At 44.6% G+C, this 72,089-nt stretch overlaps 2 protein-coding genes and 2 non-coding genes across 10 annotated transcripts; all 4 read left to right on the forward strand.

Annotated features, from left to right (window-relative positions):
- Positions 1-7,306: 7,306 nt before the first annotated feature.
- On the forward strand, positions 7,307-29,358 carry LOC121543364 (nucleosome assembly protein 1-like 1-A). 6 transcript variants are annotated; one of them, XM_041853175.2, is made up of 15 exons: positions 7,307-7,412; positions 12,878-12,919; positions 15,239-15,327; positions 17,669-17,798; positions 21,011-21,152; positions 21,946-22,038; positions 22,318-22,446; positions 22,969-23,040; positions 23,157-23,296; positions 23,872-24,037; positions 24,373-24,495; positions 24,608-24,640; positions 25,069-25,119; positions 26,148-26,183; positions 27,509-29,358. In XM_041853175.2, the coding sequence occupies exons 2-14, from the start codon at positions 12,903-12,905 to the stop codon at positions 26,151-26,153; spliced, it is 1,191 nt and encodes a 396-aa protein (XP_041709109.1). In that variant the 5' UTR covers positions 7,307-7,412; positions 12,878-12,902; the 3' UTR covers positions 26,154-26,183; positions 27,509-29,358. The 6 variants fall into 6 exon arrangements, with proteins under 6 accessions (XP_041709109.1, XP_041709105.1, XP_041709107.1 ...); XM_041853171.2 differs by lacking the exon at positions 26,148-26,183; XM_041853173.2 differs by lacking the exon at positions 26,148-26,183 and having other exon boundaries at positions 21,946-22,026.
- LOC121543986 lies at positions 18,092-18,227 on the forward strand. The gene has a single exon (XR_005996051.1). It is a non-coding gene; the product is annotated as a small nucleolar RNA SNORA57 (small nucleolar RNA).
- LOC121543991 lies at positions 23,373-23,502 on the forward strand. The gene has a single exon (XR_005996056.2). It is a non-coding gene; the product is annotated as a small nucleolar RNA SNORA14 (small nucleolar RNA).
- Positions 29,359-35,478: 6,120 nt separating the features above from the next.
- Positions 35,479-38,220, forward strand: LOC121543366 (pleckstrin homology-like domain family A member 1). Of its 2 annotated transcripts, none has more exons than XM_041853178.1 (2): positions 35,479-36,266; positions 37,009-38,220. In XM_041853178.1, the coding sequence occupies exon 1, from the start codon at positions 35,518-35,520 to the stop codon at positions 36,238-36,240; it is 723 nt and encodes a 240-aa protein (XP_041709112.1). In that variant the 5' UTR covers positions 35,479-35,517; the 3' UTR covers positions 36,241-36,266; positions 37,009-38,220. The 2 variants fall into 2 exon arrangements, with proteins under 2 accessions (XP_041709112.1, XP_041709111.1); XM_041853177.1 differs by having other exon boundaries at positions 35,480-36,272.
- The last annotated feature ends 33,869 nt before the right edge of the window (positions 38,221-72,089 follow it).

The following is a 72,089-nucleotide window of genomic DNA, read 5'->3' on the forward strand; positions in this document are numbered from 1 at the left end:
TGTCGGGACTATTAATGCAGGTAATTAAACTTGAGCAAAAAGGTCATCCTTAGCCTCACATGGTAATCACTCGAGGGCCCATTTTAGTGCCAAATAATATAATCTCTGAGGAATGGCTGAAAAAATCCTCTGTTGGAATATTCATACTACGACGACTCTGGTTACATCCCAAATAGTACCCTATTCCCTACATAGTGCACTACTTTTGGCCATGGCTCTGATCAGAAGTAGTGCACTATGTAGGGAAAATGGTGCCATTTAGGACACAAACTGTGACTCTGAGTCAGATGCCTTCAAGCCAATTGGTCTGAACCCCCGGTCCCATTTGTACACGGTTGTCTTGTTAAATAATCAATTTACAGTGCGTTGGTGTGAAAGGTAGAGACTTTGTATAGCAATTTGCCATCTGATGAGCACTCGTATTCTTATGCCGCTCTGCCCACTGCACTTTAAGGCCCTGGTCCCCCAGTCAGAAGGCATTTCTCCTAATGGTTAATTAGTTGAGTCACTATCAATGTGGCTCCCTGTATGCCTTCTGATCAGGAGAAAGAGGAAGCCTATGGGATGAGAGAAAAGGTTGGAGAACAGCTTGAGATGGATGGGTGGGGTTTTGCATCTGTTCTTTAAAATTCAAAATGTAACCCAGTTTATTTTGTAGCTATGCAGCCAGTTCATATGAAATAGTCTGATACTACTCTGAGCATACTGTGATAATGTGGCAGTGGATGGCTAAGTGCATCACTAATGCCTTTCTCAGACCAACTACTTTAGCCATGGATCCAGAAATGCCTTGGCTTTTTTGGGCCAGTGGTATTAACAGTGCTTCTTGAGTATGTTGTGTTACGTTGCAAAAGGTTGTGAGGTTGGAATTTCCACTCTGTCACAACTACAGGTGGGGAATGTTGGAAGCTTGGAATGGAACTGAACGGAAGGTTGGGATGTTAGAAGGTTGAAATGGAAGGTTGGAATGGAACTGACTGGAAGGTTGGGATGCTGGAAGGTTTGAATGGAACTGACGGAAGGTTGGAAGGTTGGGATGTTGGAAGGTTGGAATGGAACTGACTAGAAGGTTGGAATGGAACTGACTGGAAGGTTGTAATGGAACTGACCGGAAGATTTGAATGTTGGGATGTTGGAAGGTTGGAATGGAAGGTTTGAATGGAACTGACAGCTGGAAGGTTGTTGGTCTTTGATCACAGGTACTATCTCCTGTCTTTGTGCCCTTGAGCAAGGCACTTAACCCCCCACAATTACTCTCCATCCAGGGACGCTGCACTGCGGCTGACCCTGTGCCTCTCAACGCGCGCGTGTGTGTACAGTATATCTAGGGGTGTTGGGAAAGGCAAAATACATATTTCCATTCTAATCAATGGACAATAAAGTATCTATTCTATTCTATACATAGTCTAACCTGTGTGACCTGTGCCTTTTACCATGTTACCATGAAGAGAACACATAAACTCTCTGTAAGCTGCTGTATATTGGTACCATTAGACTTCCAGGTGAGTGGATTGTAGGAAACATAGAAGGGAAATCGTTTCCCCCCAAAAAATGAAGAGAGATCTCAACCTTTAAATGTGGTGTATCTTGTCAGATCCCCCAAACTCCAAGGCACCATCACCAATCATGCATTCACTTCTCTGTTTCCAGGTATGTGCTTTTCCTCTGCATTTGTGTGTGCCACCAACAATGACCAGAATCCTCCATGGGGGTACGAGTTCATTGGAGGGTCAGAGGTTATGTCATGGGTCATCCCATTTAGGTGAATACTCTTTTTTTTAATCAAATGTGGCAGATTGGAATTTTCCATTTGAGTTTAGGCGATACATGTGATTTGTTAAGTTTAGACAAGTAATTACAATTGGTTAAGGTTATATGGGTTGGATTAAGTTTGGGTAATAAATGTGATTGGTTCAGTTTAGAGACCAGGTTAAGGGTTGGTGTAAGATTATAAAACAAATTAAACCACACCGGGATTCGAACCAGCAATATTGTGTATGGGAATCCCACTGTAAGCTCCACCCACTGACCCTTGAACTTTCATCCACTCAGCTAAAATGTGGATGTCAAAATACTTAGAATAAAACCTCAATTTTATCATAGTTCCCATAAGTAGGACTGAAAATCATGTCACCACTGAAGCAGTTGTATTTGAAATACAGGTGTTTGAGTGTCATGGCGTTATCCTTTTGCGATACATAATTGACTTCAAAACTTGCCTCGTTTATCTCTTCCGACTGTGAAGTCCCTTTGTTAATAATGCATAGCCGCCGTGAAACGTAAATGTTGGACTTGAATGCGTTTGCGCTAACTACCGGGTGTGTATTTCCCCCTCCCTCACACCCAGGTCAGTGTCACTGTGTTGGGAACAAAGCGGGCCTAGTAATAAACTCCTAACTTGATAGGTAATGTGAATGACCTGTACCATGCAACAGTAGTGTGAGCAGTTGCCTGAAATACTATGCTTCGAAAGAACCGTGACATTTGGAATAGCATTTACATGACCTGCTTAATTTATATGGGTATTGATGCATTACCAAACTCGTTTATTCATTCACCCAACAGATACCACATTTGTTCTCCAATTACACAAAACCAATTGGTTAATTTGATACACATGACTTCCTTTTTGTCAAACAGTTTTTTCTTGTTGCTTAAAACACCAATGAATATTGCAGGAGTAGCTTACTCTGAAGCTACAAAGTTCAAATGTTTTGTGTAAGCAGAATGGACACCCACCCATGGCCATCCCACTGGACGCAGACATCTGTTCAATGTCTAGTTTCATTTACATTTGTTTGAGTTGTGAACTGACATGAAATCAACAACCAAAAATGTGCCATGTCATTGGATTTAGGTTCAAAGTTGGGTGAAAAAAATCCTATCAGTTTTCCATGTTGATTCAATGTCGTCACATTGCATTTTTTGGTTGAAATGATGTAGAAACAACATTTATTCCACCAGTTTTTGCCCAGTGGGATGTGAATGTCATGCATTGACTGGAACACAATGGATTGGATACTTGTTATGTCTTAGTCGGAACTAGGAAACTCTGAAATTTCCGACTTGCTAACTGGTTGAACGCGACACGTGTATAACTACAACCAGTTAGCAAGTCGGAAATTTCAGAGTTTCCTAGTTCCGACTGGCACGTGAATGCGGCAATATTTCATCTCCCTTTCTAGATAGGTTGTGTTTTGAAACTATTGTGTCATCCGTTTGAACTTTGTACCTGATTTACAATAGAAAAGCTAAACATTTGTCATTGTGAAAAATAATATGTTCTTAAGTGACCTGGATAAATGAAAAAATAAATAAACAACATAAAGATGCATAAGCAATAGGGGGACTTGAGCAGTGTGTTTGTCACCCCATTTCTTTATGGGAGGTTGTCTATGAGGACTATCTGCTGAGACAATGTGGAAACAGGAGACCAGAAGCGTCACATCAAAGAAGTGAGATCATTTGCCAACCAAACACAGACTCACATTGACATTTTGAGGTGGCGGTGTTCCTGCAGTGGTAAACATGGCAGGCTGAAACCTATTTTCACTCTGCTAAACCATATAGGCATATAGAGCATTGCAGATAGAAGTGCAGGTCTTATTCATTAGGCACCAAACCTAAGAAAATGGATTGAAACAGCGAGGGACTACCTGGACTTGTTCAATAGGAAACTCTGATTTCCATTTTCCGTGTCAAAACATTTTGAAACGTTTTCCGTTGCATGCCCTAATGAACACTACCCAGGAGTTGTAAAATGTACTCAACTCAATAACATGATACACAATACACTTGAATGAAGCTCTGCTTTGTCACATTAAAATAATAAATAGACTTATTGAACAGTGAAGGGGTCCTGGTATCTCTAACACTTCTCTGATTCTCTACAATTGATAAATGGGCACCAGTAATGATTTGTATCATAAAAATAAATAATTAGGTGGGTGCTTATTTTTGTCCTGTTTCACACATGTACAAGTGTGTATTATACACGTTTGAAATAGAAATGTGTTTTTTGCATATCCAAACGCCCCGAGACACCCTCGGAGAATGGGGTCACAGCCAGCCATTAGGGTTAAATGTCTTGCTCAAGGGCAAATAGATGTATCCCCTTGTCAGCTCAGGGATTCAAACTAGCAACCTTTTAGTTACTGACCCAATACTCTAACCGCTAGGCCACCTGCCGCGGTTATTGACATCCTGTTGATATTCATATTCATTGAATGCCAATCAGGAGCACCTTGTCTTTGGGCCATGGCAGTTTTGATGAGTCATGATGATACCAACTGTGCACAACATGAAAAATAAATGTCAGAGTAAAGAGTATGCTCCAAGGGATCATTCTATTAATACTAAAGAGCTATGATCCTCTTCTTAACCATAAGGAAGCAGGATCACTTGATAAAAACTACAGTCAGGTGCAACCATTGAGATCCTATAATTCAGAAATATATATAGTCAGAAATATGAATATACAATATCTGTTGTTGGAGCTAAAACACACAAAACAATGATTGAGTAATAACTTATGAATGCACAACCATCTGTTATGCTGCAGTGCACAACAGGAGTCGTAACGTGTCATGATTCATGACATATAGGCAAGAATGTGCTTCAGTATTCACCAGTATGAATGGGAAGTGTTTTTGACACGCACCCATATGTGGGAAAGACTTCGGCCCATTGGAAGATTTGGATCACACTTATGACTTTTGGGCACTCATCTAAAACTGCTCTGTGTGTAGAAGCTTTGTGGGGCCTAGTGAGTAAAAGTCAGTCTATAGGCCTCTTGTTGATGTATGATTCACACTGTAATCCTCACATGTTGCCTAAAGCTGAGTCTGGAGACAAAGGCAAACAATGCAACATTAGTTTACAACTCCTATGGTGTTGCTAGGGCCCATCAAATCATCCCCACTGACTATCCTTCCGCACAGGCTGTGGGCAGTATTCATGAGATATCGGGAGAGAGGAAGAGCTGCAACGCCCAGGGACTCTAACCGTGGCTCCTGTGACCTGCAGTGCAGAGGCGAGCTTGCTCTCTGGCTGTGCCATAAAAGCTCAGACCTCTGGGCAGAGGCAGTAACATCACTGTGCTCACATACACCGGTTACAGTATCCCCCCTCTCTCGTGGTGTCCTCCTCGCGTACAGAGCAGTTTCTCCGATGCATAAGAGAATGACAAATCCCGCTGCTGCCACTCTACCTACATGTACATTTACCTCAATTACCTCGACTAACCGGTGCCCCCGCACATTGACTCGATACCTGTACCCCCTGTATATAGCCTCGCTATTGTTATTTTTACTGCTGTTCCTTAATTATTTGTTACTTTTATATTGTATTATTTTATATTGTATTTATTTTTGTGTGATTTGTTTTGGTATTCTTTCTTAAAACTGCATTGTTGGTTAAGGGCTTGTAAGTAAGCATTTCACTGTAAGGTCTACACCTGTTGTATTCGGCGCATGTGACAAATAAAATGTTGATTTGATTTTGATTTGATTTGAGTGTAGCAGTCAGCGTGAAAGCTGCAATGGGGAACCGAACCGTGGCTCCTGTGGTGCAGAAGTAAGCGTCTAACTGACCGTGTCACAAAAGCCTGGGCCTCTGGGCAGGAGAACGCACACATCGGTTAAACAGGTAGCCTATGGGCTTGACCGGAGATCGAAATGAAGCCCTTTGAGGATCAATCCTATGGCCAAAGACTCATTCTGATTCATATCAACTCATGGTACCAGCGTTCAAGACAAGTCTAGGTAAATAGATGTCATGGTTTACTTTAAGCTAAGGATCCTGGGACTAAACACCTCCCTCTGCAACTGGATCCTGGACTTCCTGACGGGCCACCCCCAGGTGGTAAGGGTAGGTAACAACACATCGGCCACGCTGATCCTCAACACGGGGGCCCCTCAGGGGTGCGTGCTCAGTCCCCTCCTGTACTCCCTGTTCACCCATGACTGCATGGCCAGGCACGACTCCAACACCATCATTAAGTTTGCCGACGACACAACAGTGGTAGGCCTGATCACCGACAATGATGAGACAGCCTATAGGGAGGAGGTCAGAGACCTGGCCGTGTGGTGCCAGGATAACAACCTCTCCCTCAGCGTGACCAAGACAAAGGAGATGATTGTGGACTACAGGGAAAAATTAGAGGACTGAGCACGCCCCCATTCTCATCGACGGGGCTGTAGTGGAACAGGTTGAGAGCTTCAAGTTCCTTGGTGTCCACATCACCAACGAACTATCATGGTCCAAACACACCAAGACAGTCGTGAAGAGGGCACGACAAAGCCTATTCCCCCTCAGGAGACTGAAAAGATTTAGCATGGGTCCTCAGATCCTCAAAAAGTTATACAGCTGCACCATCGAGAGCATCCTGACTGGTTGCATCACCGCCTGGTATGGCAACAGCTCGGCCTCTGACCGCAAGGCACTACAGAGGGTAGTGCGTACGGCCCAGTACATCACTGGGGCCAAGCTTCCTGCCATCCAGGACCCCATACCAGGCGGTGTCAGAGGAAGGCCCTCAAAATTGTCAAAGACTCCAGCCACCCTAGTCATAGACTGTTCTCTCTGCTACCGCACGGCAAGCAGTACCGGAGCGCCAAGTCTAGGTCCAAAAGGCTTCTCAACAGCTTCTACCCCCAAGCCATAAGACTCCTGAATAGCTAATCATGGCTACCCGGACTACCCCCCACCCCCACCCCATCTTTTTATGCTGCTGCTACTCTGTTAATTATTTATGCATAGTCACTTTAACTCTACCCACATGTACATATTACCTCAACTACCTCAACTAGCCGGTGCCCCTGCACATTGACTCTGCACCGGTACCCCCCCTGTATATAGCCTCCCTACTGTTATTTTATTTTACTTCTGCTCTTTTTTTCTCAACGCTTTTTTGTTGTTGTTGTTTTATTTTACTTTTTTATAAAAAAATAAATGCATTGTTGGTTAAGGGCTGTATGTAAGCATTTCACTGTAATGTCTACACCTGTTGTATTCGGCGCATGTGGCAAATACAATTTGATTTGATTTTTAAAAATCACCCTTCTAATTGGACCATACTGTCTGGGACCCAGGGAAATTGCACGTTGCTATGGTCTGGTTGACATGGTGACATAAGATGTGATGCAAGCATGCATCTTGCAGAAGAAAGTGAACGTGTTTTGCGGTGAATTGACTATACATATCTGATGACGATGGTGACAGAACACTTTCATCAAATATTCCAGACCGGCCCCTCCCATAGACTGAACGTTGCCCTGGTTTACGTGATGACGCTAGATGTATATGAGCGCAAGCGGCGGGATCGCTCTCTCTTTTACCGCCATAAGAGCGGAGTCTTTTTCTTTGGGACCGCTTCACTGCGCAGATCCACCTAGTCAAGGCGCTAGCTAAAGGTAAGATAATGACTTGAAAACCCCGTAGCAATACAACAGAGGGGTGCATATATAGTACTTTTAGATGGGTACGAATATGGGGCTGTTCTTATCGTATTGAACTCAATATTTGTGTGGATGTAGTCGGGAAGAATGGACCGATAGCTTGCCAGCTAACTAGCTAAGTCGGGTGGCTAGTAGCAGCCATTGACAGACGAGAGCCTCCACCATGATGTGTTAGCTAGCTACGTTCACGATGATGAAAATGGCAAATGTTCTGCCCTGTTCGATACGTTGTATTGTAAATAAAAAAAGCGGTAACGCTATTTGGAAGAATAATCGTTATTTGCGTCATTCAGTTATTGGTTTTTATCGAATGTCGTGTTTTATTTAGACTTGACCTTATTTGTTCACTAGCCTTAGGGAGGATAACGTTAGTTAAGTGAGGGGAGGGAGATGTGGCGGGTACAAGTTTGTCTGATCACTGCGCGAGTTATACAGCTAATTAGCAGGCTACACTCTAAAATGGAACGCATGTCTCCGTCATTTAGCGTGATATTTTTTGACCTGTTTACAGTTAATTAGCTAACTTCGATAGCCACAAAGCTAGCTAACAGTTTTCTCTTATTTTGGTTATATATTATTTGAGGGTGTCTATGTGCCCAGCAAGTCACGTTGCCAATCAATGATGGACTGTCACTGTTGAGGACTTGCCCAATGAAACTGCGTACGCCAAACTAGCTAGGGAACTGTAACTAGCTACATTGACATTTTAGTCATTTAGCAGACGCTCTTATCCAGAGCGACTTACAGCTAGCTAACGTTACTATTGTTGACTTGCTGGCTAAGTAGTTAGCTAGCTGGAAAATGGGGGAACATACACAATTAGCTAGCTAACGTTACAGCAAATGTATCCGTTAATACTGCGCTAGCGAGACACTACGGAATTTGTACATTTCAGTGGTAGGCTAGGTAGTTCGCTAAGCACATATGTATGTTATTTAAGTTAGCTGGCTGGCCAGCTTTCTTTGTCAGTGAGCGCTATTGCTCATAGCTTGCCTTGGCTTGAGCATGCAACACGTGGTCGCTGGGTTTGAGAGGCTCTTTGAAGGGATGTAACTTGTGTACCCTTGGGGGATTTCAATCACCGAATATCTGCTTATTTCACTTTGTTAGTAAAATGTAGTGGGGTTGACTACACTCAAACAATATCAATGTTTCAGCTGTTATCACATCTAAAGGTCCTCTGTAGCTCAACTGGTAGAGCACGGCGCTTGTAACGCCAAGGTAGTGGGTTCGATCCCCGGGACCACCCATACACAAAAATGTATGCACGCATGACTGTAAGTCGCTTTGGATAAAAGCGTCTGCTAAATGGCATATTATTATTATTTATTATATTAAAGCTGCCGTCGTTTCTTCCATTCCTTATCAATGCAACATAACAATATTATTCCTAGCTAATTTCGTTAGGTATTCTACCTTTAGCTACAGATTAAGCTAGCTATAGTAGTTTGTATTTTTCAATACTATTGTATGGAAAGGCCCAGAATCAAGTGAATGAACCTAGCTAACTTTTGTCAAGAAACGAGGGTGGACCAACAATATTGTCGCAACGTTTTGAATGGATATTGGTCCTGACGGCTCCTGCGAAGGGGACATTGACATTTTTGTTGTAGAACATTTTACCATTGATTTAGCCCTTGATGATCGTGCTATGAATGATAGCTACTCTTGTATCAATCTTTGAATGTCTCAGATGCTTTGTCTTGCAAGGTATTCCTGGAACTGTTGCTATAACATAACTCCAGACAGTGTTGGAAGCTACTCTTAAAATAGTTTACCAAGCTATCAATTACTTCACACTGGAGGTGTACTGCAAAATGTTAAGTTACTTGTTAAACTACACTGAACAAAAATATAAACGCAACATATCTATTGTTGGTTTCATGAGCTGAAATAAAATATCCCTGAAATTTTCCATGCACACAAAAAGCGTATTTCTCTCAAATGTGCACCAACTTGTTTACATCCCTGTTAGTATTTCTCCTTTGCCTAGATAATCCATCCACCTGACAGGTGTGGCATATCATGCTGTTTAATCAAGAACCTGATTAAACAGCATGATCGTTACACAGGTGCACCTTGTGCTGGGGACCAAAGTCAGCTCTAAAATGTGCGGTTCTGTCACAACACAATGCCGCAGATGTCTCAAGTTGAGGGAGCGTACAATTGGCATGTTGACTGCAGGAATGTCCGCCAGAGAATTGAATGTTCATTTCTCTACCATAAGCCGCCTCCAATTTCGTTTGAGAGAATTTGGCAGTACATCCACTCAGCCTCAACCGCAGACTACGTGTAACCACGCCAGCCTTGGACCTCCACATCTGGCTTCTTCACCTTCGGGTTTGTCTGAGACCAGCCACCTGGACAGCTGATGAAACCAAGTAATTCTGTCTGTAATAAATCCATTTTTTTGGGGAAAAACTCATTCTGATTACATTTTAGTCATTTAGCAGACGCTCTTATCCAGAGCGACTTACAGTTAGTGAATACATATTTTTTTATACTGCCCACCCGTGGGAATCAAACCCACAACCCTGGCGTTGCAAACACCATGCTCTATCAACTGAGCTACATCCCTGCCGGCCATTCCCTCCCCTACCCTGGACGACGCTGGGCCAATTGTGCGCCGCCCATGAGTCTCCTGGTCGCAACCGGCTGCGACAGAGCCTGGATTCGAACCAGGATCTCTAGTGGCACAGTTAGCACTGCGATGCAGTGCCTTAGACCACTGCGCCACTCAGGAGTACAAGGATTAGCTGGGCCTGGCTCCCCAGTGGGTGGGCCTATGCCCTCTCAGGCCCACCCATGGCTGCACCCCTGCCCAGTTATATGAAATCCATAGATTAGGGCCTAATTAACTTATTTCAATTGACTGAATTCCTTATATGAACTGTAACTCAGGAAAATCGTTAAGTGTTGCGTTTTATAGTTTTTGTTCAGTATACATGTATGTAGTTCACTATTCCCCCAACACTGACTCCTGAATTATGATTGTAGTACCCCTTGACAGTGGAGCGTTCTTTACACAGCGACGTATCATGCCTAAGGCATTAGTGGCATGCCTAGTTGACTGTTTCAGGCCTAAACGGCAGTTTGGATCGTCCTAAATTCATTTTATCAGAGGAAATCTACTTTATCAATCAATGTCAAAGCCTAAAATGCAGTCACAGCGTCTCTGTATTTGAGTGGTGCTGTTGCTTTTCCCGAGCTTCATATGGTTATTAAGAGCTCTGGCATTAATAATTTGCTATGGTGGAGGAGAACGCATTGGTGGAGAATGTTGTCTTTTTGGTCTGTTCCCAGGCCAGACATCGTAAAGTTGGGCTCAGTGTTTTACAGGTCGATCCAAATGGTATCGGTCCACGCTTTCAAAAATATGATTAAGGTAGTGCTGTGTGGGGTTTTGGAAATTCAAAGACCAAAGATTTGGCCTGGAATGATCCTCTCTGTCTGGTAATCTCCCTTTTGGCTGCTTAACAGTTGATTTTTGGACCGCTTTTCAGTTGTCCTATTTAAACTGCGCAGGTGAGCGATGGGCAGCCTGTGTGATCCTTAACCAATTGGCACAAGCCAGCAGGAAGGTGTGGTGAGGGAGAGAAGAGTTGCTGCTGAAAGATGGAGACTGAGAAAGTGAGGTGGAGGTGGTCAGCAGTTATTAGTCGTGCATTTCACATATTGCCGGCCGGCCCACATCAGCAGTGTTGAACAAAATGTTGCTGACTGGTTAATTATGGCACAGTTTCCCTGACAATTATGTATGGTGTAGCTTCTTCAGTGATGCAATTTTATTATTATAATAATAATATCTTGAACCAGGCCACTAAACCTTTTATACTGCTTTATCATACAGCACCCTTGGTTTGAGATGAATATGGCGCTATAAAATGTGATTTCCCCTTACTTCACTCTTTAAGTACAGTGAAGGTTGTGTTGTAAACAGTGAAGGGGCATTTTTTAGTTCTGTCAAGCATCTTTCAATTGAGAGCCATGCCTTCACATTGGATTTGATTGAGCTGCACTGAGATTTCTACACTGGAGACGTCAGAGCTTGCCCAATAGAATATTGTGGTTTGAATTTGTTTTCACTCATTCCAGGGAGCCAGAATTGATGTCAACCTGGCAGCTATTAAGATGGTATCGTTTTGTAATTAGTCCAGTCGACCACAATTTGGATATCGGCCGCTTTGTATTTAACTCACCACTTTTAGGCCCATTTGAAGACCCATGTCAACCTAATACCACAGCAGTAAAGAGAACCCTTCAGCAAATCCATAACCTAATGCCATATCTCTTTGGATCTGAGTTTTGGTCACTGTTGTGGTTGAGAGTTTCTCACTAGTGTGAGCTAAAGCTGATCTGGCTCTCCTGTGTTTCTCCATGTGTGCCAACCCTGTGGTAAATGTTCTCCCCCCAGGGGATGGTTCTGGAGCCTCATTCAATGCCTGATGTGACTAATGGCTTTGTTCATTGTCAACCTTCTGTAAGAGAGGCCTTCACATGCATGTATGGTTAAAGTGCAAGTCTGAGGGGGTCCAGCTGTGTACCTTTTTCCATTGTGTTGAGGGGTACTGGCCCTGTGTGAAAGGCCTGTTGGACCGATGGGTAAACTACTACCTGTGATCTCCGCCCCCTCTAGGATTGGGAGCTTTGCCTAGCTCCAGTCCCCCTCTGCTCTCTCCTCCATGCCAGGAGGTTTATGGGGGAGGAACAGCTCTAAACAGTGCCTTGCTTGGGTGCAGTGCTGTTATCAGATGGCAGCCCCAGTGTCGCCAGCAACCAAAGCCCCAGCCCAGGGCACATTGCAGAACTCATATTCTGAACATATATACCAAATGGGATGGGCAAGGGGTTGAGATATGTAGGATGATATAACTAAGGCTTATATTACTTAATGCCTCAGCACAGCTAACAGGGCTGTCAGTGAGCTGTGCGCTTGGGAGTTCTTTCATGCACATTTCACTAACCAACATGACAGGGGGCCAAAAGCAGCCCTCTTTTGTTTTCCTCTGGGAGTGGGAGGAGGAGAAGCTGGGGTAGGATTACAGTTGGTGGCCATTTTGCTGTAAGCAAGCGGAGTGCTTGGAATAAGATGTCCAGCCCTCCTGTTGGTGCTTTAGTCCACAAAGCTCCTAACGACAGTTTGCTACACACTGGGATGGAGATGTCCTCAACTCTATTGAACTTAAGGATATTATATTATGCAGCCTGTTGTAAAGCTACTATCAAACAAGGCAATGTAATGGTAGTCTTGCATATAAGTCATTTGGGCCTATTTCAATAAAATATTCTAGCCCCATAAGCCCTTTTAAGTGAACATATCGATTGCCTGCTGTGAATTAACAATTGTCAAAAGTAGCATGGATCATACATTATCCCCCCCCATTGTCTATCTAACACTCTCCCTCTTTCCTTCTCTGCAGCAGCATCACTCAAGACTTGGCTAAGATGGCAGACATGGACAAGTAAGTGCATCCTCTCCATTTGATTGGCTGTGCAGCTTGCATTCTGTGCAACAAGGAAAGACACGTATTAAGTGTCCGTATTAAGTGTCCGTTGCAAAAACAATCCCACCTCTGCATCGTTACCTATTTTTGTCTGATTGAGTCAGGTTTTTGCTCTCAATGACACTTTTTAAATAGAAAACCAAAATGTGAAGTTCTAAGTCCACAACAATGCTTAAACCACATCAGGAGACCATTTTTGAGGTCTGGGGAAAAAATTGTGAAAGTGACATTTCTGGGTGTAGTTACCTTTTATTTCCAGTGTGCCCCTAGCAAAAGGCTGTTTAGCTGTGTTTTTGTAGCTCACGTGATGGTAGTTTGCAAAACAAGTACCCACTGGATTGATGCAAATAATCATGCTATTATTCTGCCAGGTAAGCATAGGCTACTTTGTAGTTAGCATTTAATTGAAGGTTTTTGGGGAAGCCTTTCCGTCTACCAGAATACTTTTCATTGTCATCGTTGCTAATGGCTAGAAAGTGGTAGGCGCGCACCGCACATGCTGACGGGAAATTTGCGTTGCCTCTTAAAGTTCAGATGCATTCTGTTCATGTCTTATGATAAACTTCGGCTAATTAATTTTCAGTACATTTAGTTGATTCCCTACTAAGTTAAATAAATGTTTCAATATTGTTGAATCCCTTTTTAATGTCTGGATTCAGTGTTTCCGTCCGCATTCTCTGCATCTTTGATTTTATATGGCCCTAATTACCCTCCCCCTTTGTCATTGGAGGTGTGTTGAGGTCCGATGCGCTCTGTCATTTTGGCTGTACCCTCTATTCTGTGTAGCCTGGCCAGGAAGCCATTATTCTAATGTGCTGTTTAACACCTTGTTGCATATAGCGACCAGTGTGTTTAAATCCATGTGGATTATTTATTTTCTTCTTTCAGGCCAATGTTTGTTGGTCCAACCTCCAGGGTATTCCAGAACGAGGCCTCCATCAGCAAGCTAACCTGTCAGGTTCAGATTGTTGTGGATCTCTTGGTTCGCAAGGAAACCAGTCATTCAGCCTAGCACAGTCAGATTTGTTCACCCATGGCATCACTGTACCAAAACACAATTCAGCAAATGGCACACAAGTGTTGGGTGAAATCTTGACATTAGTCCGATGTACATACTCTTGTGTTTAGCAATGCCATTATCCATTATCAGTATCTGTTAAATATTAGACACCGGTGGATGTGTGTATCAAGCGTCTCAGTGTAGTGTTAGTTTTGCATTTTAGAACACAGCGAATATAATAACATGGGCCGGGGGACCCGATCCTAGATCAGCACTCTAACGCTGCGATGCTTGGTCCGTACGGCCACAGAGCTGAGTCAGTCATCTTTCCCTTGTGTCTGTAGCTGAGGAGGATGGCCAGCTGTCGATCTCACTGCGGAGACGTGTCCTCGCTGGGCCGTGGCTCGAGGTGGCTGTTTACTCAGCCGGGGCTGCTTGGGATGCCACGCCTGGGCTTGGGTTACGTTGGCTCCCTCCGGCCACTCGCAGACACCTCCCTGAGTTTGAGTAATGGGCTTTGACGCTGGTCCTGCAGTCCTGTGGCTGTCACACACACCACAGGGATGAGGCAGCCAATCACACGGACAGTCAACTGTTTATCCGTTCATCTACCTTATTATATACGGTCCCGACTGACTGCAGGCGTCTCTGGGTGAAGTTTCCCCTATATACAGATCTTGCATCAGCTTCCCCTCACCCTATCCTAACCTTAACCGCTAGTTGGGGAAATATGCAAAACTGACCCAAGATCAGTGTCTAAGGGCAACATCACCCAATTTTGCCCCAGACTAACTGCGGTGCGGATGCTAGCATGTTAGCCTGACGCCACATGGTTGTCATTATGTTGATCAAGGGCTTATTCAGATAGAAATGTAATTATTTTTTTGCACTGGTTCGGAACCTGGTTCATGGTTCAGTATGAACAGGGATTAAATCCAGTGTTAGATGAAACTTCAGTGAGGCAGGGGAGCGGAATACCCTTTGTGCTGTGTCCCTGTTCACTCTCTGGGAACATGCCTCCTAGTCTGTCAGATGTACTGTGTGGAGGCCTCCGTGTATTAGTGTTGTCTGGCACACCCCTACTTTTGTATCGAAGTAATTATTAGAGTTGAGACGATTCCCTATTCTACACAATAGATATAGTCACATGCCATCTAAACAGTGCACTTCTATTTGAAGCTTTTGTAAAATTCCACTCCCAAAGAAGCTCCAGGAGTCTGTTCTGGCTGATACTCCTCTCTGTGTTTTGGCTGATTCCCTCGTCTCTCTATGTGCAGTAAGGACCAGGCTGAGCTGGACCCGGCAGATATGGAGGATGTGGAGGAGGTGGAAGAGGAGGAGACTGGAGAGGATGTCAACAGTAAAGGTAAGGCTCAGCACTGCCCGATGAGGAAGCACTTGGGATTGTTGTTAAACGTTAGATGTCTGTGCCCACCTTTTGACTTCAACTGAACAACCAGCAGTGAAATCAATCAGTTTTACCAGCAGTGTCTGGCTGGTGAGCAAGGGCTTGTGACATGAGCCTCTGCTTGCTGGTCAGTCGTTAATGTTAGATTGACAGTTTAATTAAAATCCTCTGTGCCCACATTGACTAAGTTTTGAAATCTGAAATGGAAGATGTGTTTACCTGTCCTTGAAAGATTAGGAATCATGAATTGTTTATCATCATGAATAACTGGCAGTCCTTTGTAGACTGAATTAGATGTCTCTCCCCCAGGTATTTATAGCCTAGCAACGCTTATTGTCTCCCGCCACGGCGATCTGTCACAATGATCACACACTTGACAGCAGAGACTTTCATACGGCCAGAGCCTAACAAACATCCTAATTATCGCCCGATTTCTGAAATGACACTCGTCATCAGTAGGAACGTCCCTTGTCTAGAACCGATTAAGAACATTTTGCGTTCCCCTCCTCCCTGTCCCTGCTCCGCCGCAGCACGAGGAGTTGTCCCAAACGGCACCCTATTCCCTATATAGTGCACTACTTTTCCCTATTCCCTATATAGTGCACTACTTTTCCCTATTCCCTATATAGTGCACTACTTTTCCCTATTCCCTATATAGTGCACTACTTTTCCCTATTCCCTATATAGTGCACTACTTTTCCCTATTCCCTATATAGTGCACTACTTTTCCCTATTCCCTATATAGTGCACTACTTTTCCCTATTCCCTATATAGTGCACTACTTTTCCCTATTCCCTATATAGTGCACTACTTTTCCCTATTCCCTATATAGTGCACTACTTTTCCCTATTCCCTATATAGTGCACTACTTTTCCCTATTCCCTATATAGTGCACTACTTTTCCCTATTCCTATATAGTGCACTACTTTTCCCTATTCCCTATATAGTGCACTACTTTTCCTATTCCTATATAGTGCACTACTTTTCCCTATTCCCTATATAGTGCACTACTTTTCCCTATTCCCTATATAGTGCACTACTTTTCCCTATTCCCTATATAGTGCACTACTTTTCCCTATTCCCTATATAGTGCACTACTTTTCCCTATTCCCTATATAGTGCACTACTTTTCCCTATTCCCTATATAGTGCACTACTTTTCCCTATTCCCTATATAGTGCACTACTTTTCCCTATTCCCTATATAGTGCACTACTTTTCCCTATTCCCTATATAGTGCACTACTTTTCCCTATTCCCTATATAGTGCACTACTTTTGACCATAGACCTATAAACCCTGCTCAAAAGTAATGCACTATATAGGGAAAAGGTGCCATTTTGGGACACACCGCAAGCACGGCAGGGCCCACAAATCCAAGGCGTAAGGAGTTTAAGCGTGGCATAGGAAAATCAAGGCAGGCAGAGTATACCTGCTGGCTAGCTCACTGTGTAAATTATGCAGCAGCCGCCCTCCTCGCCCCATGGGCAAAGCGTTTGTTCTCCACCATGGAAATGTCTCTCTGTAACAGCTATTATGAATAGATTTTCTCCTGTTTGGTGGAAGGGAAGACTTCACCTATAATGGTCCATCTATGGGCTCTAGTCCAACCTGAGTCTTCAAGCAGGCTCGGACAATTTACCAACTGACTTGATCACTAAGTACATTTTTATCACCAACTTACTTTGATAGAAATTGAATTATTTTGGAACTGGTTCGGAACCTGGTTCATGGTTCAGTATGAACAGGGATTAAATCCAGTGTTAGATGAAACTTCAGTGAGGCAGGGGAGCGGTATACCCTTTGCTGTCTCCCTGTTCACTCTGGGAATATTGCCTCCTAGTCAGATGTACTGTGGAGGAACCACAGGGCTCTGCGTCAATAGTGTGAAGTGACTTCCTTTCCTTGTCCTCTCATTCATCTGCATTGATCTGAAGAGGTTTGACAGGTGGCAGCGTTATGGCAGAAGCATGCTTTGACCTGTTAAATACTGTCAGATCAATATGGCAGAAGCATGCTTTGACCTGTTCAATACTGTCAGATCAGTGAAGATGACAGTAACTAGACAAGCAAAGTGAGCAACCTGTTGACCAAGAAGCCAGCCCTTCACCGGGAGTTTTTCTAGATCCATTTTTATTTTTTACTTTGTCTGGCCTTTTAAGTGGGCTGAAAATATTTGCGTTGGCCCACCCAATAATTTCCTATGCAGAAAACCCCCTGCCTTCACTCTATTTTTTTTCTGTCCTTGTATCCTGTCTGTATGGTGTCTGATGCTATGAATGGCTGTCTGTGTCTGACGGTAGTGTCTGGCCTTGTCCGTCTCTCCTCAGCTCGTCAGCTCACCGTGCAGATGATGCAGAACCCACAGATTCTGGCCGCGTTGCAGGAGAGGCTGGACGGCCTGGTTGGCTCGCCGTCAGGATACATGGAGAGGTGAGACCCCAAATCAGGAGAGACTCCGAGGCTACGGCGATACAGATTCTGGATCGAGCCAATCGTTTTTCAATGGAAGTCATCCGTTGATGGATGATGGGCAACAGACAATGGCTGAATGCATCTACGATTTAATCAGTGTTCCTGCAACTGTGGCCATAGCCTGACCCTGTCCCACTTTGCAGCCCTGGGGGACTAGCCTAGATATGCAGCACTGCTTTAGATGTTAAGACACCAACAGAAGTTGGTCTCACTGAGGTAGTGGCCCTTTTTATTTATTTAGTTTTTATAAACCTCCATTCTTGGCATGCACGCTGTCTCCCTGTACGCGTGTGTGTATGTTATGGAGGGATAACAAGGCCAGTGCTATGTCTTCGGTGCCAGAATGTTCCCCGTCTTCTGGTTCTATCCTCAATCGCCGGTACATCACTCTGACAGCATGTCTGTGTAAAATGTGTATTGGTAGTCTAGGCTGATAATAGGCAGAATCTAACCTACACACAAAACTGGGAAAAGGTTTCTGCACACTCGTTGCTCTGGTAAAGGTTGACTGACCAAAAGCTCAGCTACTATTTATAGTATAGGTTGACAAAATAGTTATTTAAAAGTTCTCATTTGACTTGACTGCAGGACCTAGTACTCTCCCATCCTTTAGGTAATCACTTATCTGTGTGTGATTGAGTATGTGAATGCAATGCTTTCCATTCAGGGATTTCCTCAAGCAAGGCCACTGCCACAGTGATAGGAAGCTGCTGCATTCCGCCATAACTGTAGTCCTTCAGGTCTGCTCTGTGTGCTGGTGTGCCACATACACTACTGACCCTCATTTTGACTTGTTTTAAGGACATTACATCAAAGTTGGATCAGCCTGTAGTGTGGTTTTCCACTTTAATTTTGAGGGTGACTCAAATCCAGACCTCCATGGGTTGATAAATTTGATTTCCATTCATAATTTGATTTCCATTCATAATTTGTGATTTTGTCAGCACATTCAACTATGTAAAGAAAAGTATTTAAGATTATTTCATTCAGATCTAGGATGTTATTTTAGTGTTCCCTTTATTTTTTTGAGCAGTGTATTTAAGTGTCTTTGAATGGGGTATGGTAGTAGGTGCCAGGCGCACCGGTTTGTCAAGAACTGCAACACTGCTGGGTTTTTCATGCTCAATAGTTTGTATCAATAATGGTCCACCACCTAAAGGACATCCAACCAACTTGACACAACTGTGGGAAGCATTGGAGTCAACGTGGGCCAGCATCCCCGCTTTCGACACCTTGTAGATTCCATGCCCCGAATGATTGAGACTGTTCTGAGGGCAGGTGGGGGGGGGGTGAGAAAATCAGGTGTTCTTAATATTTGGTGTACTCAGTCTATCAAACTATTTTCAAAGCTTTTTATATTTTAATTCAGCTCCTGTCATGCTAATTGAGGTTTTTTCAACCCGCGAAAACAACTTTGAAGACGGCCACAAAATGTGAAATCTGCAAATTGTTACGAGAAACCTGTACCACTGTCAACAGATATGCTTATTGGATGTATTATGTTACGAAATCAGACTTTTTGGATATAATGTTAATATGTTAAAGAAAGACCCCATATAATGATTCAGAACATGAATAATCATTTGTCTTGGTAAAAAAAAAAAAATAACATCAGGAAGGGAAATTAAATCACCACCAAAGCGCTGGGCAGAGTGGGTGGACACCCTATAATCTGTGTATAAACATGCCATCGTTTCTGCCTCTGCCATTTTTAAATGATGGAAATCTCAGTTTAAACTGTTCTTGGCATGGGTTTCTTGGCCCAACGCCGTACCTAAGCGTTGCAGCGCGGGCGTTGAATTCGGCCATCTTGAGTAATGGAAGTGCTGGCCTTCAGCCGCTGTGGTATTGCTCGGTTCAACCTCAACAGATTAATTGTGCCCTGTTCACCATTGGAGCGCATGGCTGTGCTGCTTATACACTTTTGGTCCTCAATCATTTCCGCACCCTATGTCCTAGTGGTTGTCTAGGAGCACAGCCTCTCCGTCCGTCCTAGTGGTTGTCTAGGAGCACGGCCTCTCCGTCCGTCCTAGTGGTTGTCTAGGAGCACGGCTAGGCTGGCGGCGGTTCAATGATCACAAACAATTGTGGAGTTACGTTGACCTGGTCTCCAGTGTCTCCGTATAAGGGTGCTGATCTGGGATCAGGTCAACCCTGTACATGTTATTTTATTAAATGTGATCCTGAATCAGCACTGCTCTGAGATGCTTGGTACATACGGCTCCAGATATCGGAGCTTGTTTTAAGTTGAAGACTCCGATAAATTTCACTTTTCGGCAAAGCTGTCTTAATATGGTTCTGGACCCTTTAATAATATTTTTCTGTCAGTGGAGGCCAGTTCTTCATATCTGTTACGAGAATTTCTATCTCTAATTCAACCTAAGCTTGAATCATTACCAGAGGTTGTAAGGCTCTGGTTTTAATCATAAATGATTCAAGGTCCACAACCAACAAGGATTATCTGTATTTTTATTCATGGAGAGCTCTGCTGCCCAAAACACATACATACTGTTTTATACTCCTTCCACACAAAGGCACCCTGCTCCGCCCACCTCTAGGAGGCCCCCTGAAACCCATTTTCTCAGTCCCCTTCACCCTGGAATGTTTAGTCCCGCCCCCCTCTGTTAGTAGGTTGACAATACATTATAATTCTAACACAGTTCACACATTTATACTGTATTTGGGGTGAAATCCTTTAGTCATTATTCTTAAAATACAAATTAATCTAACAATATCTCCTAGCTTCCCCTCAGTGGGGTGCTGTGCCTGAGGGGCTTGGCTGTGGTTGCATAAAGCCAAGGCTGAGGTGACCGGGCCATTACATAAAACGGGAATGTTTTTAATTTAGTGTATAGTTTGTCTTTCTCCATGCCGTCTCAGTGGAAGTAGTCCTCTACTTCTGGGTCCTATGGTTGCTTATGTATGCCTAGTGGGAGATACTAGGTCCTGCAGTCAAGTCCAATCTCCCTGGCACTGTGTCCCTCTGCATAAAAAGCGTCCGTATACATAGGTCTTCATACATAAGTGTTTGTCATTCGTTAGACGTTTATTCCCGTTGTCATAGCGGAGGCTCTAGTATCTTGTCAGTATATACCACCATCTTTGGGGACAGTCAAGATGTACTCTTTCACCGTGTGGAATTTTGACCCCTTTTCTCTCCCCGTCTCCAGCTTACCAAAGGTAGTGAAGAGACGGGTCAACGCCCTGAAGAATCTACAAGTGAAATGCGCCCACATTGAGGCCAAGTTCTACGAAGAGGTCCACGAACTGGAGAGAAAGTACGCCGCTCTCTACCAACCCCTCTTCGACAAAGTAGGAACACCCCTATTGTGTTTGTAACAACATCCAATACATTCTCCCGTTCGTTGTACCTTGGAACCATGCCGCATTTGTTAGACTGGGCACTTTGTGCATGGGCTGCGTTCGTTAGTGCACACCGTAGTAAAATGAGCCATTCTTTTTGGACAGATCCTGGTAGGTCCCTCCCTGTTTCATTTCGTGTGAGTCCAAATAGTTATTTGGCGTGACCTGACTCTCCGATGGCGACTCAGGAGAGTTGGGATATCCCCCCCCCAAATAAAATCCTATTTAAACACGAATATTAATACGCGCGTGTGAAATAGGACGAATATATATGCACCCACCAAATTGTTGTTATTAATGAATACACCCCAGTATTCTCAGTCTTTAAGTGTTGATCAGTCACTCCTCTGCCCATGTGTAGTTCCTGCTGCTGCTTATCCAACGCTGACAGACTCTAGCTTTTGCCCTCTCTCCCCAGTCCGCTCCTTGATGCTGACTCGAGATTTAGCAGAATCCTCTGACAAAAGAGCTGCAGCCCGTTCCAGGGATGCAGATAGAGCTGAGAAAATGGGGGGGGGAGCAAAGCTGGAATGCGTGCACACACAGACAGACAGACATACGGAGCGGCCAAACTGCTGTCTTAAGTAAATAATGCGCTGTCTTGGCACCCCCAGCCCATATTCCATTTATCTTGGTTTAAACAGATCACTTTTCTGGGCTTTTTGTTAATGTTTTGCTTTGTCCTCCCTCTGGCTGTTGGCATTACAGGGACTCACTGTTTACCCCCCCTCTCTCCCTCCAGCGCAGCGACATAGTTAAAGCAGCCTATGAGCCCACAGAGGAGGAGTGTGAATGGAAGGCTGATGAGGAGGAAGAGTTGACAGTAAGTAAGCAGGTACAGGTGACTCCATGCCTGCATGTCTTATTTATCTAACCTGGGGACCTCTACTGTCTGGTCCTAAAGCATGCCAGGGCCAGGAGGGTGTACCATGACTGTTTTGGTTACATAGCTATTTTGTGTGGTGGATGTGTTAGATTTACATGTGCAATATAGGATGGAATATTGCCTAGTTTGAGTTTTAACCAGGGGTGAATTTATCGGTTTTATAGGCATCAGTGAAATGGTACATAAAATCCCCTTTTTACTGATCGTCCTCCTGCCCGTTTCTTCCAGGAGGAGATGAAGGAGAAGGCCAAGGTGGAGGAGGAGAAGAAGGATGAGGAGAAGGAGGACCCCAAAGGCATCCCAGAGTTCTGGCTAACGGTTTTCAAGAACGTGGACCTGCTCAGCGACATGCTGCAGGTAGGTGGGGAGAGGCAGAGCAGGAACACAAACAAGAGAGCAGTAGTGGAAAGTAGGTCAGTAGACATTTACTGCTGCTACTCCTGAAAGATGAGGCTTCATCACCACCTACAGGTTTGACGAAGCAGTTTCACCCCTAAAAATAGATCCCATATACATAAAGCACACTGTTGGGAGTTCTGGACAGCACACCTGATTCAACTAATCATCAAGCCCTCAATGAGTTGAATCAGGTGAGTTTGTCCCGGGCTACAGCAGAAATGTGGAGTACTGGAGTTGGGAAACACTGATTTTTAAATGGCACTCTTATCCAGAGTGACTTAGTCAGTGTATTTGAGGTAGGTAAGACGACCACATTACAAGTAAAACGTTCCTCAATAAAGCGGCTATCAGCTAAATCAGTGCTAGTAAGCAAAGACAAGTGTGCGTGTTGGTGCCAGAAAGACCAGTCCAACATTAAGGTGTTTCTGTCTAGATACCATACCAATGTTCAGGCTGGTGTTCATGTGTTGTGTTTTACAGGAACATGATGAACCCATCCTCAAGCACTTACAAGATATCAAAGTCAAATTCTCAGACCCAGGCCAGCCCATGGTACGTCTGCACCGTATTTCTCTACTAGACATTCTATCAATGTATTGAAAGCCAATGAATCTAGAATATTCCCGCTAATGTTCCCAATGTCCAACTCTCGCTCTCTCTCCCTCCAGAGCTTCTCTTTAGAATTCTACTTTGAGCCTAATGAGTTCTTCACAAACACTTTGTTGACAAAAACCTACAAGATGAGGTCTGAGCCTGACGAGAGCGACCCCTTCTCCTTCGACGGGCCGGAGATCATGGGCTGCACGGGGTAAGACATGCTCCGTTAAACTGGTCCTTGTGTTGTCCCATAGAGATCATATTCAATTAGTATTCTTAATCCTATGGTGCATCCTTCGTAAACCCCCTAGTTGCTAATCGTAGCCTCTGGGACAAGGAAGGATGCTAGATCAAACTAGAGATCCAAAGCTGAGAGTCTTGTCAGTGCCTCTTGGTTATTTCAGCTCTAGGACAGTCATTGCAGGCACTAACATTGCCGTTTGTTTCCTGGGTGGGGGGTTATATCTCCTTTTAAAATAATTTTGAATTAACATAAGATAATCGTGTTTATGCACCCCTATCTATGTTGGCTGCTTGTTTGGCCAGTACAACAGACTACCTTGTATTTTAACACTTGGAGACATGGGTGAATAATGCATCGGTCTGTCCGGTCTGATGGAAAAGAAGTGGTCCTTTTTAACCATGCACCATGTTGGAGTGGGTTCTATTAACATTGGGACTTAATCTTGAGGGCTCAAAGCAACATCTACACTAGTCATTGGTTGGTGTGTTTAGTCCTGTTCTGTTCTCCTTGTAACCCTGGTGTCCACCGCTCTCGCCCTGCAGTTGTCCGATCGACTGGACAAAGGGCAAGAACATCACATTGAAGACTATCAAGAAGAAGCAGAAACACAAGGGGCGTGGCACAGTCAGGACGGTCACCAAGACAGTCCCCAACGACTCCTTCTTCAACTTCTTCACCCCGCCTGATGTCCCTGAAAGTGGAGAGCTGGTAATTAATGGTTTCCATTGTCTAGTGTAGTGCTTGAAGTGGACTGAAATTAGTGCCGGTATTTATTTTGGGTGCCGCAACTCAATATTTCTCTTAATGTAATATTTTCTTGCCAATATTCTATAAGAGGTGCCGGAACTCAAGCAGTAGAACATTTGGGGTGTTACTCGGTACCGGTGTGTTCCAGTCCAATTCAACCACTGGTGCAGTGTAGTCTTTCTATTGACATTGGTGTGGCTGAATGGTAAGTCTCATAGCTCTGACTGGTGTGGTGAGTGGCTGAATGGTGAGTCTCATAGCTCTGACTGGCGTACCGGTGACTCTTGCCCCTCCAGGACGAGGACTCTGAGGCTGTCCTCGCCGCAGACTTTGAGATTGGCCACTTCATCCGCGAGCGTATCGTCCCCAGGGCTGTGCTGTACTTCACGGGGGAGGCCATCGAGGACGACGATGACGATGTGAGTACACACCACAGCCTGTGTGTAATGGCCTCATCCCTGTCCTAGACCTCTGAACCGAGCCAGTTGCCTTCACATGTATCCCCCTAACAATGGTGTCTTCTTGTTGCAGTACGATGAGGAGGGAGAGGAGGCTGATGACGAGGTAAGGTCTTAGCTAGCTAGGGCTCTTCACCTGGTCACACCGTTAATGACCTTAGCCGTGTCCTCTCACTAACCCAGTCCTGTTAATGACCTTGCCGTGTCCTCTCACTAACCAGTCCTGTTGACCTTGGTGTCTCTCACTAACCAGTCCTGTTGACCTTAGCCGTGTCCTCTCACTAACCCAGTCCTGTTAATGACCTTAGCCGTGTCCTCTCACTAACCCAGTCCTGTTAATGACCTTAGCCGTGTCCTCTCACTAACCCAGTCCTGTTAATGACCTTAGCCGTGTCCTCTCACTAACCCAGTCCTGTTAATGACCTTAGCCGTGTCCTCTCACTAACCCAGTCCTGTTAATGATCTTAGCTAGGTGACGTCTGTCTCAAGGCGACGTCTGTTTCCAGTGTTAAACAGTTTCCTCTTGTGTTCTAGGAGGGTGAGGAGGAGGGTGAAGAGGAGAATGATCCTGACTATGATCCCAAGGTGGGTGGGAGAGCTTACTGTTGACGTTAACATGACCTAATATGAGACCAATGATCAGAAATATCAGATTTCAACATACAGAATAGAATACATACCGGTACTGTACTCCAAATGCATCATGAACACCGGCCACCATTTTGGATGTATTTTTCTGTGTATATACTAGTGCATCCAACGTCACATCAGACCACACAGCCGTCGGAACACGTTTCCCTGTCACCTACTTTCACTCGACTTGCTTCTACTGTAAGGGCTTGTTTTCCAGACACACATTAAGCCTGGTCCTGGACTATTAATCATTCTACATTTGCGTTTTGGTACACCAGAAGTACATTCATTTCCAATGGAACGCTGCGTTTGCCTTGCAGCAGGGCGTTCTGTGTGGTGCAGAAGTTGGATTTGTCTTAACGTATCCGTCAAACTGTATGCGTAGATAGCTTGACAGAACTGGTAGCAGAAGGTGAATGTTGAACTTTTGTTGCACACACATCCAGATGATGATGCAACGACGACGCTGTTGGTATGATCGAGGCGTTAGTCCAGGACTAGCCTCATTCTGTGTCCAGGAAACCGCTAGAATGAGAGTTATAGTAAAGAGAATGGTATTTCTAAACTGTCTCAAAATATCACTTCAAAATAACCTAATCAAAGTGAAACTAATTCCACATGCTTTTTTGTGAGTGTCTGGTCAGGGGGAATGTTTTCCACTTTTCTTTTCAATGGAATGCCTTGAAAGCATGCTTCCACTTGCTCTCTACATTCTTGCTAAACTGAGACTGCATGTAAATTGGCAATCAGATACTAAATATATTTAGGTTTTGACTGTTAGTTTCATAGCTCTGCATCCCAAAGCTTTATTTGATTTGTTTGGGCGACTGATGAGAATGGAAACAGTCCTCCTTCTCTTTGCTGTATAAAGCCTCTTGAATTCTGTATTCTGCCATTTTTTTGCCTTTAATTCATTAATGTTCATCTCCAATCACTTGGCACCTTTTGTCAGCTATACTCTTTAAATTTTTCCTCACTAGGTTTAAGTGATGTCTGTAGAAAATAACCCTCTCCTGGTAGGTACAGCTTGTGAATTGTCAGCTTAACGCACCCCACCTCCCTCCCACACCTCATTTTGACCCCCCTCCATCCCTCAATCTCCTTGCATCCACCTCCATCTGCACTTACAACTAACATAGTGGCTTGTTTTTTTTCCTTTAATCGTAGTGGGCGCCGCCTTTTTGAGTTGTTTTCTCTTCTGTATGTTGAAGCTAGTTAAACTTTCCTCCAATTTGACCATATTCGTCTTTGTACCAAAAATATTTTCCAGCTCCAATATTTAAGTTGGTTTGGAGAAGAATAGATCAACGTTCGTCACACCTGTTTTGTGGATTTTGATGTTTTTGAGTGTCTTAAGCCTTCGCTCCGTTCATTCTTTCATTATTCACTTCAGAGACTGTAGTCTCGATCTGGAAGGGTGCTTGTTAATTGTCCGTCTCTCATTGGACATGCTTGAAGTGTTAAGACTGTGTGGGGTGAATCCGAACTTCCACTTAAGTCAAATTTTCACTCGGGTCTCCCACTGACATCAATGCACGACCTAAGTGAAAGTCTGAGTTGAAGTTGGGCTTCACCCCTCTGTCCTGGAGAGCTGTTGACCCATGTAGGTGTATGTAGTTCTGGTTGTAGTGTCTGATTTATTTTAGTTAGTTACACCCCACATTTCTTCCCCATCCATCTAGTTTACCTTGTGTGCACGGACATTTACGTCTCCTCCTCAGACGAACTACACCCGAGGGGAGAACGTAAAAGGCACTCTCCCTGCATTGCTGCCAGTAGATCTCATTTTGTTTTCCTACCCTGTGAAAGAATGGAGAGGCTCTATGAGATCAGTGGTGCAACCCCCCTTACATCTTCCATAGGATGACCGTATGCACTACATCACTGTTACAAACACTACTGGTTATTGTGTTTACAGTATGGAGGTTCTATGCAGCAGTAGTGACGGCTCTCAAAGTAGTTATTAAACTTCAAATGTATAATAGGCCAATTTGAATGTTCACCACTAAATTCCCGTCTCCATTGATGGTGTCTTGGACCTTGAATTTGAGTCGGTAGTACACACCCCGGACTCTGGTCTGATACCAAAGCAGAGTGCCGTTTTATTTCCAGTGGCGTACTTTAAGGACATACTAGTATTGTGTGGAGTGTTGTCAGGTCACTGTTCAGATATCTCTAGCCTCAGTGCCAGGATGACGTTGCCCTGTGCCCTGTCAATGTCCGTCTCAATTGGACATAGAAAAAAGTCTGAATGGTGAAGCCTTAACCTGTGTGAGAGAGGGGGATTAGTGCGGTTGTATCTCAGTTTAGCTCTAACTTCCTCTCTTTTGGTCTCTTGCAGAAGGACGCAAATCCCCCAGCCGAGTGCAAGCAGCAGTGAAGGCTGCGGGTCAACTGCACTGTAACAGCTTCTCAAATAAAACACTTACTTACGCCTTATAATGTTTTGTATTTTTCTTGGTAGAAATAAAAATAAAGGGTTTCAAGATTTTTGTTACAGAAAACTCCTAATATAATGTGAGCAGTGGCTCGATATGCATAGTATTTTACTAGACCGTTTTCCCCCCTCCTGTACAAATAGTTAGAATGCCACAAACTCTCTCAAAGCATGATCTTGTTTCTCTCACTGCTAAACTAGTTTGGGTTCTTGTGAAGTTTTTGTTGTATTGCTCTTGGACAACAGCTGTGGTTAGACTGCATTGAGGCAAGTGATGAGAAGGCCAACCTGTTCCTTTTCCCTCGCGCTACCAAAGTTACCGGTCAGTTCAGGTTGAAGTCGTGAGTTTGAAGTCTGTCATTGTATTAGTGGGGCCTCGAGCACTGTCGAAGCAAAACCCTGCTTTTAGTCACGGCTAAGGAAAGAAACTAATGTGACGAATCGCTGCCTGTTGCACACAGGTGCACATTTGGCCACTCAAGCATGCCATTTGGAGCAGGGCAAGCGGTTCTCGGCCAGTTGGAAGCTGTTATTAGCCGCTTGAGTGGGCTGAAATCAAGTTGTCAATGTAAAACATTCCAGTTTGCAGACTGACAGGCATCGGAAGTTTGAATGCTCTCTTGGGATCAATATTACCTCGACTCAATGGTCTGATTTGTTAAAGAAACAGAACCATGTGTCAGCGCTGCTAAATTTAATGAGACAAGTCTGCAAGTTATTTTTTTCTATTAAATACCTAACGCTCTTTCTGAATTTTAATTTGCATGAAGCAACTTTTTTTCTCTCCAACACACCGCTTTGTCTTGCCCAGTCAGACTCCTAACATTGCAGATGATTTGACGAGGGACAGTTCCAAGGGTTCACCAGCAGGGGGCAACACGTGCCCAATCATCTGCTTCAGGCTCTTGTTAGCTCACAGTTGTGACTTGTCTTTTTCTATAGCACTTTGTACTACTTAGTCATGTATCAGTTGTGTCCTCTGAAATGGTTAGTTGTCAGTCCAGTACCCCTTGTGTAAATCAGAAAGTGAGCAGCACTTTGGTGGCGGCCGTTGTCATACTGCGCCCCAACGATTGGCGCCCTATTGGGCTTTTCCCTGCAATACGTGAATCTCCAAGTGCATTACCCTTAATTTGGGAATCCCACTTGACTTGTATACTCTGATAGCAATAGGTTCGGAACAAGTTTTCTTCTGAGGAAGAAAACCACCAAATTCAGGCTTCCATTGGCATGTGGTCGTGGCTTTTGAGACTTTTGTAACATACTCTCGAGGTTAGGATAACTCTTGAATCTAGACTGCCTGTCAGGCCCCTGAGCGTACGGCTAATTTATCACTGTGAAGGGAAGGTGGCGATGAGTTCTGGTAGAAGTCCTGTCTGTCGGCCGCTCTCTCTGTAACCAACCCCACCCGGCAGGTCACGCTGAAGCATGTAAGAGCAATACTTAGTCAGGGAACAGAAAGAATAAGTTGCTTAAGCCAACCCACTGCATCCTTTTCCTTTAGTGGAAACAGCCATGTTGTAGATGTATGTCGGGTGGTGGCACCCTCGCTGCTGTTGCTAGTGGAGCTCTAGGGAATACTGCTGCATTCAGTGGGAGATTTAAATAAGAAGTCTGGACTATTCTAGGGGCACGACTGGATTCGGTCTGTGGATTCTCTTGAGCAGCTGTTGTCAAAGCTAAATGCTATGCTACAAAATACTAAATGTACTCAATAACTGTATGTATATTCATGAATAAATTGGTTAAACGTGTTTTGCTTTTGTCCCTTGTTGACTCTGTGGTTCCTCTTCAACATGAGCTGCTTGACACTTAAACACTGAGTTCCGTAACAGTTGTGTAGCTCATTGAGGCAGTATTTGGTAGCACTGCCTTAAACATTTTTTTACTTAGGTCAAACGTTTCGGGTAGCCTGCCACAAGCTTCCCACAATAAGTTAGGTGAATTTTGGCCCATTCCTCCTGACAGAACTGGTGTAACGGAGTCAGGTTTGTAGGCCTCCTTACTCGCACACGCCTTTTCAGTTCTGCCCACAAATTTTCTATAGGATTGAGGTCAGGGCTTTGTGATGGCCACTCCCAATACCTTGACTTTGTTGTCCTCAAGCCATTTTGCCACAACTTTGGAAATATGCTTGGTGTCGTTGTCCATTTGGAAGCTTTAACTTCCTGACTGATGTCTTGAGATGTTGCTTCAATATATCCACATAATTTTCCTTCCTCGTGATGCCATCTATTTTGTGACGTGAACCAGTCCCTCCTGCAGCAAAGCACCCCCACAGCATGATGCTGCCACCCCCGTGCTTCACGGTTGGGATGGTGTTCTTCGGCTTGCAAGCCTTCCCCTTATTCCTCCAAACATAACGATGGTCATTATGGCCAAACAGTTCTATTTTTGTTTCATCAGACCAGAGGACATTTCTCCAAAAAGTACGATCTTTGTCCCCATGTGCAGTTTGTTTTACTGTGGATATAGATACTTTTGTACCTGTTTCCTCCAGCCTCTTCACAAGGTCCTTTGCTGTTGTTCTGGGATTGATTTGCACTTTTTGCACCAAAGTACGTTCATCTCTAGGAGACAAAACGCGTCTCCTTCCTGAGCGGTATGACGGCTGTGTGGTCCCATGGTGTTTATACTTGCGTACTATTGTTTGTACAGATGAACGTGGTACCTTCAGGCGTTTGGAAATTGCTCCCAAGGATGAACCAGACTTGTGGAGGTCTACCATTTTCTTTCTGAGGTCTTGGCTGATTTTCTTTTGATTTTCCAATGATGTCAAGCAATGAGGCACTGAGTTTGAAGGTAGGCCTTGAAATGCATCCACAGGTACACCTCCAATTGACTCAAATGATGTCAATTAGCCTATCAGAAGCTTCTGAAGCCATGACATCATTTACTGGAATTTTCCAAACTGTTTAAAGGCACAGGCAACTTAGTTTATGTAAACTTCTGACCCACTGGAATTGTGATACAGTGAATTATAAATGAAATAATCTGTCTGTAAACAATTTTTGGAAAAATTACTTGTCATGCATAAAGTAGATGTCCTAACTTGCCAAAACTATAGTTTGTTAACAAGACATTTGTGGAGTGGTTGAAAAACGAGTTTTAAAGACTCCAACCTAAGTGTATGTAAACTTCCGACTTCAACAGTATATATATACAGTGAGGGAAAAAAGTATTTGATCCCCTGCTGATTTTGTACGTTTGCCCACTGACAAAAGACATGATCAGTCTATAATTTTAATGGTAGGTTTATTTGAACAGTGAGAGACAGAATAACAAACAAACAAAAAACCAGAAAAACACATGTCAAAAATGTTATAAATTGATTTGCATTTTAATTAGGGAAATAAGTATTTGACCCCCTCTCAATCAGAAAGATTTCTGGCTCCCAGGTGTCTTTTATACAGGTAACGAGCTGAGATTAGGAGCACACTCTTAAAGGGAGTGCTCCTAATCTCAGTTTGTTACCTGTATAATAGACACCTGTCCACAGAACCAATCAATCAATCAGATTCCAAACTCTCCACCATGGCCAAGACCAAAGAGCTCTCCAAGGATGTCAGGGACAAGATTGTAGACCTACACAAGGCTGGAATGGGCTACAAGACCATCGCCAAGCAGTTTGGTGAGAAGGTGACAACAGTTGATGCGAATATTTGCAAATGGAAGAAACACAAAATAACTGTCAATCTCCCTCGGCCTGGGGCTCCATGCAAGATCTCACCTTGTGGAGTTGCAATGATCATGAGAACGGTGAGAATCAGCCCAGAAGTACACGGGAGGATCTTGTCAATGATCTCAAGGCAGCTGGGACCATTGTCACCAAGAAAACAATTGGTAACACACTTCGCCGTGAAGGACTGAAATCCTGCAGCGCCCGCAAGGTCCCCCTGCTCAAGAAAGCACATATACAGGGCCGTCTGAAGTTTGCCAATGAACATCTGAATGATTCAGAGGAGAACTGGGTGAAAGTGTTGTGGTCAGATGAGACCAAAATCGAGCTCTTTGGCATCAACTCAACTCGCCGTGTTTGGAGGAGGAGGAATGCTGCCTATGACCCCAAGAACACCATCCCCACCGTCAAACATGGAGGTGGAAACATTATGCTTTGCGGGTGTTTTTTCTGCTAAGGGGACAGGACAACTTCACCGCATCAAAGGGACAATGGACGGGGCCATGTACCGTCAAATCTTGGGTGAGAACCTCCTTCCCTCAGCCAGGGCATTGAAAATGGGTCGTGGATGGGTATTCCAGCATGACAATGACCCAAAACACACGGCCAAAGCAACAAAGGAGTGGCTCAAGAAGAAGCACATTAAGGTCCTGGAGTGGCCTAGCCAGTCTCCAGACCTTAATCCCATAGAAAATCTGTGGAGGGAGCTGAAGGTTCGAGTTGCCAAACGTCAGCCTCAACCTTAATGACTTGGAGAAGATCTGCAAAGAGGAGTGGGACAAAATCCCTCCTGAGATGTGTGCAAACCTGGTGGCCAACTACAAGAAACATCTGACCTCTGTGATTGCCAACAAGGGTTTTGCCACCAAGTACTATGTCATGTTTTGCAGAGGGGTCAAATACTTATTTCCCTCATTAAAATGCAAATCAATTTATAAAAATTTTGACATGCGTCTTTCTGGATTTTTTTGTTGTTATTCTGTCTCTCACTGTTCAAATAAACCTACCATTAAAAAAATAGACTGATCATGTCTTTGTCAGTGGGAAAACGTACAAAATCAGCAGGGGATCAAATACTTTTTTCCCCTCATAGAGTATACTGAATATACCAAACATTAGGAACACCTTCCTAATATTGAGTTGCAACCCCTTTTGCCCTCAGAACAGCCTCAATTCGTCAGGGCATGGACTCTACATGGTATCGAAAGCGTTCCACAGGGATGCTGGCCCATATTGACTCCAATGCTTCCCACAGTTGTGTCAAGTTGTCTGGATGTCCTTTGGGTGGTGGACCATTCTTGATACAAACGGGCAACTGTTGAGCGTGAAAAACCCAGCAGTGTTGCAGTTCTTGACATACTCAAACCGGTGCGCCTGGCACCTACTAACATACCCTGTTGAAAGGCACTTCAATATTTTGTCTTGCACATTCACCCTCAATGGCACACACACAATCCATGTTTCAAGGCTTAATCCTTTATCCTGTGTCCTCTCCTTAATATACAGTTGAAGTCGGAAGTTTACATACACTTAGGTTGGAGTCATTAAAACTCGTTTTTCAACCACTCCACACATATCTTGTTAACAAACTATAGTTTTGGCAAGTCAGTTAGGACATCTACTTTGTGCATGACACAAGTAATTTTTCCAACAATTGTTTACAGACAGATTATTTCACTTATAATTCACTGTAATACAATTCCAGTGGGTCAGAAGTTTACATACACTAAGTTGACTGTGCCTTTAAACAGCTTGGAAAATTCCAGAAAATTATGTCATGGCTTTAGAAGCTTCTGATAGGTTAATTGACATCATTTGAGTCAATTGGAGGTGTACCTGTGGATGTATTTCAAGGCCTACCTTCAAACGCAGTGCCTCTTTGCTTGACATAATGGGAAAATCAAAAGAAATCAGCCAAGACCTCAGAAAGAAAATGGTAGACCTCCACAAGTCTGGTTCATCCTTGGGAGCAATTTCCAAACGCCTGAAGGTACCACGTTCATCTGTACAAACAATAGTATGCAAGTATAAAGACCATGGGACCATGCAGCCGTCATACCGCTCAGGAAGGAGACGCGTTTTGTCTCCTAGAGATGAACGTACTTTGGTGCGAAAAGTGCAAACCAATCCCAGAACAACAGCAAAGGACCTTGTGAAGAGGCTGGAGGAAACAGGTACAAAAGTATCTATATCCACAGTAAAACAAGTCCTATATTGACATAACCTGAAAGGCCGCTCAGCAAGGAAGAAGCCACTGCTCCAAAACCGCCATTAAAAAGCCAGACTACAGTTTGCAACTGCACATGGGGACAAAGATCGTACTTTTTTGAGAAATGTCCTCTGGTCTGATGAAACAAAAATAGAACTGTTTGGCCATAATGACCATCGTTATGTTTGGAGGAAAAACGGGGTGGCTTGCAAGCCGAAGAACACCATCCCAACCGTGAAGCACAGGAGTGGCAGCATCATGCTGTGGGGGTGCTTTGCTGCAGGAGGGACTGGTGCAATTCACAAAATAGATGGCATCATGAGGAAGGAAAATTATGTGGATATATTGAAGCAACATCTCAAGACATCAGTCAGGAAGTTAAAGCTTGGTCGCAAATTGGTCTTCCAAATGGACAATGACCCCCAAGCATACTTCCAAAGTTGTGGCAAAATGGCTTAAGGACAACTAAGTAAAGGTATTGGAGTGGCCATCACAAAGCCCTGACCTCAATCCTATAGGAAATTTGTGGGCAGAACTGAAAAAGCGTGTGCGAGCAAGGAGGCCTACAAACCTGACTCAGTTACACCAGCTCTGTCCGGAGGAATGGGCCAAAATTCACCCAACTTATTGTGGGAAGCTTGTGGAAGGCTACCCGAAACGTTTGACCCAAGTTAAACAATTTAAAGGCAATGCTACCAAATACTAATTGAGTGTATGTAAACTTCTGACCCACTGGGAATGTGATGAAAGAAATAAAAGCTGAAATAAATCACTCTACTATTATTCTGACATTTCACATTCTTAAAATAAAGTGGTGATCCTAACTGACCTAAGACAGGGCATTTTTACTAGGATTAAATGTCAGGAATTGTGAAAAACTGAGTTTAAATGTATTTGGCCAAGTTGTATGTAAACTTCCGACTTCAACTGTACACTGATTGAAGTGGATTTAACAAGTGACATCAATAAAGGATCATAGGTTTCACTTGGTCAGTCTATGTCATGGAAAGAGCAGGTGTTCTTAATGTTTTATATACTCTCTGTGTGTGTGTGTATGTATGTGTGTATATATATATATATATGTATATATGTGTATATATATATATATGAGTTACAGTTCATATAAGGAAATCAGTCAATTGAAATAAAGTCATCAGGCCCTAATTTATGGATATCACATGACTGGGCAGGGGTGCAGCCATGGGTGGGCCTGGAAGGGCATAGGACCACCCACTTGGGAGCCAGACCCAGACAATCAGAATGAGTTTTCTCCACGAAAGGGCTTTATTACAGACAGAAATACTCCTCAGCACCCCCCTCCCTCAGACGATCCCGCAGGTGAAGAAGCCGGATGTGGAGGTCCTGGGTTGGCGTGGTTACACGACGTCTGGCTTATGTTAGAGAAATAGACAATCATACAGCTAAAGCAACTTTGGAATGGCTTCAGAACAAGAATGTGAAAGTCCTTGAGTGGCCCAGCCGAGGCCCAGACTTGAATCCCATTGAAAATCTGTGGAAAGACTTGAAGATTGCTGTTCACTGCCACTCCCCATCTAATTGAAGAGCTTGAGAAAATCCCCAAATCCAGATGTGCAAAGATGATACAGACATACCCAAGATGACTCAAATCTGTAATTGCCGCCAAAAGTGCTTCTACATTACTAAGTATTGATTCAGGGGTGTGAATACTTATGTAAATGCAATATTTCTGTATTTCATTATCAATACATTTGCAAAAATGTCTAAAAACATGTTTCCACTCTGTCAATATGGGTTATTTTGTGGAGATGGATGAGGAAAAAATAAACCATTTAATCCATTTTGAATTCGGGCTGTAACACAAAATGTGGAATAAATCAAAGGGTGTGAAAACTTTCTGAAGGCATTGTATACTTAACTCAAGAAATTCACTCACCTTTAGTTTTTAATAAAATTGTATAGGCCCATTTGATTTCCAAAAAAATACCAATATAACATTCAGAACATTGATCCTCGTTGCACTGTGCTGGAGAGGCCCTCTGACATATGAGTCCTCTTTCCGCTGGATGTCACTCGGGGGGCGGTCCACAAGCTCGAGAAAACCTCAATCAAACTGTGCGTATCAGTCACTCCAGCGACCGCTGCCGACGGGCTAGTACCAAATACCCTGCTCACACATCCACGAGTTCCACAGCACATAGTAACCCACTCACTGCAGTGACCACTTCAGCATCCGATGCCTTTACCTCTACGGGCAAGGAGAAGAAGAAGTGTTTGCATTTGCTGAGGAAATTGGGGCGTTTTCTCAAGATGCTGGAGAACGGCAGCAAGGTGCTGAAAGAGGGGCTTCTGGAGAAGCGAAGCGACGGTTTGCTGCAGCTGTGGAAGAAGAAGCACTGCGTCCTCACGGAGGACGGGGTTCTGCTTCACCCGCCGAAGCAGCACGACCACCCGCACCATCACAACCACCACGGCGGCGGAGACACCGGCAAAGTCAAGGAGCTGCACTTCTCCAACATGAAAACTGTGGACTGCGTCGAGAGGAAAGGGAAATACATCTACTTCACCGTGGTCATGTCGGAGGGCAAGGAGATCGATTTCAGGTGTCCACAAGACGAGGGCTGGAACGCCGAGATAACTTTGCAGATGGTGCAATACAAAAATAGGCAGGCCATCCTGGCGGTGAAGTCAACCAGACAGAAACAGCAGCTCCTCGTTGTTCAGCTCCCGGGACAGAAAATTATTCGGAGCTCGCCAAACGTTGCGTGACCTGCGCCTTGGACATTCGACATGCGGTAACGGTAAGACATCCGAGAGGGGTCTTAGCAGGCTTGATTACTAATTAATACTTAGCCCCTTAGAAGTGGAAATCCTCTGCGGGGAAATTGCTTGGATATACATTCCCCGGCAACGTTTGATATTTGACACAAGGCTCAGGATACGAGGCTCACCTACCCCATAAACATGGGTTTACGCGCGGCGATGTCGGCAGGGGAAGCTTTTATGCAGTTAAATAAGCATGCATTGCTTTCATTGTTCCAGATGCTTGTAGCCTTCTCAAATTACAGTCTCTTACAAACAAAATACACTACATTGGCCACTGCAACAAGGAGAGCTTGCAAATAGCAGAGGTCTTGACTTTTTGCGTAATTACGTGAAATGTTTTATTATTCACTATTATTAGGCTATTATTCATTATTATTAGTAGGCATATTATGGTCCAGTTACCATGGCCACTTAATTGTGCGTAAAAATAAGTCATATTTAATGAAATTGTTTAATATTATATTAATTTTAGAGTGAGGCTCTTTCAAACACTGCCAGTGCTGTCACTGTCTTCTAAACATTATTTGGAGCCATTAGGCTGCGTTTACACAGGCAGACCAATTCTCATCTGTTTCCACTAATTGGGCAAAAGATCAGAATAGGGCTGCATGTGTAAACGCAGCCCAAGAAGGCCAAGCTATACGGAGATTCCTCTTCTCCTCGTGTCACGCACTGCCACCTCTGAGCCGGTCTAATTTATTGTATCCGCAGGTTAATTGGACATTCAGAGGAGGGATCGATGGACTCCGGCTGCATCTGCCCCGCCTCACAAAAGGAGCATCACACCCTGCAGGAAACACCTCTTCGTTTAGCTGTTGTTCGGTCCCAAGAACAGCATCAGTCTTTTCCAAGTACTATTTTCCATTAGAGACTCTTTATTTGACAAAGATGGACACTGATGGACAAAGCTTAGGCCTCCGCAACAGCACGAGTGAAAACAGCTGTATTCTAACGGGCGATTCTCTGCCGTCCCCTTCTTATTTATTAGATTGTATATATGTTTTATCTAAACAGTGTCATTGACGAATGTACAACGTGGTTGTTGCTGGAGTTGAAACTGGAAGGTATTCTTGGAGATTCCTTAGTACAGTATAATGTTTTGATATGGTTGGAAATGAGCCTCAGTATCGTTGTGATCCTAGTGGGATGGTTGATTGTGTTACACCTTTAAGGATATACTGTTGTCCTTTCCTTTCAGTTCTGTTATTTCTTTAGGCGCGAGTAGCACGTCTTATTGTACAAACATGCCATGATACGCGTCCTCGTTCTTTAATTGAACCAAAGATTTATACACTGTAGTTTAATTTTCCTCCATAGTGTAGTTCATTGTAAAAATGGCAGGACGGCAGAGTATGCTCCAATGATGAAGGAAAAGTTGACAAATCTTTTATTTGCTTGATTTCTCCATAAATCTCACTTTTTGTGATATCCTCGTGCCAGATATGGCAGCCATGTTACATTTGCATTATCACTATGGAATACGGTACGACTTTGGGAAGCAACGTGTCAACCCCGCATATTCTTTTGGGAGTCTTACATCTGTACAGATTAGAAACTGCAGTCCTGTTCAGTGGCAACTGATATAAATAAATGTAACCTAGTGAGCAAAACAGGTTGAAAATACATACATTCAATGACAAAAATGGTTGAAATGACTTATTTTCAACCAGTTTTGCCAAGGGAAAGTCATTAGGCTAAAACTCATCACCTAAAATGAATCACCATCTTTTCTGAGGAAGCTATTCTGAGACTGACTGTTGAGTTGTCCCCTCACACCACCCCCAGGTGTGTCAGTGTTGTCCTCACATTAACCAAGTTATAGACCTGTCCTTTTTTACAGAGTTACTGTTATTCATTTGGGTTCATATTTTGATGTGAGAGCTATTTTCATACCTCTGAAATATACATTCCATTTCAAATGAACAGCACCTTGTGTGATTTCCTGCTATGTAGCGCATAGAAACATCTTGTGGGAAAAAATTGTACCATTTAAATCACCAGCAGATGTGTGTGTTGTGTGTGTTCAATAGCTGTGTGCAGTGTTGCCTGTCTCAACCCTTCCATGCTAACAGCCTGTGAACTTTGTCACCCCTATTTCCTGGGCTAAATGTAGAAGCTGTTGCTGTTCTGAGAATAATATTTCACCGTCAGCCTTCGGGCTGAGACAAACTGCCATCCGTGGCGCGACAACACACGTGTCTCCCTGCCTCTCTCGATTACGCCAACTCATTTATACTACAAGGGGTGCAAAATGTGGATGACAGCGCCATTTCTACACATCCGCAGGGGGGGCCCTGCCAAAAAGGGAGACGACTCTATAACCACACCACTAGGCACTTGTGCATGCCATCTGGACTGCTCAAAGCCATGTCAAGCCATGAGGGAGGTGCTAGGCTGGGACACTGTGTAAACCACCCACCATCCACCCTGGGGACCTCCAGTTGTGACAGGCATGCTCTGATGGTGTGCTGACATCACCTGAGCGCTGTGGCCGCTGGCTGGGCCAGGTGCTGGAGTTCACAGATGATAAAGTCATGTTGACAGACAAGAGTGTGTCGATGGATCGCTCTGGGTCTCTCACTGCGCTTCCACAGTGCCCCCCTCCACCACCCTCCTCCCTACTAGGGCAGCTTGGGTAAAATTAAAAAGTCTGGGTAGCAACAAACAGTTGGCTGACTCCAAGCTCTTCTTGCCTACTTGGCTCACCTACCTCCAGCCCGGCTCAGAGGTGAAGTTGAACCTAGGTACAGATCTAGGATCAGCTTCGCCTCCCCAATCCTAACCGTAAGCATTGGTGGGGAAAATGCCAAACTGACCCAAGATCAGCATCAAGGGGCAACTTCACCTAACACCGCTCCTCTGCCCACCCAGCCCCAGCCTTTCCCCACTCCCACCCAACCACCCCCAGCCCCTTCCACCCAGCCCTTCCCCCACTCCCACCTAACCACCCCCCAGCCCCTCCCCCCCAGCCCCTCCCCCATCCCCAGCCCCTCCCCCAGCCCCTCCCCCCAGCCCCTCCCCCAGCCCTTCTGCCCTCTGCCTTCTCCCACTCTTTTCCTCACTTTAATTGATTTGCTAGGTCTGTAATGTCATTCACATGACTCCCAACGAAGATTGGTGCCCAGATAAGTGATATGAGCTGCAGTCATGTTCTCAGTACACTCTGTACTTAGTTCTTAGTAAGGATAATGTAGAGTATTGCCAATGGTGTTTTTTTTTAAAGAGCTCTCCTCTTTTTTGCACTGATTAAACACATATTGTCTCATTTTATATTTACTTATTGGAATCAAAGTAGTTGAATGGCAGTGTAACACAGAATATGGTAGGAGAAAATCTTGCCTTCTTAAGATTCCCCCAAAAAACAATGTGGATCTAACAAATACAATTTCCCATTTCTGTCCTGTGAATTTCCATGTGCTCGTTTTGGCAATACAACTGCTCATCTGTCCAGTGAATGGAACCCAGATTGTTCATTCCTTTGTGTTCTCCCTGTTCTTTGAAATGCTCTGCGTATGTGTAAGAAAGGTAGTGAGCTACTGTAGATTAGCAACACTCTCTTCTCTCTCTCTCTCTCTCTGTCTCTCTTTCTCTCTCTGCTCTCTCTCTCTCTCTCTCTCTCTCTCTGTCGCTCTCTCTCTCTCTCTCTCTGTCGCTCTCTCTCTCTCTCTCTCTCTCTCTCTCTCTCGTCTCTCTCTCTCTCTCTCTCTCTGTGTGTGGCTAGAGAGGCTGAGGGATAGATGACCTTCAGGGGTTTTGTTTGTTATCTTTTCTCTTTGTGTGGATGGTGATACAGGTGTAGAAACAGGAAAGGGCTTTGCTAAGTGAATTTCAACAAAACAGGAACTCTCACAGTTATGTAATGGAGAGAAGCTAATTATAAATACATATTAGCAGGAAGTTTAGGATTATAAGTTCTGGTTGTTACACTATTATTTATCATTAACATACCATTATACCAAATGTACAGTAATCATTACATTACATTTACACTTTTGCCGACGCTCTTATCCAGAGCCACTTACAGTAGTGAGAGAGGTAGTGAGTCTTCAAGCTGTGTATTATTGTACAGGTGGGTAATGTGCATTATTGTACAGATGGGTAATGTGCATTATTGTACAGATGGGTAATGTGCATTATTGTACAGATGGGTAATGTGCATTATTATACAGGTGGGTAATGTGCATTATTATACAGGTGGGTAATGTGCATTATTGAACATATGGGTAATGTGCATTATTGAACATATGGGTAATGTGCATTATTATACAGATGGGTAATGTGCATTATTGTACAGATGGGTAATGTGCAATATTGTACAGATAGGTAATGTGCATTATTATACAGATGGGTAATGTGCATTATTATACAGGTGGGAAATGTGCATTATTGAACAGATGGGTAATGTGCATTATTGAACAGATGGGTAATGTGCATTATTATACAGGTGGGTAAAGTGCATTATTGAACATATGGGTAATGTGCATTATTATACAGGTGGGTAATGTGCATTATTGAACATATGGGTAATGTGCATTATTATACAGATGGGTAATGTGCATTATTGTACAGATGGGTAATGTGCAATATTGTACAGATGGGTAATGTGCATTATTGTACAGATGGGTCATGTGCATTATTATACAGGTGGGTAATGTGCATTATTGTACAGATGGGTAATGTGCATTATTATACAGGTGGGTAATGTGCATTATTGTACAGATGGGTCATGTGCATTATTGTACAGATGGGTAATGTGCATTATTATACAGGTGGGTAATGTGCATTATTATACAGGTGGGTAATGTGCATTATTGTACAGATGGGTCATGTGCATTATTATACATGTGTCTTGAATTTCTTTTCAGATTCCATGTGCCTTAGTGCTGTAGATCTATAATGATACAATGTAACTATTGGACAATAAGTTGAGACTATAGGAGGATATAGGTGAGACATTTAGAAGGTGAGGCTATCAGGATATAGACGTGAATTTCACTCAAATGCCTGTAATGACTACAAATACTGCATTCAATAGGGAAGACTGACCTGAATGTTAACTGAGCATTCTGACACAGTTGATTCTGTGTCATGCAGGTGATGGAAAGTTTCAGCCAATTAATTAGAATTAGCAATTGATCAGTGGGCTGCAATGATCATGCTCCCATGAAGGTTTCTTCCTTGAGGGAGTTGTTCCTAGCCACTGTGCTTCTGCTTGTGAGTTGGGGTCTAAGCAGGGCTACTGAAAAGTACTTTGTGACAACTGCTGATGTACAAAGGGTATTATATATACATTTGATTGATTGATTGGTCCTTCATCTCATATATCATGGGTTAACTAACAGGGTGAGTAAAAGCTTGTTTAAAAAAAGCCAATGTTTCTCCTCTTCCACCTCATAAAAGGCAGGGTCGTGTTCATTAGGCACCAAACAGAAAAAAAACTGACTGAAACAGGGAGGGACTACTTGGACTTGTCCAATAAGAAACACTCATTTTCATTTTCTGTCATTTCCTGAGGAATGGGATTCCTGAGGAATGGGGGGGGTGAACAGAGTTCTTTCGACCCTGTACCCCCTGGATTTTCGACCCCCCCCCATCACCCGCCACCTGTTCATAGACCACCCAGCAGCAGCAACACTGGAATACAATCAGCTCAGCTGTTGCCTCTTCTCACTGATTAGGGCAGGAAGCCTGAGATAGGAGCAGGACATAGACTTAGATAGACATCGCATCATTGTATCTGTCCCTTTATTGCGTCAAGAACAGGCTTTTGGGCACTAGAGTCCTCTATCTATCTCTGTGGGGCAGGAATGTCACCTTGCATGTACACCGCTGCCCTGACAACTCCATGAAACTCTACAGGATAAGAGACAAAGAGCCAAGAGGATACAGTATATGTACTTCGCGTCAGTTTATAATCCTTCTCCAATGAAGATGACTCAGGTTATGTTGCAGGTTATGGGAGATGAGATCCTCATGTGGTTGATGTGGGGCAGCACATATCTCTGAATTCCATCCTGTGTGCTCTTTAGAGTGTAAGGTGCATGGTGATAAACATAGTGATGTACAGAATAACTATATTCCCCCTGTTCTGCACTCAACAGTGTCAGTATCAACAGTGATACAAACCATAGCCAAACAAAACCTCTCATTTTATGTGCAAACATATATACACTACATGGCCTGCTCGTCGAACATCTTGTTCCAAAATCATGGCCATTAATATGGAGTTGGTCCCCCCTTTGCTGCTATAACAGCCTCCACTGTCCTGGGAAGGCTTTCCACTAGATGTTGGAACATTGATGCGGGTACTTACTTCCATTCAGCCACAATAGCCTTAGTGAGGTCGGGCACTGATGTTGGGAGATTAGGCCTGGCTCGCAGTCGGCGTTCCAATTCATCCTAAAGGTGTTCGATGGGGTTGAGGTCAGGGCTCTGTGTAGGCCAGTCAAGTTCTTCCACACCGATCTGGACAAACCATTTCTGTATGGACCTCGCTTTGTGCACAGGGGTATTGTCATGCTGAAACAGGAAAGGGCCTTCCCCAAACTGTTGCCACAAAGTTGGAAGCACAGAATTGTCTTGAATGTCATTGTTTGTTGTAGCGTTAAGATTTCACCCAAGTCACCCGAGTGGCGCAGTGGTCTAAGGCAGTACATCGCAGTGCTAGCTGTGCCACTAGAGATCCTGGTTCGAATCCAGGCTCTGTCGTAGCTGGCCGCGACCGGGAGACCCATGGGGCGGCGCACAATTGGCCCAGCGTTGTCCAGGGTAGGGGAGGGAATGGCCGGCAGGGATGTAGCTCAGTTGGTAGAGCATGGTGTTTGCAACGCCAGGGTTGTGGGTTCGATTCCAGTATAAAAAAAATTAAAATGTATGCACTAACTGTAAGTCGCTCTGGATAAGAGCGTCTGCTAAATGACTAAAATGTAAATGTAAATGTAAGATTTCCCTTCACTGGAACTAAGGGGCCTAGCCCAAACCATGAAAAACAGCCCCAGACCATTATTATTTTTCCCAAAGAACAGTTATTGTGCCGACGTTGCTTCCAGAGGCAGTTTGGAACTCGGTAGGGAGTGTTTCAACCGAGGACAGATTATTTTTTACGCGCTACACACTTCAGCACTCGGTGGTCTCGTTTTGTGAGCTTGTGTGACCTACCACTTTGCGGCTGAGCCATTGTTGCTCCTAGATGTTTCCAATTCACAATAACAACACTTACAGTTGACCGGGGCAGCTCTAGCAGGGCAGAAATTTGACGAACTGACTTGTTGGAAAGGTGGCATCCTATGACGGTGCCACGTTGAAAGTCACTGAGCTCTTCAATAAGGCCATTCTAGTGTCAATGTTTGTCTATGGAGATTGCATGGCTGTGTTTTCGATGTTACACACCTGTCAGCAACGGGTGTGGCTGAAATAGCAAAATCCACTAATTTGAAGGGGTGTCCACATACTTTTGTATACATAGTGTATATGTGGAGACCAACAGCCACGGTCGCTTAGGTGGGGAAAACCTGACAATGTTTTTTTATTCCAAATTTCCATTGTTGTCAGCAAGTAGGAAAGTGGTGATTCAGCAAAGCAGGGACAAATAAGGGTTTATCAGGAGAAGTATACACACAGACACACACAGACACACACACACACACACAGACACACACAGACACACACGCACAGACACACACACACACACACACACACACAGAGGCAGGTGGCGGATTCTGTCTGCTTCTGATTACGGAGGTAGGGTGGCTCAGTTGGCCTGCCAAAGTAAACTTAGCCTCCTCCTCCTCACTTCCCTCCCAAGGTCAGTGATAGGGCAGCTGCACCTGGGAGTGCGCCTCCAACAAACCAATCTCTGATCCTGCCTGTGTCCCAAATGCCACCCTATTCGCTATAAAGTGTGTTTCTTTTGACCAGGGCCCATTTGGCTCTGGTCTAAAGTAGTGCGCTGTGTAGGGAATAGGGTGGCATTTGGGACACAGCCACTGTCTTTGAACCAAACACTTCCTCTTTTGCCTTCGTTACACTGGGAATTATCTTGTCCTGTCATCCATATATCCGTTAAAACAAGCAAATGAGAAACAGAAGGGCAAATTGTGATGGAAAAGATGTGATGTGTTGAGTGCTTTGGCAACTTAACGTTTTAGCGGGGATTTGCATTCAAGGAAAACGGGACTCAAAGGGCTCACAACACAGTCGGATAGAGATTACGGTTTTGAAGTGTCTGTCCTATATTTAGGAGATAAGAAAGCTCAGGAAATATATTTTTTGGACAAATATTTAACCCCTTATTTTTGCCAACAAACTACCTCCATACTTCCATTCGTTTGTATGGGTTACCTTCAGACAAGTCCCGTGACACTTGTGGGGGTAGTAGAGCAAAACGGAGAACACCATCATGTTTGAGAGTTTCCCCTTTCCATAGAGTGGTCATATTAGTTTGTAGGCCATTCGGACGCTACAGACGTTTTCGTGAGAAGACCGATTTTCGAGATGTCTCATGGTCTGACAAACACCGCTGTAGCTCGGCCACCTTCCACCACAGATGCGAAAGGCCAACATAGGCGGATGTGGTGGATTGAGCCAATGCAAAAATATCTCTAGTTTAAATTGACAGATTTTGACAGGGATTTTTTTATTATGTTACTTAGATTGTCGCACAGTTTCATCAATAGACTCTTAAAGATAATTAAAACAAAAAGGAAATCCATTTCAGCATCCCAAATGGCACCCTATTCCCTATATAGTGCACTGCTTTTGACCAGACCCCTATGGGCCCTGTTCAAAAGCAGTGCACTACATAGGGAATAGGGTGCCATTTGAGACAAAATCCATAACTCGGCACGGCTGACATTTGAAAACTTGAAAAGGATAAATAGGTGTTCCATCCAGGAGGGTCAGACTGTAATTAAAGACACTAAACTTACCCAGGCTGTGTCCCAAATGACAACCTGTTCCCTTTGTAGTGCACTACTTTTGACCAGGGCCCATAGGTTCAAAAGTAGTGCACTACATAGGGAATAGGGTGCCATTTGGGATGGATGCCCAATCAAATTATCCTTGACATTTAAGCCTTCTGAGGGCTGGTTCAACTTTAATAAACCGCTTGAAAACCCACGGTGGCGGCAGAGTAATCCAGCGCACCTGTGAATTCATGTGGTAAAATCATGTCTATCAAGCACACTCTCTGACTGAGAGTAATGACTGTGTCCTCTCAGCGGCGCGTATATGGAAATGTGTGCACTTTGCGGAAAAAACTGTGGTGGAAGCAGGAACTGTGCATGAATGAGATTGTTTATTCACGATTGCCTTTCAAAAAACCTCTTGTGTTTTGTACCTCAATGCTTCATTGTTCCGTCTTTTGGTATGATGGAAACACATCATCAACATAGACAGACAGAGGGTTCACTAGGGTTGATTCTGGTAACTTTCCCAAAATTCCCAGGTTTTCCAGAAATCCCGGTTGGAATATTCCCGTAATCAGGAGGAAATCCAGAATCCTCCAATGTGTTTTTGCGGGTATCCTGGGAAATGTTGGAATGTTACAGGAATGTTGCATTATTCCTGTCCTACTAACATAGGATAGTAGTAAACAGTGCTTTTCAATACATTCCACTTTCTTTTTTTATTACAGATTCAGCACATGATTCAACTAGGCAACTAATCATGAAGCCCTTGTTGAGTTGAATCAGATGGGCCAGAGATGGAAAAGAGCAGAGATGTGTATCGGCTGTGTGCCCAAAGAGATCCTATAATTCATAGAGTGTTCTATGTGCGGGTCCCTGAGGAACAGGTTGTTAAATACTGGGCTAGTAGGCCTATTTCTGTCTCCTATAGGCTACCTCCTGATGTCAGTCTGAGTTCTGTCTCCTATAGGCTACCTCCTGATGTCAGTCTGAGTTCTGTCTCCTATAGGCTACCTCCTGATGTCAGTCTGTTCTGTCTCCTATAGGCTACCTCCTGATGTCAGTCTGTTTTGTATCCTATAGGCTACCTCCTGATGTCAGTCTGTTTTGTATCCTATAGGCTGCCTCCTGATCTCAGTTCTGCCTCTTGGCAAGCTTGTAATGAGGCTCTGGACTAGGGGAGATAGCTATGAGATAGCTACTGTAACTGGACTGTGGGAGATAGCTACTGTAACTGGACTGTGAGAGATAGCTATGAGATAGCTGCTGTAACTGGACTGGGGGAGATAGCTACTGTAACTGGAGTGAGGGAGATAGCTATGAGATAGCTACTGTAACTGGACTGGGGTAGATAGCTACTGTAACTGGACTGGGGGAGATAGCTATGAGATAGCTACTGTAACTGGACTGGGGGAGATAGCTACTGTAACTGGACTGGGGGAGATAGCTACTGTAACTGGACTGGGGGAGATATCTACTGTAACTGGACTGGGGGAGATAGCTATGAGATATCTACTGTAACTGGACTTGGGGAGATAGCTACTGTAACTGGACTGGGGGGAGATAGCTACTGTAACTGGACTGGGGGAGATAGCAATGAGATAGCTGCTGTAACTGGACTGGGGGAGATAGCTATGAGATAGCTGCTGTAACTGGACTGGGGGAGATAGCTATGAGATAGCTGCTGTAACTGGACTGGGGGAGATAGCTATGAGATAGCTGCTGTAACTGGACTGGGGGAGATAGCTATGAGATAGCTACTGTAACTGGACTGGGGGAGATAGCTATGAGATAGCTACTGTAACTGGACTTGGGGAGATAGCTATGAGATAGCTACTGTAACTGGACTGGGGGAGATAGCTATGAGAGAGCTGCTGTAACTGGACTTGGGGAGATAGCTATGAGATAGCTACTGTATCTGGACTGGGGGAGATAGCTATGAGATAGCTACTGTAACTGGACTTGGGGAGATAGCTATGAGAGAGCTGCTGTATCTCATAGTGTTGCTACTGGAAGTGCTGACAGCAGTCAACAGATGACCAGATGATCTCAGATGATTGACTGTCCCATCTCTCACACTGGGCCTAAACATCTCGGGAAATTCCCCTCCACATGTCTCAGCCTCTGGTTCTGAGAGAAAGATGACCTGTCCTTCAGGAAATAAGAAGGAAAAGCAGGAATCCAACCAGGATTTCTGGAAAACCTGGAAATGTTGGGGAAGTTACCAGAATTTTGCAACCCTAGCTGTCAGTATGCTTATCTTTTTTTGTTTTATTAGACAGATCAGAAATGAGGATGGGAGACAGTTGTAAACTGGCACATAGGGGATCTGAACCCCGCCTTGGGGAATGTGTAGGGCACGTGTAGCCACAGGAGGCTGCTGAGGGGAGGCTCATAATAATGTCTGGAACGAAGCAAATGGAATGGCATCAAACCCATGTAAACCATGTTCGATGTATTTGATACCATTCCACCTATTCCGCTCCAGCCATTACCACGAGCCCATCCTCCCCAATAAGGTGCCACCAACCTCCAGTGGTGTAGCCTGGCTGTGTTGACCACAAATCCAACCTCCGGTACAGTCAGTGTATGTATTGTGATTAGTAAACACGGTTCATAACATTCGGCGACAATATCTGAACTTTGACCTTGAACAATACCAGATAATGAATTTGCTGGGAAGTAATCCTACCCCATTGCTGCTAAATCTGTTCTGCTTTTCCTGCATAATCGCTTTTGCCTTTCGCATACCCCAGAGAGAATCGTCCCTAATCATTGTTAGAACGTTTGAGCCACAGGACAGGAATTTGAATGAACAGCCAATAAACATTAGGCTGCTGTGACTCAGCGCAGGAGCGGATGCAACTGTAATTCTGTGGTTTGTCATTGTATACAGATACGATATGGGTGTAGAGTAGGTTTGGTGAGGGAATGAGTAATACGCCCCTCCCAATGACATTGTGTCCTGTATTCAGGGTAAACACTTAATGGACAGAGGACAGAGGACAGCCTAAGGCAAGGCGTTCTGGTCCCTCTTGTTTAGTTGTTGTCTGCCTCATTCTTGAAAAATACCAGGAAGTGTTATAACTGTTTTATTTATGGGTGGATATTGGTTAGCTATGGAACATAAAATCAAGCAAGCACCATGTGATTGTCACTAAAGCATGGCATCAGGAGGAAGTATAGTACTAATGTTATTTGGCATGCTAAATCGGTAACAGTAAGAAACATTGACACAAGCTCAAAGCACGTCTCAGAGAAGCCAGAAATCAACAGGAGTCATGTGGCTTTTTTGTCGGCCATCTGATAAGCTCTCATTTGGGAACAATGAAGGCTTGTCATAAACGGAGGCTCAGTACAGAAGGTTAGCGGTGCTAGCCATGTTTGACATTGCTCTGTATGTGATAGGGTGGGAGATAATGTTGATAGTAGCTAGCCTAGTGTGGATGCTAGTAGCTAGCCAAGCGTGGACAGCTGCAATGTCAAAATTGGCTATATTGTAAAAATTCATGAAAACTAGAATTAGCTTTTTGGTCTTAATTTAAGGTTAGGCTAGGCATTAGGGTTAGCAGTGTGATGAAGGTTAGGGTTAGGTTTAAAATCTGATTTTATGACTTTGTGGCTGTGCCAGCTAGTGGAGCAGCAGCTGGGTTAAGTCCCAAATGTAGGAAATAGGCTGCCATTTGGGACGCAGGAGGTTTGTTGAAAACACACCGCGTGTTGAGAACAGCTACAGTTCCTGTCAGTGTATCTTGCCTGCTGGCAGTTTTCTGCCTATGATTTAATTCCTCTGTCTGACAGGGAGAACTAGCAGTTTTTCATTGCATAAAACATTTCAGAGGAGTTTAAACAGTGTTCACAGTGTTTGTTGTATCACTTTCATTTCATAAAACATGTCAAAAGTGTTTGTTTTGCTCTCTAGTTGTCCTCGTCAGTCTGCCTCTCAAACACACATTGCTGCAGTTGCCTTTCCGTGTGGCAGAATTACAAAGTCTCAACATGGTTACATGTGTCCCTAACCCCCCTACTTTATTTAGGCTGATTAAGAGGAAGTGGTGGGGGAGGTGGGAGTGAAACCTCATCAAAGAGACAAGGGAAGTGGATTTGTCCCCTCGTAACAGTAGTGGCAGTCTGAATCCAGGGAGATTATAGGACTGCTCATTGTTAATGAGGGGCCACGGCTCCGGCTCAGGCCTCCGCCACAAAACCTTATCATGAGGACCAGCTGTACAAACTGGTACCCTATTCCCTATGTAATGCACTACTTTTGGTAGTGCACTACATAGACATTTACATTACATTTTAGTCATTTAGCAGACGCTCTTATCCAGAGCGACTTACATGAGCAATTAGGGTTAAGTGCCTTGCTTAAGGGCACATCGACAGATTTTTCACCTAGTCGGCTCAGGGATTAGAACCAGCGACCTTTCGGTTACTGGCACAACGCTCTTACCCACTAAGCTACCTGCCGCCCCACATAGGGAGAATATGGTGCCATTTGGGATGGAGGCCAAGCCTCCCTCACAGGGCAGAGTGCCTCACGAGCATCCCTCATAGAGAGACATCCAGTCTGCTATTAGCAGGGCTCTAAACAGTGGCCAGGAGGTAGTGAACAGGGTGCTCTCCCTTCTTCCTCCCTCCCTCCCTTCCCCTCTCCTCTCCTCTCTTCTTTGTCGATCCCTTCCTTCCTATCTTCTCTTTTCCCCTGTCATCCCCTTTTCTCTCTTCCTCTACTCCCTTGTTTTGCTAATCTCATCTCCTCTCCCCTCTCATCTCCTCTCCCCTCTCATCTCCTCTCCCCTCTCCTCACCCCTCTCATCTCCTCACCCCTCTCATCTCCCTTCTTATCTCCTCACCCCTCTCATCTCCTCTCCCCTCTCATCTCCTCTCCCCTCATCTCCCCTCTTATCTCCTCACCCCTCTCATCTCCTCTCCTCTCCCCTCTCATCTCCCCACTTATCTCCTCACCCCTTTAATCTCCTCTCCCCTCTCATCTCCTCTCATCTCCTCTCCCCTCTCCCCTCCTTTCCCTTCTTATCTCCTCACCCCTCTTATCGCCTCACCCCTCTCATCTCCCCTCTCATCTCCTCTCCCCTCTTATCTCCTCACCCCTCTCATCTCCCCTCTCATCTCCCCTCTCATCTCCTCTCCCCTCTTATCTCCTCACCCCTCTCCCCCGCTCTGTTCTCTTCTTATCTCAACCCCTCCCATCCCCTCCTGTCTTCTTCATCTTGCAGCATTGGGGTGAAGGACAATGATCTCATTCACACCGCCTTGGGAAAATGTTTGTGGCACTTCAGAGTGCTGATGGCTGCCCATGTGATACCCAGAGTGAGCCTACCGGCTGGGGACACAGACACAGGGAGGAGGGAGGGAGGGAGGGAGGGAGAGAGAGGGGGGTGGGAGGGAGGGATGGAGGGAGAGAGAGGGTGGGAGGGAGAGAGGGTGAAGAGGGAAAGAGATAAAAAGGGAGAGATGGCGCTTTGGGATGAGTGGGGGTGAGAGAGAGAGAGAGAGAGAGAGAGAGAGAGAGAGAGAGAGACCTTCTCAATGTCATCATGTCCCTGGGTGGGAGCGTCTCCCTATGTGCCTCTGTATGTCTCTCTCTCTCTCTCTCTTTCTCTCTCTCTTTCTCTCTGGCAGACAGACCAGGGCGCACGTACACAGCGGCAGCCCCTTACACACCTCACAGTGCTTTTCATCACCTGCCACCACGGCCACTCAAGCGAGGCACCACCGAAGATTTGCGAGCGGAGCTCCAGAGGGCTGCTGAGGGCCAGACCAAACCAGTTAATCACAGAGAGGATTCTCTCCACCGCTCGGTGCTCCATTCAGCCTCCTCTATCCCTCAGACTTGGGCAGTGGTGGAGAAACACTGTAATGTGTGATCAGAATTCTCCAGGAATTCATTATTAATGATTAGGTTCCTAGTGCCTCCCGACTTCTGAAGATGCCCTAAATACAGTCATATAGTAACATCGTAAACTCATGTTTTTATAGCCGTCTTTGCCGGCCTTTCCCAATTCTTTGAGATGAAGAATGAGACAAAACCCTGACATAGCTGACAATGCCACTTCATAGCTGTACTCCATGTTAAATAAAATATTACTGAATCTGAGAGGGGGAAAAGAATCCATTGGTTATAGCCTGTCAGAAAGCGCAACAAAATTTCACAGTAAAGTGAAACCACCCCAGGACCTTCCTCCACCTGGCGTTTTTGGCAGATTTCGCATCGCGGCGTGCACAGCCCCAAACTAACTATCGTTGCCCGTGTTTGTCTTCTTCGCACTGCTCTTTTCATGCTATCCGTTCACTTGTACTTTTCCATGACCAGGCGTTTCTATGGAAACGAAGAGAAAGAAGAGGGGGCTGGATTTGACAGAGCGCCGTCAGGCAGCAGCACACAGGGTGGCTGGAGTTTCTCCTGGAGGGAGGGAGGGAGAGATACAAGGAAATTAATGATGTATAATAAGCCCATGTTTTATCTACATAAAAGTCCATATATTCCACACTGTTGGAAAAGCATGTCTTCAAACCTTAGTTTTACTGTCATTTCATTTTTTAAATGTATGAACGTGTTTACCATTTACTCGCCATCCAAAGATCCTTAGAAAGACTCTGGATTTTTTGGGGTGGAGGGGTTTGTTACAAAAACTGTAGCCCACGCCACCAATTCGTGCTGCTCAAATTCAAAAACATAGGTCTTGAACGCAACGCAGACAGGACAATAGTGTTTGTCAAACGGAAATGGAAATTCTTATTGGACAATGCTCCTCCATTTTAAATGACTCCTCCATTTAGTTCCTAATGAACGTGACCTTTGCTCTGCCGGGGGAGGTAGGGTCAATCAGATGAGCTGCACATGGTCTCTCTCTCTCTCTCTCTCTCTCTCTCTCTCTCTCTCTCTCTCTCTCTCTCTCTCTCTCTCTCTCTCTCTCTCTCTCTCTCTCTCTCTCTCTCTCTCTCTCTCTCTCTCTCTCTCTGTCTCTGTCTCTGTCTCTGTCTCTGTCTCTGTCTCTCTGTCTCCAGGCTGTTAACCAGTCTCATCCACTCCAGTGTTGACAGTGTGCCATCCCCCAGGGCACAGACCAACCCTTTCTCTGAAGTGTTTTAACATGTACAGGAAGAGTAGGGAACATGTGACGTCTTCTGATTAGTGGGCAGCTGTCATGGCGGGGCGCATGTCAGCTCTCCCAATTGCATTAGAGAACAAAAACATGGCCGCCACATCTATAAGATCCACTGCCTACCCCGCTGACCTGGTAATTAGGTTATTAAGACTTTAATTTGACTGCTCACTCATGGCCTACCAGCCTCTGGTCATTGGCTGTAAATATTAGAGGTTGTGGTAAATGTGCTGGTGGTGTGTTTGTGTGTGTAAGTGCGTGGCTTGCTTAAGTGTGTGTGTGTGTGTGTGTGTGTGTGTTTGCAGATTGCATTTGTTCTGCAGCTGTCTGGGGCTATCATGTTAACCAGGAGTAAGGGTTTGCCTTGTGGATGGGGGTTCATCTTTGGCTGCATCCCAAATGGCACCCTGTTCCCTATATAGTGCACTACGTTTTACCTGAGCCCTATGGGTCCTGGTCAAAAGTAGTGCACTAAATAAGGAAAAGGGTGCCATTTGGGCCGCACCCTTTGAGTGGACAAGAGAGGAAAAGCATATTTGAGAGAAGCATCTGCTGACTACTTTGAGGAAATGACCTGGGGGTAAAGACAAGGTCTGATATCAAATCTCAGTTTGATATCAGTCACATGAATGCAGCTTGATAAATCATAGATAGGATTCTCTACACGCCCGAGGCCAACACAGCTCTTTCTTCTCGGAGTGGAAAACCATTTTAGTTCAGTCGATGTATCTTAAATAGGGGGATCTGGTAATGTACACAAAGATCTATACCAGTAAGAAATCATTTTATCACAGTCAGATGAAGCATCGTACAAATCTGTAATTCACTTTAGTAAAAAATTATAAAGGAACACCATCAAATCAAAATATGCCTGTGACTCAAATGTTACAGTGTTCATGAGCCTACATAACTGGGTTTTGACCAGGACCCACGGGGCTCAGGGTCCCATTTGGAATGCAGTCGTAGTCTGGTGGGACAGAAGGAAAACCTGAGCAGCAGTCTGTGCTGTGTCTGTCTGTCTGTCTTGTGGAATGGAGGGGGAGGACGGGGTGAGGTCAGTGATAGAGAGGGGTGTTATCATGGGAATGAGAAGGAAAGTCAACACTGGAGAGAGACACTCTCACGCTTATCACTGAGACCAGGGCAGATGGTGGACACTAACGGGTGTGGCGGGTCTAGGGGCTTGGCCTACCTCTAAGGCACCGCCGTGTCTAATGTGTGTGAGAGGGAGAGTGTATGTGTGTGTCTGTGTGTACACTCATTGTGTGTGTGTGTGTACATATATCATTATATATCACTATATCACTATCGCCCCGTAGCACTCACTTCTGTCATCATGAAGTGCTTTGAGAGGCTTGTCAAGGATCATATCACCTCTACCTTACCTGCCACCCTAGACCCACTTCAATTTGCTTACCGCCCCAATAGATCCACAGACGATGCAATCGCCATCACACTGCACACTGCCCTATCCCATCTGGACAAGAGGAATACCTATGTAAGAATGCTGTTCATTGACTATAGCTCAGCATTCAACACCATAGTACCCTCCAAGCTCGTCATTAAGGTTGGGGCCCTGGGTCTGAACCCCGCCCTGTGCAACTGGGTCCCGGACTTCCTGACGGGCCTCCCCAGGTGGTGAAGGTAGGAAACAACATATCCACTTCGCTGATCCTCAACACTGGGGCCCCACAAGGGTGCATGCTCAGCCCCCTCCTGTACTCCCTATTCACCCATGACTGCGTGGCCACGCACGCATCCAACTCAATCATCAAGTTTGCAGACGACACAACAGTAGTAGGCCTGATTACCAACAATGACGAGTCAGCCTACAGGGAGGAGGTGAGGGCCCTGGGAGTGTGGTGCCAGGAAAATAACCTCTCACTCAACGTCAACAAAACAAAAGAGATGATCGTGGACTTCAGGAAACAGCAGAGGGAGCGCGCCCCTATCCACATCGACGGGACCACAGTGGAGAAGGTGGAAAGCTTCAAGTTCCTCAGCGTACACATCACTGACAATCTGAAATGGTCCACCCACACAGACAGTGTGGTGAAGAAGGCGCAACAGCGCCTCTTCAACCTCAGGAGAATGAAGAAATGTGGCTTATCACCTAAAACCCTCACAAACTTTTACAGATGCACAATTGAGAGCATCCTGTCGGGCTGTATCACCGCCTGGTATGGCAACTGCACCGCCCGCAACCGCAGGGCTCTCCAGAGGGTGGTGCGTTCTGCCCAACGCATCACCGGGGGCAAACTACCTGCCCTCCAGGACACCTACAGCACCCGATTTCACAGGAAGGCCAAAAAGATAATCAAGGACAACAACCACCCCAGCCACTGCCTGTTCACCCCACTATCATCCAGAAGGTGAGGTCAGTACAGGTGCATCAAAGCTGGGACCGAGAGACTGAAAAACAGCTTCTATCTCAAGGCCATCAGACTGTTAAATAGCCATCACTAGCACCATAGAGGCTGCTGCCCTATACATAGACTTGAAATCACTGGCCACTTTAATAATGGAACACCAGTCACTTGAATAATGTTTACATATTTTGCATTACTCATCTCATATGTATATACTGTATTCCATTCTATTCTACAGTATTTTAGTCAATGCCGCTCCGACATTGCTCGTCCAAATATTTATATATTCTTAATTCCATTCCTTTACTTTAGATTTGTGTGTATTCAAATGAAATCAAATGAAATCAAAATGTATTTGCCACATGCACCGAAAACAACAGGTGGACCTTACAGTGAAATGCTTACTTACAAGCCCTTAACCAACAATGCAGTTTTAAGAAAAATAAGTGTTAAGTAAAAAATAGATAAGTAAAAAAAAATTAAATAAGAAAAATAGAAAAATAACAAATAATTAGCAGTAAAATAACAGTAACGAGGCTATATACAGGGGGTACCGGTACAGAGTCAATATGCGGGGGCACCGGTTAGTCGAGGTAATTGAGGTAATATGTATATGTAGGTAGAGGTAAAGTGACTATGCATAGATAATAAACAGAGAGTAGCAGCAGCGTAAAAAGTCTGGGTAGCCATTTGATTAGCTGTTCAGGAGTTTTATGGCTTGGGGGTAGAAGCTGTTAAGAAGCCTTTTGGACCTAGACTTGGCGCTCCGGTACCACTTGCCGTGCGGTAGCAGAGAGAACAGTCTATGACTAGGGTGGCTGGAGTCTTTGGCAATTTTTGTGTATATTGTGTGTATTGTGTGTGTTGTTGTGAAATTGTTAGATATTACTTGTTAGATATTACTGCACTGTTGGAGCTGGAAACACAAGCATTTCGCTACACCCACAATAACATCTGCTAAACATGTGTATGTGACCAATACAATTTGATTTGATTTGATTTATTTATATTGCTCGCACATGTTAGTGTGTTTGTGTGTGTAACCCTAACACACAGTCCACTGGGACAATGTTCCTTTCTACCCAGTAACACCAAATCAAATCAAATCAGCCAGGTCACCCGTGATACAAGTCAGTATTTGACGTCCATACATGTCTGAGGATTTCGGGAGATGACGTGGAAACCAGCCACTAGGGGCAACAGTGAGCGCTATTACCTTCAAGTAAGTTTCGGTTTTGCTAGGGCGTTGGGGATGGTCCCATGGGTGTAAGCATCTGCCTCTGGTCCCAAAGGCATGTTCGAATCCAGCGATAGAAAGTTGGTTGTTATATTTTTGTTTTAAGCCTATCCCACACCTTAACCCTTGCCTTAACCATTCGGAGTTAATGCCTAACCTTAAGAATTCAGAGTTAAAGTACAGATTCACCCATTTTGAATGTTATGTTGTTTTTGTGCATCTCTGAGCGATGTTCTATCGATTCCCTGGGTCATTTCATGTTTTCATGTGTATCTGAGCTATTGCTGTTCAAGCAGGCCAGAATTCGTCCGGTATGACGCAGCATTGCGATAAAGCCGCTCTCACTACACTGGAAGTTAATAGGAATACGACTTTTAGATTGCAAAAACGTCTATCATACATGTCAGATTTCAATACCGGCCGATATCATAACGCGGGAGGTTGTCCTCTCTCGATTGAGACATTGATCATATTTTTGCAATATTCCTACCTCGAGAAATGTGTAATTTAACACATTTCTCCTATTTGTCTGCCTCTTCAGTCCAAGGTGCATTGCATGGTGCCGTTGTGAATGTCAGACTCCACTCTGTGAGGCACATTGATCTGCAGGTTGAACATGGTGAGATTTTAGACTCCTAAATTGATAGTGCAGTTTGTTTAGGCGATTTTTACAGCTAACTAGGTCCTTTACATGCTGATACTGACTTTGGTATTATTGTGCTAGCTAGCTAACCAGCCAGCCCATCAAGAGTGCATAGCATTGTGGGTTTTGTAGTCGACTTGAGCTGTAACAGATTTCCACAGCGATTATCACATGTTCTACCAACCTTATTATAACAACAAAATTAAGCATTTGTTCACAAAAAATATTATAATAATAAATAATAATAATAATATGCCATTTAGCAGACGCTTTTATCCAAAGCGACTTACAGTCATGTGTGCATACATTTTTACGTATGGGTGGTCCCGGGGATCGAACCCACTACCCTGGCGTTACAAGCGCCATGCTCTACCAATTGAGCTACAGAGGACCACTATATTATTGAGTGGTTTTGGGTGGATCTTTCCTTTAATGCCTAAACTTAAACCTAACCTTAAAAATTCAGAGTAAATGCCTAAACTTAACCTTAAACACTTTGAAATTTGATGTTTGTAACAACTTCTAAATTTGACGTTTGAGAAACATGGATGAACGTCTACAGTGGGGAAAATAAGTATTTAGTCAGCCACCAATTGTGCAAGTTCCCCCACTTAAAAAAATGAGAGAGGCCTGTAATTTTCATCATAGGTACACGTCAACTATGACAGACAAAATGAGAAAAAATAATTCAGAAAATCACATTGTAGGATTTTTTATGAATTTATTTGCAAATTATGGTGGAAAATAAGTATTTGGTCAATAACAAAAGTTTCTCAATACTTTGTTATATACCCTTTGTTGGCAATGACACAGGTCAAACGTTTTCTGTAAGTCTTCACAAGGTTTTCACACACTGTTGCTGGTATTTTGGCCCATTCCTCCATGCAGATCTCCTCTAGAGCAGTGATGTTTTGGGGCTGTCGCTGGGCAACACGGACTTTCAACTCCCTCCAAAGATTTTCTATGGGGTTGAGATCTGGAGACTGGCTAGGCCACTCCAGGACCTTGAAATGCTTCTTACGAAGCCACTCCTTCGTTGCCCGGGCGGTGTGTTTGGGATCATTGTCATGCTGAAAGACCCAGCCACGTTTCATCTTCAATGCCCTTGCTGATGGAAGGAGGTTTTCACTCAAAATCTCACGATACATGGTCCCATTCATTCTTTCCTTTACACGGATCAGTCGTCCTGGTCCATTTGCAGAAAAACAGCCCCAAAGCATGATGTTTCCACCCCAATGCTTCACAGTAGGTATGGTGTTCTTTGGATGCAACTCAGCATTCTTTGTCCTCCAAACACGACGAGTTGAGTTTTTACCAAAAAGTTCTATTTTGGTTTCATATGACATTCTCCCAATCCTCTTCTGGATCATCCAAATGCACTCGAGCAAACTTCAGACGGGCCTGGACATGTACTGGCTTAAGCAGGGGGACACGTCTGGCACTGCAGGATTTTAGTCCCTGGCGGCGTAGTGTGTTACTAATGGTAGGCTTTGTTACTTTGGTCCCAGCTCTCTGCAGGTCATTCACTAGGTCCCCCTGTGTGGTTCGGGATTTTTGCTCACCGTTCTTGTGATCATTTTGACCCCACGGGGTGAGATCTTGCGTGGAGCCCCAGATCGTGGGAGATTATCAGGGGTCTTGTATGTCTTCCATTTCCTAATAATTGCTCCCACAGTTGATTTCTTCAAACCAAGCTGCTTACCTATTGCAGATTCAGTCTTCCCAGCCTGGTGCAGGTCTACAATTTTGTTTCTGGTGTCCTTTGACAGCTCTTTGGTCTTGGCCATAGTGGAGTTTGGAGTGTGACTGTTTGAGGTTGTGGACAGGTGTCTTTTATACTGATAACAAGTTCAAACAGGTGCCATTAATACAGGTAATGAGTGGAGGACAGAGGAGCCTCTTAAAGAAGAAGTTACAGGTCTGTGAGAGCCAGAAATCTTGCTTGTTTGTCGGTGACCAAATACTTATTTTCCACCATCATTTGCAAATAAATTCATTAAAAATCCTACAATGTGATTTTCTGGATTTTTTTTCCTTAATTTGTCTGTCATAGTTGACGTGTACCTATGATGAAAATTACAGGCCTCTCTCATCTTTTTAAGTGGGAGAACTTTCACAATTGGTGGCTGACTAAATACTTTTTTTCCCCACTGTAATTCTGACATGAGACTGTGAGAGCTAGTTGCAGCAACACACCCCACTGGAACAATGTTCCTCTCACATAAATTCATCCTCAGTTAACGTCATCACATTGTATTCCTGTCCGGATGATAGCCTGTTAATTGCTTTCTGTAATCAATCACAAAGTCACACTGTTATTCCCCTTCTTGGAATCTATGACTATTGCACTGACCACATCCTCCTCTACTCAGTGACAGCCCTTTGGTTGGGTCACACCAGTGGGTAACTTTATTGTCACTGTGTCACCTTGACACACGCACACACGCACACGCACACACACACACACACACACACACACACACACACACACACACACACACACACACACACACACACACACACACACACACACTGATAGTAAGTTAAGTTAATAAGACTTTATTGCTTGATCAGCTTGCATACCATGTTTTGTGATCAAAGGTCTCCTGAATGAGTCGGCTGCTCTCTGAAACTCCATTTAGTCCAGTGCTTCAGCATTGCTCTGTCTGTCCATCACCGGTGTTTTTCCATTTGGCAAAGCTTTCCTTATTGAAAGCAGGACTCACTGCTGATAACAGGGAAGTGATGTTGTTTGATGTCAAAGACTACACATGCTTGCACACGCTTACACACACACACACACACACACACCACACACGCAGACACACACACACACGCCGACACACTCACACACACACACCACACACGCAGACACACACACACACAAACACACACACACACACACCACACACGCAGACACACACACACGCAGACACACACACACACACACACACAGACACACACACCACACACACACACACACACACACACGTCTTTTGTTCAGACAGATGCAGAGCTCCAGCCAGCAGAAGACTGTGTATCTGAGTGTGGTGTCTGGGGCCCAGATGTTTCATGACTGGAGCTGACAGTAACGTGGCGTTCCTGCTCCCTGAGACACAGACACAGGCTGTAATAAAACACAGTCAGTCCCAGGAGGCCCTGCTCTCCTTTTTAACCCCTTTAGCGCCAGTGGGTGTAAACAATATCATGACCAGTCTATGTGTTTGTAAAGGTCAATAAACCAGACTGGTCACCTCTAGACTGAGTAACAATACGTCCAATATCTCAATGTGTTATATGGGGGGGATCTCTTGAATGACTATTTTGATGTCTGCCAATTATTTATTTATTTCCCCTTATTTTACCAGGTAAGTTGACTGAGGACATATTCTCTTTAATGGTAAGGTATGAGTTTGACGGACTTGCAGATGCAGCGTTAAACCCCTGATCAGACCTTGGACAGACTTCTGAGGAGCAGGTGCATAGACTTACAGCAGATGAATTCAAGCCAGGTACCATTACATCCACCCAGGGCTTTGTAGTTGGACAGCCTGTTGTGTTGATATAGGAGTTAAGGAGCCAGTCGCCTTGTTTTTCTATTGACACAGGCTGTGTTGGAGAGAGAGTGACATTTAGTGGCTGAGGAAAGACAGGCAAGTAGATAGACAGACAGGCAAGTAGACAGACAGACAGACAGACAGACAGGTAGGTTGGTAGGTAGGCAGACAGACAGAAAGGTAGACAGGCAGACAGACAGACAGACAGACAGACAGACAGACAGGCATGCATGCATGCATGCAGACAGACAGACAGACAGGCAGGCAGACAGGCAGACAGGCAGACAGACAGATTGACAGACAGACAGTTACACACACAGGTTCATAGATTTTTCTTATTTACTTTCTTCCCTGATTCCTTGCTCTAGCTACTAACTATTTCCCATGTGTCTTACCCAGTTGTGACTTGAACTACTTGTTGCCCAAAGGACGCTAGAACGAAAACAGAACCATCACTTTGTTCCCCATCCCCATCCACAATGCAACAGAGCTTTGACACAGCAAGCGTAGGATTCGAGGCGACAGTCTCCATTTCCTCTTTTAGAGCCGTCTTGATGTTCCTGCTTCGGCTCCCCTTCACTGCCATCCTTCCTGAACTGTTGCCACTGGTGCATCTTAAATGGCCCCCTAATCCCTAGAAAGTACACTACTTATGACCAGAGCCCTTGATCCCTATAGGGCCCTGGTCAAAAGCACTATAAAGGGAATAGGGTACCATTTGGGATGAAGCCACTGTCTTTCAGCTCTCTCTGAGCTAGAGCGCTGAACAGACAATCTATTGAATTAATGGGACAAAAGCATTAATTGAACTCCCACGCGTTATTACAGGGTGTTGTGTGTATTTTCCGAGGCTGTTGTTTTTGCTGATAAATTATGTTGTCAACCGGATGATTAAAAAATCGCTCAGAGGATGACACACAGGAATTTAAATGGCCGTCGACACAATGGGAGCTCTCTCAATTCTGAACGGCTCACATTGTCTTCAACGTCACCTCTGTGATGACTGTAGGTCTACATAGACTTTTAGGGATCTGATGAGTTTCCATCTTTTTCAGACAGGCAAGTGCAGAGGACTCCTATTTTACCAACCACTTTGACCTGGGCTGTATCTCGATACTCTAGCAAATAAAATAAAATACAATTTTAGTGTTCACAAACACATATTTAGCAGATGTTATTGCGCGTGTAGCGAAATGCTTGTAAAAAGAAATTGCTTGTCACGCCCTGACTCAGGGGACTCTTATATGTTGAGTCAGGGTGTGTATATTCTATGTTGTGTATAGCTATGTGTATATCTAGTATGTGTAGTTCTATGTTGGCCGGTGTGGTTCCCAATCAGAGGCAGCTGTCGCTCGTTGTCTCTGATTGGGGATCATACTTAGGCAGCCTATTGGCACTGTTTAGTTGTGGGATCTTGTTCCGTGTAAGGTTTGTTGTGTGTACAACCTTTGGACTTCACGTTTCGTTTCGTTTGTTGTTTTGTCGGTTGTTTATTCTTTGTAAATAAACATGTATGCATATCACACTGCGCCTTGGTCTGACCCATCCTTGAACGAACGTGACAGAAGATCCTATCAAACATGGACCAATCAGCGTGCCCAGGAGGGGCAAACACCCTGGACACAGGTGGGGAAGATGTGGTCTTGGGAGGAGATCTTTGCGGGGAAAGGACCATGGGCGAAGAAGGAAGCCCAGGCAGGAGAGGAGCAACGGCAACACAGAAGAAGCCAGTCGAGGAGGAAGCCTGAGAAGCAGCCCCAATAAAACACATTTGGGGGGGCACACGGGGTGGTTGGCGGAGCCTAGTTTTAGAGCAGAGCCAACTCCCCGTACTCACGCGAGGAAGCGTGTGACTGGGCAGGCTCTGTGTTATGCGGAGCTACGTACTGTGTCGCCAGTGTGCCGGCACAGTCCTGTACGTCCTGTGCTAGCACCACGCACGTGCCGTGCGAAGATGGGCATCCAGCCAGGACGGGGTGTGCCGGCTCAACGCTCCTGATCTCCAGTACGCCTCCTCGGTCCCGCATATCCTGCGCCGGCTCTACATACTGTATCGCCAGTGCGCGTGCACAGCCCAGTGCGTCCTGTGCTAATGCCTCACACGTACTGTGCGGAAGTAGCCAGGACGGGTTGTGCCAGCTCTCCGTTCCAGACCTCCAGTCCGCCTCCACAGTCCGGTACGGCCCATTGCTGCTCCCCGCACCAAGCCAGTGGTGCGTGTCGCCAGCCTGGTACGGCCCGTTTCTGCTCCCCGCACCAAGCCAGTGGTGCGTGTCGTCAGCCCGGTACGGCCCGTTTCTGCTCCCTGCACCAAGCCAGTGGTGCGTGTCGTCAGCCCGGTACAGCCCGTTCCTGCTACTCGCACCAAGCCAGTGGTGCGTGTTCCCAGTTCGGCCCGGCCTGTTCCTGCTCCCTGCACCAAGCCAGAATGTGACATTGCTAGAAGCAGAGCTGCCATGTCTGTCGGCGCCATCTTCCCAAAAAATAAATAATAATAATATATATATTTTTAAATAAATAAATAAAGGAATACAACCACCCCCCCCCCCCACCCCCCAAAGAAAAAACATGGCTCATAGCATGGTTCCTCTTTCTTGTCTCCTTCATGCCACTGATAGGTGAAAGGACTGGATAGATGGATTTCCACCATGGGGCTTTCACCTGTCATGTCCCGTCAGATCAGTGGAGGAAAATAAAAGCTATGTTAGACTATTGAGACATGGCCCAGGCCTTGTGGAAGGGAAATGGCTTGAGCTATTGAGAGGATGTGTCCCAATAACATCTCCTTTGTCCTGAAGTGTGCAGTCATTCACTAGTTCCTACAAATCTGAAACAAGTACACACTTTGGGAGGAAGGAGAGATAATTGGGACAGCCATGCAGATAGAAGGTGCCTCTAGAACGTTCTGTGTATCTAGAATGTTACGTGCTTCTAGAATGTTCTGTGCTTCTAGAATGTAATATGCTTCTAGAATGTTATGTGCTTGGGGAAGGAAAAAGCTGTGCTAGCTTCTATATTGCTCAGGCAGAGCAGGTAAACGAGGGCTCAGTGGAGAGACAGAGAGAGCCAGGGAGAGACACGGAGGCCAAGAATGTGTTGGGTGGCTCCTGAACACTAAACACGAATGAGAAGGTAATTACCATTTCCCTAGCTTTAGGTGAAGCTGAAGCTAAGGGCTAGCAGTGGAGATCCACATGGATTGCTCTCAAAGCTCTAATGAAGTCCGTGGTCGCATCCCGAATGGCACCCTGGTCAAAAGTAGTGCACTAAATCGTGAATAGGGTGCCATTTGGGACCTACACCAAACACTTCAATGCCCAGATAACAGAAGAGAAGAGAATAGCAACGGGCCATCTAGTGATTAGCTAGCTTCTTCATTGGGAAGTGGCTAACAATGTCTCACGATTCTGTTCAGATATAGCCTAAGAAAGCTGCCGTAAGGTGAGTACATGGCAGCTTGGTGCCAGTTCCTATGGTCTTTGTCACGTTTGCTAAATGACCACAGAGTTGGCACGCACAAACTGATCTGGGACCAGGCTAATGGCGTGTTGTAAGTGAGTCAGTCAGTTTATCATTTTTCACCTGAACACCAAAATGATTTGGAACTGAATCATACTTTACAAATGGACACCCAGCTCCATGGGCATCAGTGATGTCATTAGACAAGGCTAGGTAAAAGGGATTACTATCACATGTCTGTTGATGGGGATTTCGCTGTTTATTATCTATGCATAGTCACTTTACCCCTACCTACATGTACATATTACCTCAATTACCTCAACTAACCTGTACCCCCACACATTGACTCAGTACCGGTAGTCCCTGTATACAGCCTTGTTATTGTTATTTTATTGTTGTTCCTGATTTTAAAAAATTACTTTAGTTTATTTAGTAAATATTTTTTTAACTCTTATTTTTCTTAAAACTGCATTGTTGGCTAAGGTCTTGTAAGTAAGCATTTCACGGTAAGGTCTACACCTGCTGTATTCGGCGCATGTGACAAATAAAATGTGATTTGATTTGATTTCTGCATTAGTTGTTCTGACAGGAGTCCTCCTCTCCCTTTTCCAGTGCTTGAAGCCACACCCCTTTGGAAGAAGACAATACCGACTAGAAACATTTATTAAAGTGTCACTTCACAATGATACAATAATATAAAATAAAATACAATTTTATTTTTTCACATTGAGTTTTGGTACAGGCGTCATCTATAATACATTACATCAGCTATACACCAGTAATGGCTGGAATGGAGTCAATGGAATGGTATCAACCACATGGTAACCACGTTTGATACCATTCCATTGACTCCATTCCAGCCATTATTATGAGCCGTCCTCCCCTCAGCAGCCTCCACTGGTATACATACACATGAATCAAAAAAGTATTATATAATATATGCATAATATATGCGCAATAACAAAGACAGGCACATGACATCATAGCTCATCTCGTACCCTACCTTGGCTGTGTCTCAAATGGCACCTTATTCCCTACGCTCTGGATAAGAGCGTCTGCTAAATGACGTAAACGTAAATGTAAATGTAAATGTACATAGTGCCCTACTTTTGATCAGAAGCCTATGGCCCCTGGTCAAAAGTAGCACACTATATAGGCAAAAAGGGTGCCATTTGGGACGTAGACTGACAGTCTCAGTTTAATCCGTCGTCAGGCGCTGTTGCTGGTGAGCCGTGCTTGAGACGAGAGGGTTTCCTCAGTCTCTCTCCCTCCATCCTGCTCAAGTGTTTTTTCGAGAAGATATGGCAGCCATTTTTTTTTTTTTTTTTACTTGCACTAGACTTATTTCTCTTGACAAAATGTTCTATTATCCATGGTGATAAACTATTTAGGAGAGTTATTGTTTTTACTCATGATGAAGATGACCTCACACAGTACCTCATGGTGGGCTGACTGTCAATCATTACACCAGCTGTGGGGATTAATGTTTTACTGTCATTGTCATGACATCAGTGTTGAGTCGTACTCTCAGGTGAAACCTGAGAGTGAGTTGTTTGAGGGTCTGTGAGTGTGTTTATATTTGAGTGTGATTGTGGGGGTAGGGCTGACGCAGTAGTGTGTATGTGTGTGCATGCCCCTGTGTGTGCCTGTGTGTGTGTGTGTGTGTGCGTGTTGAATGAATGGCGCCGGAGAAGATGGCTGCCGTTTTACAGCCCTCTAACCAATTGTACTATTATGTGTGTTTTTCTACGTTATTTGTAATTTATTTTGTACATAATGTTTCTGCCATCGTCTCTTATAACCAAAAAGAGCTTCTGGATATCAGGACAGCGATTACTCACCTCGTATTGGACGAATATTTTTTCTTCAACGAGGCGGCCGCGAAGGATATCCTACAGACACCCGACAAGGCCTAAATCCCCGTCATTCGCATGAGGAAGAGACAGAGATATCGTGGACGTAGGTCGGGGTGCCTGGTAAGGATCCGACGGCGAGCAAGTAAACTGCCTCTCCCATCAATCCTATTAGCCAATCTTCAATCATTTGAGAATAAATTGGATGACCTAAGATTACGGTTATCCTACCAACGGGACATTAAAAACTGTAATATCTTATGTTTCACCGAGTCGTGGCTGAACGATGACATGGACAACATACAGCTAGCAGGCTATACGCTACATCGACAGGATAGAACAGCTGACTCCGGTAAGACAAGGGGTGGCGGTCTGTGTATATTTGTAAACAACAGCTGGTGCACAAAATCAAATACTAAGGAAGTCTCGAGTTTTTGCTCGCCTGAGGTAGAGTATCTTATGATAAGCTGTAGACAACACTATTTATCAAGAGAGTTTTCATCTATATTTTTCATAGCTGTCTATTTACCACCACAAACCAATGCTGGCATTAAGATTGCACTGAATGAGCTGTATAAGGCCATAAGTCAACAGGAAAACGCTCATCCAGAGGCAGCGCTCCTAGTGGCCGGGGACTTTAATGCAGGGAAACTTAAATCCGTTCTACCTCATTTCTACCAGCATGTTAAATGTGCAACCAGAGGAAAAAAAACTCTAGACCACCTTTACTCCACACACAGAGAAGCATACAAAGTTCTCCCTCGCCCTCCATTTGGCAAATCTGACCATAACTCTATCCTCCTGATTCCTGCTTATAAGCAGGAACTCTAACCCGGACGCTTATAAGAAATCCCGCTATGCCCTCCGACGAACCATCAAACAGGCAAAGAGTCAATACAGGACTAAGATTGAATCGTACTACACCGGCTCTGATGCTTGTCGGATGTGGCAGGGCTTGAAAACTATTACACACTACAAAGGGAAGCACAGCCGCGAGCTGCCCAGTGACACAAGACTTCCAGACGAGCTAAACCACTTCTATGCTCGCTTCGAGGCAAGCAACACTGAAGCATGCATGAGAGCACCAGCTGTTTCGGATGACTATGTGATCACGCTCTCCGTAGCCGATGTGAGTAAGACTTTTAAGCAGGTCAACATTCACAAGGCCGCAGGGCCAGACGGATTACCAGGATGTGTACTCCGAGCATGTGCTGACCAACTGGCAAGTGTCTTCACTGACATTTTCAACATGTCCCTGACTGAGTCTGTAATACCAACATGTTTCAAGCAGACCACCATAGTCCCCGTGCCCAAGGACACTAAGATAACCTGCCTAAATGACTACCGACCCGTAGCACTGACGTCTGTAGCCATGAAGTGCTTTGAAAGGCTGGTCATGGCTCACATCAACACCATTTTCCCAGAAACCCTAGACCCACTCCAATTTGCATACCGCCCCAACTGATCCACAGATGATGCAATCTCTATTGCACTCCACACTGCCCTTCCCACCTGGACAAGAGGTACCTGAGAATGCTATTCATTGACTACAGCTCAGCATTCAACACCATAGTGCCCTCAAAGCTCATCACTAAGCTAAGGATCCTGGGAATAAACACCTCCCTCTGCAACTGGATCCTGGACTTCCTGACAGGCCGTGTGGTGCCAGGATAACAACCTCTCCCTCAACGTGACCAAGACAAAGGAGATGATTGTGGACTACAGGAAAAAAAAGAGGACTGAGCACGCCCCCATTCTCATCGACAGGGCTGTAGTGGAACAGGTTGAGAGATTCAAGTTCCTCGGTGTCCACATCACCAACAAACTATCATGGTCCAAACACACCAAGACAGTCGTGAAGAGGGCACGACAAAGCCTATTCCTCCTCAGGAGACTGAAAAGATTTGGCATGGGTCCTCAGATCCTCAAAAAATTCTACAGCTGCACCATCGAGAGCATCCTGACTGGTTGCATCACCGCCTGGTATGGCAACTGCTTGGCCTCTGACCGCAAGGCACTACAGAGGGTAGTGCGTACGGCCCAGTACATCACTGGGGCCAAGCTTCCTGCCATCCAGGACCTCTATACCAGGCGGTGTCAGAGGAAGGCCCTCAACATTTTCAAAGACTCCAGCCACCCTAGTCATAGACTGTTCTCTCTGCTACCGCACGGTAAGCGGTACCGGAGTGCCAAGTCTAGGTCCAAAAGACTTCTCAACAGCTTCTACCCCCAAGCCATAAGACTCCTGAACAGCTAATCATGGCTTCCCGGACTATTTGCACTGCCCCCCCCACCCCATCTTTTTACGCTGCTGCTACTCTGTTAATTATTTATGCATAGTCACTTTAACTCTACCCACATGTACATATTACTTCAACTACCTCAACTAGCCAGTGCCCCCGCACATTGACTCATATAGCCTCCCTACTGTTATTTTATTTTACTTCTGCTCTAGTTTTCTCAACACTTTTTTATTGTTGTTTTATTTTACTTTTTTATTAAAAATAAATGCACTGTTGGTTAAGGGCTGTAAGTAAGCATTTCACTGTAATGTCTGCACTTGTTGTATTCGGCGCATGTGGCCAATAAAATTTGATTTGATTTGATTTGATTTGTATGTGCCTGTGTGTCTGTTTAGCGGGGGGAAGAGAGGTGAGGAAGGGATCCATTTGGATCGGATCAGCATATTGATTGTGGATCCAGGTTGTGGAGCGCCGGTTTGCCTCCACACCACTCTGATCAACATGGTAATCCCTCCAGCATCCCATGCATATCAATGACCTCCCCCTCACTGTGCTCAGCTCTACCAGTGGGGTCCAGGAGGTTGATGGAAGACACTGTGGATACAGCAGGTGACTCTCCAAAGAATTTTTTTAATGCTTTGTTAAACACAGTTTCTTTGATTTTTTTGATGGTTGTTGTCGGGTGGGCATTTGCACAGAGATTTAATGTCGAGGGTCCACACTCATTTACACAGAGACCAACCTGACAAGGTCTTCTGATCATTTGACTCATGTCAGAATCTGTGTGGTCATCAATTTCTTACGGAATTTATCTTCTGCCCACTTTAATATTTTAGCTGGCTTCAATTATTTCATCGCTGGGCAATTAAGAATGCTCTGACTGGTATGGGGTGCATCCCAAATGGAACCTTATTCCCTATATAGTGCACTACTTTTGACCCTGGGCTCTAAACAAAAGTAGGGTACTATGTAGGGAATTGGGTGCCATTTGGGATGCAGACATGGTAAGGTACAAGGTGAGTTCCTGTTCATGCCCCAGAGATTACATTTTCAAATGAGGAATGTCAATAAATAAGTCCCAGATGATTAGTGAAAAAGTGAGAGTTGACACTTGCTGTTCACCATAGTGATGCTGGTACACAGTGCTGAAGGCCTTGAGGATGCTTACATGTGTGTGACAAATGGAGTCACAGATGCAGAATGTGTGTGTGTGTGTGTGTGTGTGTGAATGATCACCTATACATACCCCCAACTGCATGGCGGATTACTTTCACACCCCCCCCCCCCAACACACACACACTCACACACACACGCACACGCACTCACACACAACCTAATCCATCGGCTTCTCTTGTCTCTCAGCACATTTTTACATGAGCATTTTTAATCCACATCCACATCCACATCCACAAGCAGCATCTGCAAACACTAATCCTCTGAACGGGTATCTTTTGAATATATTTTTCTCCACGGAGAGTTACATGCATCCAATCTGTTGTTTGTGTTGATAACTTCACTGCTGTTCCCAATTAGGCAGTGTTAGCTTGTGGCTAATGAATTAGCATTTCAACACCAAACAGGCTCTTTAATTTGTAATTGTTCGGGGTCCGCAGTAGCCTCAGTTGCCTCAGATTGAGATCTGCAGCGTTTAACGGTGATAAATAATTGAGCCGGTGCGAATTGGGTTGTTTACATTGTCCCCAGACACCACAATTAATTGTTTTAATTCTGTTTGTGTTTGGAGACTCTTCCAAACCTGCAGTATATTCAGTGGGAAACAGTCTGAATGTTACAGATAGAAATAGAATGAATAGTGCTGACATGATTCCCTATCTATCTGTTCTACACGATACATTTCTATATAAACATTCTGTAATGTAACAGACCCCTGATTCATTTGCGATTCATTTGGCAAGCAGGAAGCACTAGACTACAAAGGGGCCAGTCCTGGTCAAACTGCTGTCAGCAGCAAGGTCAAACCCATTGCTGCTCTCCATAGGTGTGATACAGGGCCATTATTCCTGAGGTAGGGAACAAAGGGGACAGAGTCACATTTTCCCTCTCAAACGTCCATGATTTAGTGGTTGTCCTCAGGCAGGCTAGTAATCATTTGAACAGATGGCTGCTGCTGGTCTCGCTACCTTTCCAGAGCCTGCTGGAGTAGGACGACGCCGCACTCCACCCAGCCACCAAGCTTCCATTTGCCACCACAGCTGCCACAGCCGGAGGTTCGACGGCAATAAGAGGCTCTTTGTACGGCAGTTTGTATCCAAGCTGCTCTGACACGGATATCATTCTCTTTCAGGGGTGGAAGTGGCTGCTTTTGTGAGAAACTGGTCGCGGATGGCAGTTTTATTGTCCCTGTGCATAGTGTCTTATGAAATCCTGCCAGTGCCAGGCTGAAAACCGGAAGGTTTGGCGTTAAGCTGGAAAGCGATCCATCAGATTCGCTGAGTGATGTACAATAGGTCCTCCCCTCGCTGAGCACAGAGGTCATACTGTAGCCCTGGGGGGGTGTTGTGGGTGTCACAGCAATGGTGATCCTGTGTGGACACGAGGGTGCTCCGTCCCCTTTCAGCAACATCGTTTTCAAATGACTAGCGAGTTTTATCTCGTATACCTCTAGGTGCTATAATCGGGCACTCTTGTCGGTTTTGACGTCAGACTCTGGCATTTGTGACCCCAAGGACTGTGTGAGTTCAACACTACTGGATAATAACACGCACGCCCTTGTTGAAAATGGCCTCGAGGTACCGAGAGCTTAGCAGTCTAAAGAACAGACTTAAGGCCTCTGTTGGGGTATAAACAAGAGAACTGTGTGCTACAGACGTGATCTACAGTAATTGTTAACATGGCTTTGATTCACTTTTTTCCTGGATAGGGAACAAATGTTGTATTAATAACTGAAAAGTAATACTAAAAATATGTAAAGTAAATAAGTCAAACTAATAATTCACTTGAAAGTCCCTCTGGTTTTTTCCCCTTCTTGTTGTTTCGCCCTAAGGATATTACAGATCTGTTTGATCATCTGAGCCAAAGTCGTGTGTGTACTTGGATAAATGGCAATAATCAGAAGGGCATCATGGGTAAGACTATTTAGCCCCTGGGGATAATTAAACAGAGCCGATGACATACAGTTTGAGTCAGTCAGAGACACTACAGTGTTTTGGGAAATATGATCCAATGAAAGGTTTCTATAATATGAATTTACAATGTCTTACAGCACTTGATGAACAGAGCAGCCAATGACAGCAGAAATACGGTAGCTCAATGACGAACAGAAATATTACAATGAACCCATTTTTGTCCTCTTTGTGATTTATGATATGTAACTTCTCCTTGCACTTGCAGAGCAGGTAGACTGACTGAATCCCATGATGCTGGAGGAGTGTTGAGTGCCAGTATATAACAGAATGGGGCCCTCGTGTACATGCAGTGCTCTTGATTCACTGAAATTATAGCCAATTACAGTTATCTCCATGCATCAGTATCTAAGACGTTACAGTTTTATCACGTTTATTTACCATATGCAATAAATACATTGGAATTCTTTGTCTAGTGTAGTCGTTTGCCATTAGGCTGAAAAAGGATAATGATGGTAGTAATTTGTACAGTTATTTTCACACATCATTTCAACCCGCTTCACAACAAAAAAGAAACATACCTAAATGTACAATAGACAGACCAGAGGTGAAGATATTATACAGTGAAAATGAAATCAATTAAAATCGACTAGATTACCAGCCATTCGTTTCTTTGTACTGTCAAACTCTGTGCCAATTAATATGCTAGGCTCTTCCTACAGATTGAAAGTAGGTTCATCGGCCCCTTTCCCCAGACATCCCACCACTCTCGCTTTAATTATAACCTCTTTTGATGTGCGCACATTAAACTCGGGCAAAGCCTAGATCTCATTCATGCCTCTCTCAGGGGGAAAGCTTTTCTTTTCTTCCCTTCTCCTGACGCTCTGACATCCCTTTCAATTTGCAATTCTGCTGGGGAGGGGAAAGGGAGGCACGTTGCAGAGAGGTGTTACGCTGGGGCTGTTCCCCGGACCCACAGCCCTTTTATGCAGGTGACGGCAGTTCCTTCACGGACCCCTGACCTCACCCTCTCTCCGTTCACCACCAGGCTTCCATACACGTGTTGCCTGCATCGGCGCGTGAAATAGTGAAATTGCTAATTACTTTTATTTTGCATAATGGTTTCCCCCGGAAGAGAGCTTATAGCCGCTGCATGTATGATTGAGAGCTGGGGGAAAGGGAAGTGCAAAGAGCCGTGGCGGCCATTTTTCAATTTCCAAAACCCACACGTCCAATTTCGCTGAGCAAAGACCGTAAATCAAGTCGGATATCCAGCAATACCTCTCCTACGCTACCTAGCGCAGCAGGTCTTTGG

Source organism: Coregonus clupeaformis, chromosome 28 (genome assembly GCF_020615455.1).
Source record: "Coregonus clupeaformis isolate EN_2021a chromosome 28, ASM2061545v1, whole genome shotgun sequence".
Classification (NCBI taxonomy): Eukaryota; Metazoa; Chordata; class Actinopteri; order Salmoniformes; family Salmonidae; genus Coregonus; species Coregonus clupeaformis.

Bases quoted from the DNA above. Each gene is read 5' to 3' on its own strand.
- LOC121543366 (XM_041853178.1), top strand. From the start codon at position 35,518: ATGAGTCCTCTTTCCGCTGGATGTCACTCGGGGGGCGGTCCACAAGCT.
- LOC121543364 (XM_041853171.2), top strand. The intron at 22,039-22,317 runs GTACAGGTGACT...CGTTTCTTCCAG, and splicing joins AGTTGACAGTAAGTAAGCAG to GAGGAGATGAAGGAGAAGGC. The intron at 23,297-23,871 runs GTAAGACATGCT...CTCGCCCTGCAG, and splicing joins GAGATCATGGGCTGCACGGG to TTGTCCGATCGACTGGACAA.